At 42.2% G+C, this 72,089-nt stretch overlaps 2 protein-coding genes across 2 annotated transcripts; one reads left to right on the top strand and one right to left on the bottom strand.

Moving 5' to 3' along the window:
* The first annotated feature begins 3,323 nt into the window (after positions 1-3,323).
* Positions 3,324-19,841, top strand: LOC117511445 (serine/threonine-protein kinase Nek2-like). The gene is made up of 6 exons (XM_034171470.1): positions 3,324-3,544; positions 3,658-3,895; positions 4,248-4,330; positions 4,420-4,543; positions 5,137-5,406; positions 19,599-19,841. Exons 1-6 carry the CDS (start codon positions 3,360-3,362, stop codon positions 19,839-19,841), a joined length of 1,143 nt encoding a protein of 380 aa, XP_034027361.1. The 5' UTR covers positions 3,324-3,359.
* A 6,348-nt stretch (positions 19,842-26,189) lies between these two features.
* Positions 26,190-68,601, bottom strand: LOC117511444 (melanocyte protein PMEL-like). The gene is made up of 13 exons (XM_034171469.1): positions 68,569-68,601; positions 68,410-68,476; positions 63,469-63,564; positions 63,201-63,347; positions 62,979-63,107; positions 54,674-54,835; positions 53,943-54,275; positions 40,694-40,873; positions 37,263-37,403; positions 27,105-27,207; positions 26,761-26,966; positions 26,586-26,676; positions 26,190-26,482 (listed from the first exon to the last, which is right to left on the bottom strand). The coding sequence occupies exons 1-13, from the start codon at positions 68,599-68,601 to the stop codon at positions 26,344-26,346; spliced, it is 1,827 nt and encodes a 608-aa protein (XP_034027360.1). The 3' UTR covers positions 26,190-26,343.
* Positions 68,602-72,089: the final 3,488 nt, after the last annotated feature.

The raw sequence follows: 72,089 nt of genomic DNA, 5'->3' as shown, positions 1-72,089 counted from the left end.
AATTCAGTGGAGTTTTCCATGCCCTGACATCAATCTGTGGTGAAAATGTGGTGAGAATCCATGAAGCAGTTTTGACGTAATCCTTCAAAGTCAATAAAAAGTGAAATCTGAATCCAGAATTCGGATTCCTATTCCGATTACATCCAAAATTCAGTGGAGTCTTCCATGCCCAGATATCAATCTGTGGTGCAAATTTGGTTAGACTCCATGAAGCGCACTCACTCACACACACTCATCTTCAACCACTTAATGCAGTTGAAGGTTGCGGGAGACTGGAGCTTATCCCAGCAGTCATAGAGCGCAAGGCGGGGTACACCCAGGATAGGATGCAGTCTGTCGCAACTCCATGAAGCAGTTTTGAAGAAATCCTTCAAAGCCTATACAAAGAGAAATCTTGATCCAGAATTCAGGAAAATTCTTTTTTCAGGAAAAAAGAATTGTTGAGTTGATTTGTCAACGTATTTGTTTATTTGACATATGTGTATGTGATTTCATAGTTTGTTTTTTTTAACACATTTGCAAAAATCTAAAAAAAAACAACTTTTTTTCACATTGTCATTATGGGTTTTTGTGTGTTAGAATTTTGAGGGGAAAGCATGAATTTTAACCATTTTGGAATAAGGCTGGAACATAATGTGGAAAAAGTGCAGCGCTGTGAATACTTTCTGGATGCAGTGTATGTGACACACTGGAAAGAATCAACCAAAAGCAAATTGAAATGCTATTTGGCCCTAAAATAAAATACATTTTATTGTGACTGATCCGAAGCTCAGGAAATCCTTGACTATATGCAGAGTCAGTGAGTGCAGCCTCAGCATCAAAAAGGCAGCACAGACAGACGTGGTCCAAAGAAGACAGACTGTGGACTCACTGTGGTCCAATGGATGAAAACCACCACAAACCCAAACTCTCTGTACACCCCAGCACACATACAAAACACAGAAATACACCTGATTTCTTTAAGATTGCAGTGTTCAGTTGCTATTTGTATTTAACTTTTAATTGCAGTATTTACATATTTCGACCTTTAAGTTATTTCTAACTTCTATCTCATTTTAATCACAAACCACAAGTTTATTCTTCTGTTAATATTTAAAGTTAACTGTCTCGTATGTACAAAGGCCCTTTGATTGTAAAATTCTAATAATGCACAACTGCTTACATGCATTATCTAGCCTATAGTATATTTTATTTTTAATGATTCATGTTTTTGTGACGTTTTTTTTTTTACTCACTATTACTAACCCTACTCCTTCCCCTAACTCCAACCATAACCACTGCCGACCCCCCCCCGCTGCACTTTTAATTGCGTACAGCCATAACGGAATGTATTAGAATGAATTCGTGCTCCCATGACGAATATTTTGCACTTTTCGTGACAATATGACGAACCAATAGATTAATGTATATTTTATGTTGCTGAATCACAACAGTCCGTGAGGTTAGGTTGTTTATGGTATATATTTTTCTTGAAGTGAAAGCACAATTTTTATTTTTTATTTATTTTATTGCTGTATTCCTGTGTTTTATGTCATACTTGCTTTGGTAATGTAATGCCAATGAAGCGCATTTTGAAATGAAATGAAATTAATTGAATGAGCCCTGCGACAGACTGGCGTCCTGTTCAGGTTGTACCCCCCCCCCCCCCACACACACACACACACACACACACACACACCTCCGCCGCGACCCTTAATTGGAGTGAGTGAGTGAGTGAGTGAGTGAGTGAGTGAGTGAGTGAGTGAGTGAGAATCACATGGATTTGAGGGTGTTTTTTGGAGGTGGAGCTGTCCACGGTGCTGAACTGTTCTTTCAGTCTACGTGCTGCAGCGGACAGAGGTCCTGATTTATTAAGATCTCAGAAACTAGTGAAAAATTGCGTGGACAGGCTGCTCCATATGGATCCAACACTCTCATTATAAATGACAGTTTCCTCTAATCCAGAAAAACTTCTTTCAGATAATTTCTTAGAGCAGGAGTTGACTTGCAGTATGTGTCACGCTTCATTACGCACAACCTGTGAGACAAAACTGCGTTCACACGCTGACAAAGAAAGAAAGAAAGAAAGAAAATCTGTCGTTGATGGCATGATGGTTTGCGAGTTTGAAACTTTGGCGTTCAGATTACCGTCCCAGCACACAATAAATAAATAAATTAATTAATTAATTAATGTAGTAGTAATAATAATAATAATAATAATAATAATAATAATAATTTATTGTGGTTATTATTATTATTATTAGTAGTAGTACTGATAGTTTATTATGATTACTACTACTACTACTACTACTACTACTACTACTACTAATAATAATAATATTTGTGATTATTATTATTATTATTAATAATAATAATAAGAAGAAGAAGAAATCATTGTAACTCACTTTAAATAGTTTAATTTATTTTGTGCGCGTTTCTTTCAGAATAAATGTATTCATGTGTAACAGGTCATGTGTAACAAATCGAGTGCTGAATTGTGCCGACATTGCAAACTTTTGTGCGTTTGGATGGAGACAGATTTGCGCGTGATTTACTAAGAGTAAATGGGCAGTTGTTTGCGGTAGAAAGCAGAATGTAAACGAGGATTTTGCACGTGTTCATGAATGAAACCACAAAATGAAATGAAATCAGCACATAAGTAAAGCTACTGGACGCAGGTGCAAAGCAGATCTGACATACACAGAAGACAACTTGAACTGCAGTTTGCAGTAGTTTTTACAAATGTTAAATGTTTAGTGAATGAGGCCAGAATGTGGGGTTTCCTTTTATGATAAAAATGCCACTTTAAATTAATGTTTAATTATGATGTTCTGTGTTCCTTGATTGGAGAAAGCAGCAATAAAAAAGGAATGGATGAATGTGCTAAAGTAGCCTGTTTACACACACTAAGAAATAAAATGTTGAATTTAATTGATAAAATTAAGGTAACTTTTTCCACATAACTCTCAGTTAAATGCAACACAATATTGGGATTTAAGTAATAATGTTTCAATTGATTTAATTAATGTCAATGACAATGTTGTTTTGCACTTAATTAACAATGTTATGTGGAAAAAGTTACCTTAACTTTATCAATTAAATTCAACATTTATGCCTAAGAGTGTATGTTTCATTTCTAAGAGTGCATGTTCTCCTAACAGTTTTGGCACATTTGCGTAGACACACTCTAAAGGGCATATTTGTTACTAAAGTTGAATCGTTTTATATGTCAATTGTTGACTATCAGAATTTTTCTTCATTATTAACAATAAAATTGTACACACATGGTCATGTTGAATTCTATGTATTTAAGGTTTGTTTTTAATGAAACCCATTGGTATGTGTAGATCCTGGTATGGAAGGTGGTGAACATCCTGAAGATGAGAAAAATTCTCCAACAGAAGCTCATCCAGGAAGTCAACCTCCTGAGGGAGTTCGACCACCCAAACATTGTGCAGTATTTTGATCACTTCATAGACCAGAAGAACAAAAAGGTCTATGTTGTGATGGAGTACTGTGAGGGTGGTGATCTGGACAGCATCATCAGGGACTGCATCAGGCAAAGGTAAAAACATCATTCTTAATTTGTCTTCATTTTGCATCATTTCTGGGTAGTTTTATGTCTGTGCTTTGTAGAAATCTCTGCAGTATTAACTGGTTGTCTATTAATTCCGACAGGATTTTCCTCCCGGAGGAAGTCATTCTTCAGGTTTTGGTGCAACTCACCTCAGCACTGCAACACTGTCACAGACGCCCTGATGGCAGTATTGTTCTGCACCAGGACCTGAAGCCAGCTAACATTTTTCTTGACCACAACTTTGACGTTAAGCTGGGTGACTTTGGGCTGGCAAACATCCTCCCCAGTCGGAACGACTACATCAAGACGCAGACTGGGACTATTTTCTATATGTGTCCAGTAAGTCAGTTTTCTTGTTTGTTTCTTTTTGAAGTATCTTCTTGTTGGGAGAAATTCCAGAGATTTAAAAGTACTGGTCAATGCAGAGCACAAACGGATCTTCCTCAGTAACACCAGCGGTTGACCTTCACTTTAAAATATAGTTGTGGGTGGGGAAACTTCAGGTTCCTTCACCACTCGAGTTTGTGAGGTCTGGCCGAGGTCAGGCTGTCTGCTCCTAAAGTCTGGGATTACTCGTTCAAAAATCACCAAATTCTATAAAGCATAAAAACGCAAACTGTCATGTTATAAATGCAGAATATCCAACCCAAAACTGTTCAGTTCACATAAACTTGTTTCCTTTGTTTTCCAGGAAAAGCTGAACCAGACATTTTATCATGAAAAGTCAGACATCTGGTCCCTGGGATGTCTCATTTATGAGCTGTGTGCTTTGAAGTAAGTTTTGAAACTCATAACTGAGCGGATTTTCTCAATTTTGTTATCAACAATACTGAATAATTTTGTGCTGAATTTCTCCTCTTCAGGCTTCCGTTTTGTGGCAGAGGAGAGCGTCTGATCAGCAGCATCAACTGTGGGGAGTTCAAAAGAATTCCATCCCAGTATTCAGATGAGCTGAACTCCCTAATCGGTGACATGCTGCAGGTTTTGGTAAGATACACTGTAATTTAGTGTGCTGTCATTTAAAACATTCACCCCTGCCAATTTTACACAAGGTTGCAACAACATGTTCTATCTTGATCACATGGATTTGACGAGGGGCTCAACTGGTGATTCATCAAACTGAAGCAATGCTTGTGGGTGCACTCTAAAACAGGCTGCTGCATTTAGTTATGTCCACTTGCTACCTGTCTTTAACATAAAGAGCTCTTACAGTTTTTTTTATTTGAGCTCAGCTATACAACTCAACTCAACTTGTAAAGTTGCAATGCTTGTGGGTGGGAAGAAATTTGGACAATCTCAGTCCTGAAACAACAGTCGGCGCAATTATGTGACTGAATCAAAAACATTGTCATTCAATGAACATCTTGACAAGATCCATATGAATATCTGTGCACTTTAGTCATGTGCACTGATCTGGTTTAGTTTATCCTGTGACATGTGATCTTGGTGACCTTTGAGGTCTGGAGAACTCATGGAGCTTTAAAAAATTCATGTTTCTGCCATTAAAAATATTGTTCTGATTGATTTGTGATGTTGTGTTGTTAGATCACAGTCTTCATGATAAATGTTTCTCTTTCTAGGACTTTCTGAGGCCGTCCGTGGAAGACATCCTCAGCAGCAGCCTGCTCTCTGCCATGGTTGCTCAACGAAAGCAGGGAACTGGTGTCTTTGCTCGTCAGCTTCCTGCACCCACGCCAGCTGCAGACCTCAGGCCCAGGGAGCCACAAGATGTTCCACCAAGGGCACAGAAGCGGAGGCTAGAGGTTGAGCATCACCAACCAAGCAAGCAGAGGCGAGAAGGTAAGTGTTCTCTCCAAAAAACCAAGGAGCTTATTGGCAACTGTTTGTTCGTTAGTTCTCTGAATTATTCACTTTTTCAGTCAGTCTCCACAAAACCTGCTCAAATTGTCTTTGGTTTGGAGGAAGCGTGTTCTCCAACCCATATTTATTACCCACAAAACACTGTAACTGCAGTTTTCCACACTGTGCACCTTTTAAATCTTTGACATTTCCTGCAAAATCTGATGTGGATCTTGTTTCAGCCTGCTGTGGTCTGTCATTTAAAGTGAATCATTATGAAATAACTGACAGACAGTTGTCACATTTGTCTCATAAAGAATCAAACAGACAACTTGATAAATGTCTGAGTAACTTTTTGGTCTTTGTCATCCACAGGGTCATGTGACATGGGTTGGTGTGAACCAATAACAAGTCTGAGCTGATCATCACATTAGTAGTACATCTCACCACTGGAATTTATATGCAGATGATGTGCTCCTTTTTCTGCAAAATCCTTCTGTTTCAGTCCCGCACCTTTTAAGCACTGTGGAGGACTTTGGGAATCTTTCCGGCTTTAGAGTCAACTGGTCAAAATCTGCCTATCTGCCTCTTAATGATGTTGCCAGAGCAGCTACCCTCTCTGCTAACATCCCCATGATTGAGCATTTCAAATATCTTGGCGTTGAAATATTTCCCACTATTAACCAGATTATAAAGTATAATTATGCTAAATTGTATGAAAGTGTTCTTCAGAACCTCAACAGATGGTCTGGTTTACCTAACTCACTACAGGCCCGGTCTTCAATCATTAAAATGAATATATTACCAAGGGTTAACTTTATCAGTTCAATGCTCCATGTGTCTCCCCCTGCTGGTTACTGGCAGAAACTTCAATCAACAACATACAGATTTATCTGGAACAATAAGCGGTCAAGGTTAAAGATGTCCACTGCTCAGAGGATGAAAAAGGCTGGCGGTTTGGCGTTTCCAAATTTTAAATTATGTATTTATGCATTTTCACTGCGACCTCTAATCACTTGGTTTGACCCAAAGGCGAAGGTTTCTTGGTGGTCTTTGGAGGAGGCACTTGTGTCTCCCCATAGGCTCCAAGATATTGTCTGTGCTAACATTTCTGTTAAGCAATGCCAGTTGCGGTTTGGCCCCCTGATCACGCACGTTATTCAGGTATGGCGTGACGTTCAGAAATCTTGTGCTGTGAAATGTGAGTGGCACTGTAACACCCCGCTGTTTAAAAATAATAAACTGCTGATAGGACATCGGCCTAACTTTTTTTCCTCAGTGGGAAAAGAGAGGCATTCATACCTTAGGTGATATTTTTAACACTACTGGTCTGCGGTCTTTTCAGGATCTTTCAAGCTGGTATGAGCTCCCTGGTACCTCTTTCTTCTTTTATCTTCAACTCCGGACAGCATTGAAAGCTTATGGGGTACCTTGGGATAGACCATTACAGCGACACCCATTTCATAATTTTTTTTTATGATAAGGATACGTCAAGGGGTTTTGTCACTCAGTTCTATCGTCAATTACTTGAGTCCTCTTATACAAATCTTCCACTGGACTCTGTTTGGAAAAGGGATATCCCAGAACTTCACCCTGAGTTTGACTGGGATTTGGTTTGGTATTATATACAGCTCTCCTCACATAATCCAGATCACCAACAAATTCATTCCAATTTTGCTCATAGAACTTATCTGACTCCGAGAAGGTTGCACATGATGGGTCTTTTACCAGATTCTTGCTGTACCTTATGTCCACTTGGTGTGCCTGGTACATTTATTCATATGTTCTGGGGGTGTCCGCCTGTAGCATCTTTCTGGAAGAAGGTCTCCTGCCAGTTATCTGATATATTCGGTTTGAATGTTCCTCTATCCATACCTGTTTTACTGTTAAATTACTTATCCAAAATGTCTGCCCCTTTGCATAAAAAGAAATTTATTCTGGCTGGGCTTACAGCAGCTAAAAAAGTGGTTGCCTCAAGATGGAAATGCCCAGATAAACTGTCTCTGACCAATTGGTTTCTCACATTCCTTGATGTCATCTACCTAGAGGTGTCCACTGCCTGTGTGATTGGTGTGATGGAGTCTAAGATTGCTTTATGGTTGTTAGCAATTGAGCAATTGAAAGAGCGAGTATAGATCACTCAACGGTCCTGGGGTGGTATGGGGTGTGTGTTTGTTGCAAGGTAACGTTTGATTTTTTATTTATTTATTTATTTATTTTTTGGGGGGCGGGGGGGGGGGGGTGTTGTTTTGTTTTCTTTTATGTATGTATATATTTTGATAATTGATGATACATACGTATTTACCATTTGCTATTGTAATAGATTTGACTTATTACAATGTTTTTTCTTTCTGCCTCAAAGAGAATATAATTTAATAAAATATTTGATCAAAAAAAAAGAAAAGTTATACTCCCTTCACACTACAGCACAAATGAGACCAAATGCCATACAAATGAGGATTCGAACAATGGTCATGCAAATTCGAGCTGCACACAAATGCCTTGCATTCTTACAGCAGCCAGCACATTCGTGCACCAGAGCACATGCACTCTACATTCGTGTTGCGCTCTTGTTGGAAAACAGTCGAACGGCGGTGGAGTTTCAGTCCCACCATCAGTCTGTCGCAAGGCCGGCACATAACAGAATAACCTACGGTCATGCATGTTCTTGGAAGTGGGAGGAAACCAGAGCACCCAGAGCGAACCCCCATAAACACAGAAAGGACCAGGAGGGACACAAAGCTGGGACCTTCTCTCTGTGAGGCAACAATGCTAACCACTAAGACACTGTGCTGTCCCCAAAAAGAGCTCACAGTAACTTGTCGTTGTTGTCATCATTTCTGAAGTAGTATGAGTTGCAGTAAGATTTAGTGTTTCATGCATATCAAAACTCCATCCTAGCCTCAAATGGATTGGCAGAGAAGCTGGTGCAAAATTTAAAAAAAGTCCTTAGCCAAAAGTAGAGCACTTGATGGTATGTCTTTGCAACACTGTATTGCAAATTTCTTGTTTGGTTATTGAAATATGCCACACGTGACACTGGAAAAACACCAGCAGAACTGTTTTTGAAAAGACAAGTCCACACCAGGTTATCTTTGCTGAAGCCAAATTTCTCTCAATTTATCCAGGATCCACATGTTCAGACACAGTCAAATGGGTAGACTCAGGAGTTTCTCTGTGGGACAAGCAGGGCTACAGGGGAAACTACAGGGGAGGAGAGAAATGGGTGAATGATGAAATTACCCAGGTTGTGGGTCCTAAGCATTTGGTGTCTGTAAATCAGTTACTAGAAGAAAAGACAAAGAATGTAAATCCAGACATTGTGAATGATGTTGATGATCATTTTGCTTTTGATTTGGACAAAGAACTGAATAGTTCAGAAAATGAGTCAAAGGACACTGCAGGTGAACAGTTAACCAATTTTCCTCAGAATGTTGTTCCTCAGCTTTTAGTGTAAATGGACCAAGCTGTGGAAGATCCTGTGGGTACAGAACGTGTGGAGCATCCAAGGAGAAATGTCCGTCCTCCATTAACGTCTGGACTTGTGAAGAAATGTAAATAATAATCTGCAGTATATAATAAAGTGCATTTAAAGTCTACAGGGGAGGACTGTGGTATCTGGAAAGTTCTATGGGTGCAGTAACTGTCTTATTGTAGATCAGTCCTAAAATTTACGAACTTATATATATATATATATATATATATATATATATATATATATATATATATATATATATATATATATATATATATATATATATATATAAACTTTGTACAAATATGAGTCACTGTTGCACACTAGTTCATTCCTTTTGGGCACAGATTTGCTTTTCCTACATTGTAAATCTATTTTCACATGATGATGGTTCCATCCACTAACAGTTATAAATATATACATTTATCCTGTCTCCCTCTGGGTGGCAGCACAGGGGCAACATTAATAATAATCTACAGAAATCAAATTTTCTCAATATCTCATTATTTAGTTTGAAAATCTGCACCAAATTGTAATCAACCTAACTTCATTTTAATATTCACATTCAAACAAAATTCAAAATACCTTTGTACATTTGTTTATGAGTTATCATATAAACAATTTGCCAGTCATTTACACTTTGAAAGCCAATTTTCTTCAAAATATTTACCTCTTAATATTAATATGAGCAAAGTGTCGCACAGCATCGCGAAGCTCACTCATGGTACAGGGCGCCCTAAACAGGAAGTGCCAATTTTCAAATCCACAGTAAAACAGGAAATGTTCAAATGTCAAACACTTCCTGGACTGACGGACGAGATCCCATGGAATCTCACGGGAACTCAGTGGCAAGCTCACACTCAAACAGGAAGTGCCAACTTTTCAGTCGCAGTGAAACAGGAAATGTTAAACACTTCCTGGCATGGGTGGAGCTACAGCGGAGGTTGGGGTTTCACTGGACTCCTCTGAAATCTGATTGGACACAGATGATTGACATGTCACTGCACCACACATCTGGTTTAAAGACATTTTCAAATCAGTGTCACATTGACTGCTAGGTTCCTCCTGTCCAGTAGTTTGTGCCGTGTACCACAAACAAAAAGTTCTAATCCACCTTAGTAAAAGAAGAAAAATGATTGCTTAAGATTTGAACTGAACACGTCGTTTGAACTATGGACTTCTAATCATATCACACTTATATTGGTGAGTAAACGACTGTATTTAATGCCAGAAATGAGGTTCTGGTTGTTAAAAGCAGCATTTCTCCTTTAATTCAGGTTGCCTTATATACACGTTTAAGCTAATAGACAGCAGCTAGTTCATGCTCTGTTGGTTTATTAGTGCAGCAGATGACTGAAACAATCCTTCAAATGGTGATACAAGCATCAAATTCAGCACAAATACAGCTGGAGCAAAATTAATGGAGCAACTTTAACTTGATCCCTGTACAAACTGAAACTGACCTTTGTCACCATTCTTGCTGCTTTTACCTCATAACTCCATACCGGCGTGAAGTTAGACAGCAGACAGTAGTTCATTATTCAGACAGTAATTCGCGATGAAGCAGTTCTGGATGTATTATGGGCAAAAAAGTTTTCAAAATGGAAATAAACGTGCCCTGTTAAATTCTACCTTTAAAAAAAAATCCAAAATAAAATAATGATTTGGTTTTGATGCTAAAACCACAAATACAACGACAGAATATGGAAAGCATAAACAGACATGTACTCATTTATTAGGCTTGTGCTTTGAATTAAATCTGTCAACTCCTTACACCTCACTCTAGTCACAACTTTAGTTAAAAAAGTGCTGCAAAAACAGTTATGAAAAGAACAGACAGTTACACATCAAAAAACAACAACTAGAAATAAAAGAATGATAAAAACAATTTAAAAATAAAAAAATAGTCAAGATGACAAGTGACTACTGTATTTAATGATGCACTTGCCCATGTAAAAGCTATTACTGCTTAAGTGTGGACATTTATTCAGATTCTGGACAGTGATTCAAATTCCAGACAGTAGTTCGTCATATCATTAAATACAGTGAAATTGATGGGTGGGAGGGGGTGAAATGGAGGTTGGTGGGCATGGGGCAAGGGCACGTGACATATCTGGGCAGGTGGTGCCAAAATGCACTTGCCCATGTAAAAGCTATTACTGCTTAAATGTGGACAGTTATTCAGTGCAGAAAACAGAATTTTCGAAATATTATTCGTACAGTAGTCACTTGTGATTTTGACTATTTTTTTAATTTTTAAATTGTTTTTGTCATTCTTTTATTTCTAGTTGTTTTTTGATGTGTAACTGTCCGTTCTTTTCATAATTGTTTTTGCAGCACTTTTTTTTTAACTAAAGTTGTGACTAGAGTGAGGTGTAGTAAGTTGACAGATTTAATTCAAAGCACAAGCCTAATAAATGAGTATATGTCTGTTTACACTTTCCATATTCTGTCGTCGTATTTTTGGTTTTACAATCAAAACCAAATCATTGTTTTATTTTGGATTTTTTTAAAGGTAGAATTCAACAGGGCATGTTTATTTCCATTTTAAAAACATTTTTTGCCCATAATACAACCAGAACTGCTTCATCGCGAATTACTGTCTGAATAATGAACTACTGTCTACTGTCTAACTTCACGCCGGTTAACTCCATAACATTCATTCACAGATTGTCCAAACTATACCTTTTTGGAATCTTTATGATCACGCAAATAATGTGGTGTAGGTTTCTATATGATTGGAGCATCTTTTAATTTTGACCCCTGTGTAATTCTTCAATTGACCCCTACTTGGCTGCCCATTGAAAATTCAAGTGGTCAGTTTTTTCAAAAGAGTTCATGTCTATGGATTGTTTGTGCCAAATTTGATGTTTGTATCACCATTTGCAGGATTCCACTCTAAATATTCTCTTATCTGCACTTGTTATTTCACACATTTTAATTTGTTTATTCCATTTCAAATACTTTTTTTCTAATATTATCTTCCTTAACTCAAACTGAAAGCAAATCTCTACAACTTGATATAAATTAATTAAAAATATAAAATCCAACTTCCTGATGAGGTGGTGTAGAGGAAGATTTTCTTATAAAGAAGACCTGAAAGTTCAGCTACAATTTACCAGAAAGTACATTTCAGATGAAAGCCTAGATTTTATGTTTTGGTGAAAGAATCTTTTGTATTTCTTCATAATTGATGTAAATAAAGTCTAATGGGCCTTTCACACTGAATACGTCAGATGCGTCAAAAATTGGTCTAAAAAGCATTATTTTCAATGAGACGCATTGCTTTTTAGATGCATCAGAAGCGTCGGGTCAAAAGCCGAGCTAAACCGACGCTTCTGATGGGAGCGCACATTGCCGCTTGTCAGCAGGCTGATGCAGTCAAAGTTCAATCCAATCCAACTTTTGATGCTCTGAGCTGTGACGTACCTTTGTGTTGTCCAATAGGAATGACGCGTCGGGCCAAAACACGGAAGACTAGTGGCAGAAAACCACGGATCTCTACAAAACGGATTGGTGCAGAAACCACTGATCTGTGCAAAAACATATGTGTCACAGGACTGCTCATTTATGGAGCAGTTTTCTGAAGAAAAATCCTTTGAAATGTTTTTTGTTGTTGTTTGTTACCTCAGAATTTCTGATTAGTTAAAAAAAAGTTTAGAACACTTGTAATTAAAATAGCTTAATAAAATCAATAAATGGTTCTTTAGAAACCTGTCATCTGTAAATTAAAACCACCTGTTATTTCAGATTAGATAATTTCTTGTTTAACATAAGGAACCTTGGACATTTGTTTTTAGACAAAATAACATGGAAATTTGTACATTTCTTTAAGTCTGGTAGATTATCTCATTTCAACCAGAAAAACAGACACTGTAAATAAATCCAAATGTTTATTACCTCCGCCAAGGAGGTTATGTTTTCGGTCACGTTTGTTTGTTTGTCTGTCTCTCAGCAGGATAACTCAAAAAGTTTTGAACTGATTTTGTGGAGTGGTTGTAAATGACAAGAGGAACAAGTGATTAAATTTTAGTGGTGATCCGGATCACGATCCGGATCCCGATGCTAACGTGTTAGCATGTCTATGGCATTTTCAATTTAAAAGTTAGCATTAAGCAGTTGCAGCTGTCATCATGTTCAGGTCCATTTGTTTTCAAATTGTAATATTTCTTAAATTTATTTTTGTTTATATATTAATCTAGGGATTATTATATACAATTTAGAGGAAAGAGACAAAAAGAAATAGATCACTGTGCCAGGAGGGAATCTCTTAGGGTCAAGTGACCCTATGGCCTTGTTTAGAGAAGTGTTTCATAAATGTTAAAGAATTCATATATTGCAGTTTAGGTGAATAATAAATTGAATTTTGTCTCTTATTTGTTTTTTGTCTATATGCACATGCAATATCATATCAGTGCTCAGATGAGAGTAGCTTCTGGGAAAGGTGCAAGTTGCAATAAACTGTGATGCCAAGCGCTAAGGAACATGCTATCCAGTCACAGCAGATGATAACTTTTTTTACTACTGAGGCAAACATCATTGGTAGACTTTTTTAGGTTCAGTGATTCCACGGCGTGTAGATTGTTATTGCCGTCAGTGACCCCAATGGCCTTGGGCGGAGGTTTTGCACTCTCCGAGTGCTTCTAGTTATTACTGTTATTTGATAGTCAGGCATCATGTTAGGCTACACCGAAACACCACTAGTCCTTTGCTGTGGTGTCCACACACAGCATCATCTGTGTTCTTGAATCATGTGGACATTACACACTATGTGGCCAATTCATTAGGCATGCCAATCCAACTGCTCAATACAGCAAATATCTATTCACACTTACCATACAATACCATAACATTTTTTCTTAATGACTAGATAGATAGATAGATACTTTATTGATCCCAGAGGGAAATTCAAGAAGACTAATGATGTCCAGGACATATTCATTGTCTCAGAAATGTTTTTGTATCCAGTTGCTGAGTTGGCCAACAAAAACTGGCAAAAAGTGATGATGTTTATATATATGAAACTATATTTAGTTTGTCCAATTACTTATGGGCTCTGAAAATGGACAGATGGTACACATACAAACAGTTGTAATTCCTACATGGCTAAGGCATTTTTTTTGTTAACTCCTTGAATTAAAGCCAAAACTCTACACTACAAGCACAGCTTGACTAGGGTCGGGTGAGGACTAGTTAACTGGATTAATCACAACAGATGATGAAACCAGGGCATCTCTGAGTGCTTCTAGTTAAAATATAAAATGAAACAGCTTTTTAAAAAATAATAAAATAGTTGCTGTTGAAAGAGCCTTTTATTTAGAAGCAGGTGATGTTATGTAGGATTCTCGGGACCAGATGAAGGTCTCTTCTGCAGCTTTGAACTCTGGTGGTGTTGCTGAAGACACTTTTGTCCTATTTTGAAAAGCAGAGATATTTTCTTTCGACTGGACTTCGCGGTGTGTGGTGTCAATGGAAGTATGGTTGTCTGCACAGAAAATGTTCCTGATTGGGACAAATAAAAATATTTCAGTTTATATATAAAAAAGGGGGAAAAAATGGCAAAAAAGATGGAAAAAAAACACCAGAAAAAATAAGTTATTTAAAGTTGAGCTTTTGTGGTGTCTGAAAAAAGCTGTAGCTTTATTTGGTAAAAATAAAAAAGACTGAACCATTTACAAAAGCGTTCACTCAGATCAACTGTGCTAAAAGGCTAAGTTAACGTTAGCCGATCATTAAACCTTCACAGCAGTTCAGTAAACGTCATTATTCTCACCTCGATAAAGCTGCAGAACTAAACTCCATTGGGCAAACTGGGACTTCGCATATATCCAAAAAGTGGGAGATTTCGGACTGAGTGGGTTTGCTCCATCCCTCAGCTGCCTGCCTCGGTCTGCCCAGGAATGATGCCTGAAGGCCGGCTTCTCCGTGCGGCCGGCCCGCTGTCGCGGTTCGATCGATATCCCACCAAGTCATCAGTCCTCCCTCGGTCGGCGTCACTCTGAAAAGTAGCTGAAAAAAAGCTTCTCCCAGCAGGGTGATGGGAGAATCGTTCTACTGCTGTTTTTTAAAGCTTTTTTTGTGGTTCACTGACTTGTATTTCTTGTATTTAAAATGGCATAAATAAATTAAAATGTGTGGAATTCCAAGTGTTCCAATACTTTTGGAGGGCACATTATCCCAACCTTATGATGAGTGCAAAATGAGTGTGGTATTATTACTGCTTTGTTTAAGAATGTTTCATTTTGAGTCACGTGATGAGGTACCAGGGAATGGCTGCACCGTAGTTGAGCTCCGAACTCAGTCTAACTAATATTATCTTTAAACTCTTGGGCTCTTGCTTGCCTCTACTGGTGGTTGGCTCTCACTGCGGTATTGTATCGCTTCCTGTTCCGGAGCACAGCGGTGTTTTGCTGTATCTGTTTAATCTGCGCAGTTAGATTGATCTAGTTAACTAGATAACGATTTGTTTCACAGTGTAATCTTCACGTGCCTTAACTAAAGCACTCCTTCTGCTGAATCACCTCTAAATTATTTACACATTATTCACTTTGTGTGTTTTTAGGAATCCGCTAGCTTAGCGCAGCTACTAGCTCTTAGCCGGTTTAGCATGGCAGCTTCTCCTGTCTCTCCCGCACTTTTCTGCTCTGGGTGTGAAATGTTTAGTTATTCCTCTGCCTCCTTTAGCAGTAATGGTACTTGTAATAAGTGTAGCTTATTCGTAGCTTTGAAGGCCAGGCTGGGCGAATTGGAGACTCGGCTCCGCACCTTGGAAAATCCTACAGCTAGCCAGGCCCCTGTAGTCGGCGCGGACCAAGGTAGCTTAGTCACCGTTAGTTACCCCCTGGCAGATCCCGAGCAGCCGGGAAAGCAGGCCGACTGGGTGACTGTGAGGAGGAAGCGTAGCCCTAAACAGAAGCCCCATGTACACCGCCAACCCGTTCACATTTCTAACCGTTTTTCCCCACTCGGCGACACACCCGCCGAGGATCAAACTCTGGTTATTGGCGACTCTGTTTTGAGAAATGTGAAGTTAGCGACACCAGCAACCATAGTCAATTGTCTTCCGGGTGCCAGAGCAGGTGACATTGAAGGAAATTTGAAACTGCTGGCTAAGGCTAAGCGTAAATTTGGTAAGATTGTAATTCACGTCAGCAGTAATGACACCCGGTTACGCCAATCGGAGGTCACTAAAATTAACATTGAATCGGTGTGTAACTTTGCAAAAACAATGTCGAACTCTGTAGTTTTCTCTGGGCCCCTCCCCAATCGGACCGGGAGTGACATGTTTAGCCGCATGTTCTCCTTGAATTGCTGGCTCTGAGTGGTGTCCAAAAAATGAGGTGGGCTTCATAGATAATTGGCAAAGCTTCTGGGGAAAACCTAGTCTTGTTAGGAGAGACGGCATCCATCCCACTTTGGATAGAGCAGCTCTCATTTCTAGAAATCTGGCCAATTTTCTTAAATCCTCCAAACCGTGACTATCCAGGGTTGGGACCAGGAAGCAGAGTTGTAGTCTTACACACCTCTCTGCAGCTTCTCTCCCCCTGCCATCCCCTCATTACCCCATCCCCGTAGAGACGGTGCCTGCTCCCAGACCACCAATAACCAGCAAAAATCTATTTAAGCATAAAAATTCAAAAAGAAAAAATAATATAGCACCTTCAACTGCACCACAGACTAAAACAGTTAAATGTGGTCTATTAAACATTAGGTCTGTCTCTTCTAAGTCCCTGTTAGTAAATGATATAATAATTGATCAACATATTGATTTATTCTGCCTTACAGAAACCTGGTTACAGCAGGATGAATATGTTAGTTTAAATGAGTCAACACCCCCGAGTCACACTAACTGCCAGAATGCTCGTAGCACGGGCCGAGGGGGAGGATTAGCAGCAATCTTCCATTCCAGCTTATTAATTAATCAAAAACCCAGACAGAGCTTTAATTCATTTGAAAGCTTGACTCTTAGTCTTGTCCATCCAAATTAGAAGTCCTAAAAAACAGTTTTATTTGTTATTATCTATCGTCCACCTGGTCGTTACTGTGAGTTTCTCTGTGAATTTTCAGAACTTTTGTCTGACTTAGTGCTTAGCTCAGATAAGATAATTATAGTGGGCAATTTTAACATCCACACAGATGCTGAGAATGACAGCCTCAACACTGCATTTAATCTATTATTAGACTCAATTGGCTTTGCTCAAAATGTAAATGAGTCCACCCACCACTTTAATCATATCTTAGATCTTGTTCTGACTTATGGTATGGAAATTGAAGACTTAACAGTATTCCCTGAAAACTCCCTTCTGTCTGATCATTTCTTAATAACATTTACATTTACTCTGGTGAACTACCCAGCAGTGGGGAATAAGTTTCATTACACTAGAAGTCTTTCAGAAAGCGCTGTAACTAGGTTTAAGGATATGATTCCTTCTTTATGTTCTCTAATGCCATATACCAACACAGTGCAGAATAGCTACCTAAACTCTGTAAGTGAGATAGAGTATCTCGTCAATAGTTTTACATCCTCATTGAAGACAACTTTGGATGCTGTAGCTCCTCTGAAAAAGAGAGCTTTAAATCAGAAGTGCCTGACTCCGTGGTATAACTCACAAAGTCGCAGCTTAAAGCAGATAACCCGTAAGTTGGAGAGGAAATGGCGTCTCACTAATTTAGAAGATCTTCACTTAGCCTGGAAAAAGAGTCTGTTGCTCTATAAAAAAGCCCTCCGTAAAGCTAGGACATCTTACTACTCATCACTAATTGAAGAAAATAAGAACAACCCCAGGTTTCTTTTCAGCACTGTAGCCAGGATGACAAAGAGTCAGAGCTCTATTGAGCCAAGTATTCCTTTAACTTTAACTAGTAATGACTTCATGACTTTCTTTGCTAATAAAATTTTAACTATTAGAGAAAAAATTACTCATAACCATCCCAAAGACGTATCGTTATCTTTGGCTGCTTTCAGTGATGCCGGTATTTGGTTAGACTTTCTCTCAGATTGTTCTGTCTGAGTTATTTTCATTAGTTACTTCATCCAAACCATCAACATGTCTATTAGACCCCAGAAACAGCATTAGTGAAGGTTACAAATGATCTTCTTATGGCCTCAGACAGTGGACTCATCTCTGTGCTTGTTCTGTTAGACCTCAGTGCTGCTTTTGATACTGTTGACCATAAAATTTTATTACAGAGATTAGAGCATGCCATAGGTATTAAAGGCACTGCGCTGCGGTGGTTTGAATCATATTTGTCTAATAGATTACAATTTGTTCATGTAAACTCAGATAAAACTGAAGTTATTGTACTTGGCCCCACAAATCTTAGAAACATGGTGTCTAACCAGATCCTTACTCTGGATGGCATTACCCTGACCTCTAGTAATACTGTGAGAAATCTTGGAGTCATTTTTGATCAGGATATGTCATTCAAAGCGCATATTAAACAAATATGTAGGACTGCTTTTTTGCATTTACACAATATCTCTAAAATTAGAAAGGTCTTGTCTCAGAGTGATGCTGAAAAACTAATTCATGCATTTATTTCCTCTAGGCTGGACTATTGTAATTCATTATTATCAGGTTGTCCTAAAAGTTCCCTGAAAAGCCTTCAGTTAATTCAAAATGCTGCAGCTAGAGTACTAACGGGGACTAGAAGGAGAGAGCATATCTTACCCATATTGGCCTCTCTTCATTGGCTTCCTGTTAATTCTAGAATAGAATTTAAAATTCTTCTTCTTACTTATAAGGTTTTGAATAATCAGGTCCCATCTTATCTTAGGGACCTCATAGTACCATATCACCCCAATAGAGCGCTTCGCTCTCAGACTGCAGGCTTACTTGTAGTTCCTAGGGTTTGTAAGAGTAGAATGGGAGGCAGAGCCTTCAGCTTTCAGGCTCCTCTCCTGTGGAACCAGCTTCCAATTCAGATCAGGGAGACAGACACCCTCTCTACTTTTAAGATTAGGCTTAAACCTTTCCTTTTTGCTAAAGCTTATAGTTAGGGCTGGATCAGGTGACTCTGAACCATCCCTTAGTTATGCTGCTATAGACTTAGACTGCTGGGGGGTTCCCATGATGCACTGAGTGTTTCTTTCTCTTTTTGCTCTGTATGCACCACTCTGCATTTAATCATTAGTGATCGATCTCTGCTCCCCTCCACAGCATGTCTTTTTCCTGGTTCTCTCCCTCAGCCCCAACCAGTCCCAGCAGAAGACTGCCCCTCCCTGAGCCTGGTTCTGCTGGAGGTTTCTTCCTGTTAAAAGGGAGTTTTTCCTTCCCACTGTCGCCAAGTGCTTGCTCACAGGGGGTCGTTTTGACCATTGGGGTTTTTACGTAATTATTGTATGGCCTTGCCTTACAATAAAAGCGCCTTGGGGCAACTGTTTGTTGTGATTTGGCGCTATATAAATAAAATTGATTGATTGATTGAAACTGCTTACTCTCTCCCAAAACGACCTTCAACTGGATGATAATACTTCCTTAAGCTATTTTGTGTGACATTTTCTGAAAAATGACCACAGCAACCAAGAAAAAGACTGTTCAAAGTCGCTTGCACACAGTTACGGTGGAGGATGCTAACACTAGCACAAATGATAGCAATACCAATGCTAACTCTACTAGCCATGAAGGCGAACCAAAGATGGATATAAGTGCCTTGTTCACAGAAATGACTAAGGGGGCAGTTCTGAATGGGGTTGCAGCCGATGTATCACTCATTAAGTCAGACATGGTTGAGTTGAAGAGTGCTATGAACGTGACCCAAATCTAGATAACTGTAGCTGAGGGCTACATCTCAGACGTGGTAGATAAGTTGAAGAGTATAGTTGACGACAACGGTAAATACTTCAGAAAACTCAAACAACTCCGGGCCCGTGTCGAAGACCAGGAGAATAGAAGCCGCAGGAATAATATCCGGGTTATTGGGCTGGATGAAGGTTTGGAGAAAGGCGGTACTATGACTGACTGTGTGAAGAAAATACTGACTGAGGGCTTTGGAGATACACGGAGATGAATTTCAGATTGAAAGAAGCCACAGAAGTCTTGAGATCGTGCCCTGGTCTTGGCCAACCCCCTCGAATCGTTCTTGTGAGATTTCATTGCTTCACTGCACGACAGAAATTCATTGCAGCTGCCAAACAGAAGAAACAAGTCAATCAATCAATCAACTTTTTTCTTATATAGCGCCAAATCACAACAAACAGTTGCCCCAAGGCGCTCCATATTGTAAGGCAAGGCCATACAATAATTATGAAAAACCCCAACGGTCAAAACGACCCCCTATGAGCAAGCACTTGGCAACAGTGGGAAGGAAAAACTCCCTTTTAACAGGAAGAAACCTCCTGCAGAACCAGGCTCAGGGAGGGGCAGTCTTCTGCTGAGACTGGTTGGGGCTGAGGGAAAAAACCAGGAAAAAGACATGCCGTGAAGGGGGGCAGAGATCGATCACTAATGATTAAATACAGAGTGATGCATACGGAGCAAAAAGAGAAAGAAACAGTGCATCATGGGAACCCCCCCACAATCTACGTCTAAAGCAGCATAACCAAGGGATGGTCCAGGGTCACCCGATCCAGCCCTAACTATAAGCCTTAGCGAAAGGAAAGTTTTAAGCCTAATCTTAAAAGTAGAGAGGGTATCTGTCTCCCTGATCTGAATTGGGAGCTGGTTCCACAGGAGAGGAGCCTGAAAGCTGAGGCTCTGCCTCCCATTCTACTCTTACAAACCCTAGGAACTACAAGTAAGCCCGCAGTCTGAGAGCGAAGTGCTCTAATGGGTTAATATGGTACTACGAGGTCCCTAAGATAAGATGGGACTGATTATTCAAAACCTTATAAGTAAGAAGAAGAATTTTAAATTCTATTCTAGAATTAACAGGAAGCCAATGAAGAGAGGCCAACACGGGTGAGATATGCTCTCTCCTGCTAGTCCCCGTCAGTACTCTAGCTGCAGCATTCTGAACCAACTGAAGGCTTTTAGGGAAACTTTTAGGACAACCTGATAATAATGAATTACAATAGTCCAGCCTAGAGGAAATAATGCTGAAGTAGTTTTTCAGCATCACTCTGAGACAAGACCTTTCTGATTTTAGAGATATTGCGTAAATGCAAAAAGGCAGTCCTACATATTTGTTTAATATGCGCGTTGAATGACAAGTGCACTGGCAAAATTGTCATCTGTCTTTCTACAAAGATATGACTGCGGAGCGCGCTGCACAAAGAAAACTCTTTCACCCAGTGATGAAAATGCTGTGGCAAAACCAGGTGAAACACATCCTTGCCCACCCAGCTACACTCAGATTCACATGGAGAGATCAGCAGAAGAGCTTTGATGATGTAGAGGAAGCAGAGAAGTTCATACGGGGAACATCTTGGGTGAAAATCTCTGAAGAGCCAATGGATAACGCAGATGGGAGAGAGTCAATAAATACGTTTACAAGACGGGACGGGATCGCAGAGGTGTCGCCTGGACAGCAGAGGAGAGGAGATCGCTGTCTGCGGGACCCACACAGACCAGAGACAACATAATTGTGCCGAGAGGGCGTTTGTGCTGTCGTGTTCTTTTTTTAGTACAGCGCTATATTTTTATTTCTTTTTTCTTGGTTATGTTAAATGTTTTCTAAGTGAGGTATTCATCTTATTCACATCCTGGTATACACAAAGCTGTCAATGTATGTTTATTTATTGTCGATGGAGAAACACAGGGCACCTACATAATTTGCTGAGGAATATTAGATACAATGGCTGTTAATATTGTATCATGGATTGTGGCACACCTGTCAAAAGGAAAAAAATACTCTATCTCAAATCTCTTAACACTGATATTGCTAATATTCAAGAAACACACTTTGAAAATGAAAATGAGGCTTTAAAGTTGAAAAGGGATTGGGTTGGGAAAGTATTTCACAATTCGGTATCAAGCAAAAGCCGTGGAGTTATGATACTTGTCAATAAAAAACTAAATTTTGTTTTGTTAAATCAGATTAAGGATGAAGATGGACGATTGGTATGCCTTCTTCTTGTTAACTCTAACTATGAGTCTTTAATGAATGACGTAATGAGTTCGATTGATCGGTGGATGACATTACCATTGTCTTTAATAGGAAGAATTAATGTTATAAAAATGAATATACTCCCCAAAATGTTATACCGTTTTCAGAATGTGCCACTACCCCCACCTACAGATTTTTTTACAAAGATAAACAAAATATTCATTTCATTTATTTGGAAAAATAAAGCTTGAATTAGATTATCATTATTGCACCTACCATATAATCAGGGAGGTTTAAAGTGTCCAAATATAATTCTGTATTACTGGGCTATACAATTAAGATCACTCAAATTTTATTTTGAAACAAATAATGCCCCACAATGGAAAGAAATGGAATCAGAAGGCTTAGATTTACCATTGCCTCAATACCTTTACTCAGATAAGATTACTAATCTAATCAAAAAAACAAATAATCCAATAGTAAAGCACACAATAAAAGTCTGGTCTAAAGTACGTAAATACATCAATGAGCCAAGTGGGTTATCGTTATACTCTCCAATTTGGGGAAACAAGTATTTTATCCCTGGAAGAGCAGACAGCATTTTTAAAGATTGAGCATCACAAGGGCTGAAATCATTGCAGGATTTATTCATGTCGCATTCAGAATCCCTAATGTCTTTTGAGGAACTGGCACATAAGTACAATATAGATCAAAAATATTTTTTTAACTTCCTTCAACTGAGGAGTTTTATTAGAACCAACCTGGATAGCAAACTTCACAAACCTAAAAAGACATTATTAGAAAAAATTATCTCTAAAAATAGTTTTAGCAAGGGTGCAGTGTCAGAGCTATATAATTTTTTGCTTTCTAATTCAAAGGAAAACTGTAACTCTAAGCTGAGGGCATGGATTGAAGATCTTGAAATAAACATATCAATGGAAGACTGGGAATCTGCATGTAACAAAGCACACAAACAATTACTCAATACTCGATTTAGACTTATCCAATACAAATGGCTTATGAGAACTTATGTAACACCAGTCAAATTAAACCGTTACAATAGTAATATATCAGATGTATGTAGTAAGTGCACTGATGCTAAAGGAACATTATTCCATTGCATGTGGCAATGTCCAGAGGTAAGACTTTTTTGGGAGGAGGTTAGAACGGCAGTAGAAATAATCATTTCCAAGAAGGTTTCAACAAATCCTGCAATGTTTATTTTAGGAATTTATCCTGAAAGACATACGTTTACCAAGTGTGAACAAATCGCGATTAATATGTGTTTTTTACAAGCAAAAAGAACAATTGCAATATTTTGGAAAAAGACTCATAGGCCCAAGATGATACACTGGGTAAAACAAATGCTTTATCGTCTTTCCACTGGAAAAAATTACATGTATTAGGAAAGGGAAATTAAAGCTATTTGAAAGATATGTGGGGGCCCATTTAAGGTTGTTTGCTGGGTAATCTAAATATAGGAAATAATGAGGAGAAATGAATGAAATTAATCTGGGAATATTTTGTTTTAATTGTACAATTCATATATGTGACACCATTTATTGGGGCCGGGTGGTCTGGTGATGGAATTTAATTATGCTCTCAACTTTCTATTCTAGCTATATAGACAAATTGTGATTCCTTTTCTCTCTCTCTCTCTCTCTCTCTCTCTCTTTTATTCAGATACACTAAAGTAACTAACAAATCCTAAAACGGATTAACTAACATTTATAAGGGAAAGAAGAGGAAGGAAAGGGGGAGGAAGGAGAGAAGGGAAAGAAAAAAAAAATCTGATCTATGTCTGGGAGAGCAATAGTGCTTAGTTTTTCCGCCACTCCACCCACCTCCTTTATATATATATTTTTTATTTTTATTATTATTATTATACTTTTTTTTTACATGTATGGCTACTTAATTAGGCAATATGTTGTCAATTCTAAGGTTGAACTGCTTCATGTATTTTTGTTTTGTTGTTTGGGTTCTCTTCTTATATTTCATATATAATTCTGTTCAATGTGATAGTACTTTAACTGTTAAAACAAATAAAAATATTGTTTAAAAAAATTTTGGGAAATCACCTGGAATCGATGGATTCAGAAGTTCATTGACTTACTCTCCCCTTTCTTAACTGAAGTTTTGACCGAAGCTTTTGAATATGGAACACTCCCTGAAACTTTTAACCAGGCAGTAATTACACTAATTCCAAAAGGTGACAAAGACACAACAGAGGTAGCCAATTATAGGCCAATACGTTTATAAATACTGACTAAAATATTATCTAAAGTTCTAGCAACAAGATTAGAAATGGTTCTGCCACAAATAATTCATAAAGATCAAGTTGGATTTATAAAGAACAGATCAGCTTCTGATAACATGAGGAGATTACTACATCTCTTATGGTTAAATAAAAATCATGTTGGACCTGTTCTTCCTTAGATGCCAGTGTTTACCAATGGCATCCTTTCTCAATTTTTTTATATCTCCAGATCAACTCCACAGGGGTGTAATTTAAGCCCGCTTTTGTTCACAATTTTTTTAGAACCCTTGGCCATTCAAATAAGACAAGACCCAAGAATTAAAGGTGTAACCGGGGGAGGCAGGGAACATAAATTGTTTTTGTATGCAGATGACATTCTGGTGTTAAGTAAAGATCCTAATTTATTCCTTTATTAAAAGTAATTGGCAACTATCCAGTGTTCTCTGGGTACAAAATTAACTGGCACAAATCTGAAGCGATGCCAGTCTCCCACACTTGCAGTGCTTTATTTGGTTCCAAATTTAAATGGTTAGAGAAAGGAATGAAATATTTGGGAATTAAGTTAAACTCAAATGTTGACAAATTATGACTGACAATTTGGGAAAAGTGCTAAACAAAAGTAAGGTCAATTTGGATAAATGGATTAAGTTAAATTTGACATTGTGGGGTAAACTAAACAGTGTAAAAATGGTCATTGCTCCACTTATAAATTATTTTACTGGAATGCTACCTCTGTGCATCCCACCTTCAATGTTAAGTTATAACAATATGATAAAACATTTCTCTGGAATGGTGGCAAACCCCATATTAATATTAAACGACTGTGTTAACCAAAAAAAGAAGGGGGCCTGGCCCTGCCCAATATAGAGCACTACAGTATTTCTTTTGAGATGTCCAGATTGGCCAAACATTGGGCAGGGAAGAATGAACTGGATTGGATCTTAATAGAACAACAGCTCACGTCCCCATTTACCTCCAATTGAGGCACTCTCACAAAGGTTAACTGAAGATTACAAGATGCAAACCCTATATTTGAAATTTTTCAAAAATGGTATGGAGAGAGGTACATAAGAAATACAAGCTGATTCCATATTGCAAAAATATGCCCCCTTGTGCATAATCCTAGAATTAGAATTGGTAAGTAGACTGTCTTCTGGGCAAATGTGTTGAGAAAAGGAATCTGAACTGTGGGTGATTTATTGGAGGTAGGGGCATTCATGTCGTATGAAGATATTAAAAAATTAAATATATACTTTGAGGGTTCAGGGGTATTTTTGGAAATACTTACAAACAAGAGATTGTTTAAGAAATGGTCAAGTTGTTGCAAGGGCAGAGCCCCTCCAGAAGCTGAGAGGCAAAATAAGGAAAATGCTTAAAAAAGGCAGGGAGTCTGGGGGAGCTCTGTCCCCCCAGAAACTGAAAGGTTTTAGTCATGCTCATGCTCCCAAGAACCGTTTTACTGAAAAAAGTCTGAAGGACCTAAAGGACATGGTTAGATGGTGAGGAGCTTCACTCGTTCATGTCCGTGACATATACATATTAGATGATTTAAAATGCCTAATATTGTTTCAGCTTGGTTTTGTTTCAAAAATTAACATTTCCTAACACTTTCCCTATTTGTACATCCATTTCAAAGTGTGATGCTGTCTTTTCAAATTTTCCCAAACCTCCTCAGTAAGTTTTGCTAAATGGAAGAATTTTCATGTCATCCCAGTGCAGCCATATTGATCTGTGCACACCTGATCCTGTGACATCATAGACGTTAAGCAGAGTTAGCCGTGATGAATTACTTGGCTAAATACCATTTAGGAATATCAGAGTTTGTATGTGTTTTTCTCTGTACAGCTGGAGTTACGTCAGGAAAGCAGCTGGTGTAAAACGTGTTAAATCCTAATGCAGACCTCCATCACGTCCACTGAGGTGACCCCGAGCAACTGGGTGCAGCCAAAAGAAAAAAGTTAATGTAACCCTGCTAAAAATACAACAAAACAATACATGCATGTCATGAGAATCAGTGTTTTTGGCATAAATAATTAAACTGAGCAACTGAAATTTACTGGAAAAAAACAAACAAATAATCAAAACTTTTATTTAAATCAAATCAGATACAAGATACAAAACATTAGAAATGGTCAGATCTCTCATTCCTGGAGTATGTTTGATTAAAATTTTAGAAAAATGCTAACTTTAGAAAAAAATGTATTAAAATGTATATTTAAAAAAAGTCAAACGGGGACTGCAGATGAGATGTTTTCAGAGGTCAGTCATTCACAGCGGTTTGTCCTGCAGCAGTGGGCGGTTATCCACCGGCACTCTCTGACACTTCAGAAGGTTACTGAAGATTGACTTCATGATATATGTGTGATGAAACACAGCATCCTTCAGAGGATGATCGGTCTTAAATCTCCTGTTAACAGAAGCACAAATGCACAAAATCAAGAACAGTGTTCAGAGTTATACGAACTTTATCAGATTTTAACATGATAAAATCCATATAAAATTATTCTTACTTGTAAGAATATGCAACTACTGCTGCTGCTGTCACTAGTACCAGAAGACCCATCACCATGGTAACAGTACCAGAGGATACCAGGGCCGAGCCTGGAAGAGGAAACCAGTGGATACAGTGTCAATAAGTTAAAGATAATCTGTTAAGAAGCAGCAGAGCTCAGTGAGGACAGTTACCCATGTTGACTTGGACTTTAGCGCTGGTCACAGCGAAACTGACATCATTGGACACGGACACATTGATGCAGTAGATACCAGAGTCCTGGAAGAAGTGACGCAGCACCAGCCGGCACTCTTCTGATGGCTCCACCATGTTGCACGCTGTGTGAATTGGCCTCAAACACTCGGCATCGAGAACCACACTGCACACTTCTTTTGGAACACTACAAAAAACCAAACTCCCTTCAGTGGAAAGGTGACACACACTAATTTATCAGCAATTTAAATGCTTCATCTGAGCTTCTTTTTTCAGAGGAACTCTTTTTTTTTTTTTTTTGAGAAAAAAGAAGAGGAATATTCACCTTCCACTACAGGTAACTGTGAGATCCAAAACGTTTCTGACGGCATCTGGTGTTGACATGACTTCATTGTCTATTTGAATGATTTCAAGTTTTTCAATGGTTTCTGAAATCAGAAAAATCTGACTGTAATTTAGGAACACTTTCAAGCTTATTTAATTATTTGCCAACACATTTGAAAAACCACTTCTCTGAAGTACTGATACATCAAGTCACTGCGTGAAATAACACAAATGTGAAAAATGCTGGTAAGCGTGAAAATAAAATATTTATTGAGATAGACCCCTGAAATTTACTGACAAATCAAAGAAAACTGCTTCCAAACTAAAGGGAGTGGGGTGGAGTGGAGTGCTGATCTTAAAAGTAATTTCCGCAGAAAAATGATGAATGTGCAAATTGAATTATTGTGAATTCCAGAAAATCAAGAGCGCAAACATACAATTTAAACCACCTGACATTTGTAAGAACATGAAGGTCCAAGTCCTCATGTTTCTGTTGCGACATGGTGTACTGTAATTGTGAAGCTTGGACACTCATCAGTGACCAAAGATGATGACTGAATGTCTTTGGCAAGATCTCTTCAGAGAACCACTGGGCACCACTGGAATGACTTTGTGTCTGAGATGAGACATTGAGACTGAGATGAGGCAATTTACTTACATTGTCAGGGAATGTCAGTTAAACACATTATGGCTAATTGGTGTGCTTCCCTAAACATGAGCCAGCACACAGGTATCTAAGAAATTCTGAGGTCCTCAGCAACGGGAAAGACCAAAGGAACGCCATGGATGGATGGTTGTTTCCATCTTGTACAACCCCTATTCCAATGAAGTTGGGACGTTGCGTAAAATGTAAATAAAAACAGAATACAATAATTTGCAAATCCTCTTCAACCTATATTCAATTGAATACAACACAAAGACAAGATATTTAATGTTCAAGCTGATAAACTTTATTGTTTTTGTGCAAATATTTGCTCATTTTGAAATGGATGCCTGCAACACATTTGGACAGTGGTATGTTTACCACTGTGTTACATCACCTTTCCTTCTAACATCACTTAATAAGCATTTGGGAACTGAGGACACTAATTGTTGAAGCTTTGTAGGTGGAATTCTTGCCCATTCTTGCTTGATGTACGACTTCAGTTGTTCAACAGTCCGGGGTCTCTGTTGTTGCATTTTGCGCTTTATAATGCGCCACACATTTTCAATGGGCGACAGGTCTGGACTGCAGGCAGGCCAGTCTAGTACCTGCACTCTTTTACTATGAAGCCACGCTGTTGTAACGTGTGCAGAATGTGGCTTGGCATTGTCTTGCTGAAATAAGCAGGGACGTCCCTGAAAAAGGTGTTGCTTGGATGGCAGCATGTGTTGCTCCAAAACCTGGATGTACCTTTCAGCATTGATGGTGCCATGGGCACTAACACACCCCCATACCATCACGGATGCTGGCTTTTGAACTTTGTGCTGGTAACAATCCGGATGGTCTTTTTCCTCTTTTGTCCGGAGGACATGACGTCCATGAGTTCCAAAAACAATTAGAAATGTGGACTCAGACCACAGCACACTTTTCCACTTTGTGTCTGTCCATTTCAGATGAGCTCAGGCCCAGAGAAGGTGGCAGTGTTTCTGGATGTTGTTGATGTATCGCTTTCGCTTTGCATGGTAGAGTTTTAAGTTGCACTTGTAGATGTAGCGATGAACTGTGTTAACTGACAATGGTTTTCTGAAGTGTTCCTGATCCCACGCAGTAAGATCCTTTACACAATGATGTCGGTTTTTAATGCAGTGCCGCCTGAGGGATCGAAGGTCACGGGCATTCAGTGTTGGTTTCCGCCTTGCCGCCTACTTGTAGAAAGTTCTCCAGATTGAATCTTCTGATTATGTTATGGACTGTAGATGATGGAAACACTAAATTCCCTGCAACTGAACACTGAGAAACATTGTTCTTAAACTGTTGGACTATTTTTTTTCATGCAGTTGTTCACAAAGTGGTGATCCTCGCCCCATCTTTCCTTGTGAATGGCTGAGACTTTTGGGGATGCTCCTTTTATACCCAATCATGACACTCACAATTAGTGTCCTCAGTTCCCAAATGCTTATTGAGTGTTGTTAGAAGGAAAGGTGATGTAACACAGTGGTAAACATGCCACTGCCCCAGCTTTTTTGAAACATGGTGCAGGCATCCATTTCAAAATGAGCAAATATTTGCACAAAAACAATAAAGCCTTTCAGTTTGAACATTAAATATCTTGTCTTTGTGGTGTATTCAAATGAATATAGGTTGAAGAGGATTTGCAAATCATTGTATTCTGGTTTATTTACATTTTACACAATGTCCCAACTTCACTGGAATTGGGGTTGTAAACAATTGTCTGTTGGGGCTTGATGGATAGGTTTGGTACTTCATTTGCCATAAAATACTTCACAAAGGTGAGTGCCAGAAAGGATTATTTCTTGTTTCTACATTCCACAGAAATAACTGCTGCCACCTTCCATCTAAGGGTAACATGAATTATGAAGAGCATAGGGTAACTGCCTGAAGTCTCATCTCCTGAAAAGAAGATACCAATACAGAGCACCAAGGGTATTTTCTCTGCAGGGGTGGTGACTGATGCCATGCTGAAGTGTTGACCATCACATGGCAGAATTGAGGTCCAAACCTGGGGCAACCCATACCGGTGGGGAGTTAGAACAACCTGTTACTTAGCAAAGATGACCATCTTTCACTGCTGTTGAGGGAATTATAGTGTATAGGGGTCCACAGATTTGGAAGCCAGACATCAATAGGTGTATTCACCTACTTTCAGTCTGGCCACTCCAGTGGTCAACATACTGAGGAACTTGGCAGTTGCTGTGACAGAATGGCTCCGCCCAATGTCATCAGTTATCACCCCTGTCAATAAGTGCATTATGAAGTTCAGACTTTTACATTATTTTGGTGTCCTGTCTGTTGTATCAGTCTACTCTTTGTCTGTGGCAGCTGATATCTCAGTGAAGGAGATTTTTTTTATAGAGTACATAGGTACTTTCTGGACAAAAGCTCTTGCCTGTGTCTCCAGCTCTTCATCTGTGTCTACAGTGGCTGTACTTTTGTTTGTTGCTCCGGAAGCTGGTAAGGTGAATGGAGCTTCATATTTGTACTTCAGTTCTCATCTTTCCTAGCATTTATTCAGACTTCTTTCGAATGCCGCTACTGAAGACACTTTCACTACATGGTCAGGCAAGCTGTTCAGTGCAGAGATTAGCCTCTGAGTGAAATAGCCAATGCACTGTTTTGAGCTGCATTGGTTTTTGTAGAATTTGTATTTATGGCCTCTTTGAGGCAACCTGGGAGGTTTAAGAGTCCACCCAGCAACAGCCTTGCCCGGAGAAGTAAATGTAAGGCATCATTGTAAAGTGCTTTAAGCATTTGTTGAGCATTTAAGCATAAGCATTTAACCTTTCATTAGATCAGAAATTTGCTTGCCTCTACTGGTGGTTGGCTCTCACTGCGGTATTGTATCACTTCCTGTTCCGGAGCACAGCGGTGTTTTTCTGTATCTGTTAGCTGTTTAATCTGCGCAGTTAGATTGATCTAGTTATCTAGATTACGATTTGTTTCCCAGTGTAATCTTTACGTGCCTTAACTAAAGCACTCCTTCTGCTGAATCACCTCTAAATTATTTACACATTATTCACTTTGCGTGTTTTTAGGAATCCGCTAGCTTAGCGTAGCTACTAGCTCTTAGCCGGTTTAGCATGACGGCTTCTCCTGTCTCTCCCGCACTTTTCTGCTCTGGGTGTGAAATGTTTAGTTATTCCTCGGCCTCCTTTAGCAGTAACGGTACTTGTAATAAGTGTAGCTTATTCGTAGCTTTGGAGGCCAGGCTGGGCGAATTGGAGACCCGGCTCCGCACCGTGGAAAATTCTACAGCTAGCCAGGCCCCTGTAGTCGGTGCGGACCAAGGTAGCTTAGCCGCCGTTAGTTCCCCCCTGGCAGATCCCGAGCAGCCGGGAAAGCAGGCCGACTGGGTGACTGTGAGGAGGAAGCGTAGCCCTAAACAGAAGCCCCATGTACACCGCCAACCCGTTCACATCTCTAACCGTTTTTCCCCACTCGACGACACACCCGCCGAGGATCAAACTCTGGTTATTGGCGACTCTGTTTTGAGAAATGTGAAGTTAGCGACACCAGCAACCATAGTCAATTGTCTTCCAGGGGCCAGAGCAGGCGACATTGAAGGAAATTTGAAACTGCTGGCTAGGCTAAGCATAAATTTGGTAAGATTGTAATTCACGTCGGCAGTAATGACACTCGGTTACGCCAATCGGAGGTCACTAAAATTAACATTAAATCGGTGTGTAACTTTGCAAAAACAATGTCGGACTCTGTAGTTTTCTCTGGGCCCCTCCCCAATCGGACCGGGAGTGACATGTTTAGCCGCATGTTCTCCTTGAATTGCTGGCTGTCTGAGTGGTGTCCAAAAAATGAGGTGGGCTTCATAGATAATTGGCAAAGCTTCTGGAGAAAACCTGGTCTTGTTAGGAGAGACGGCATCCATCCCACTTTGGATGGAGCAGCTCTCATTTCTAGAAATCTGGCCAATTTTCTTAAATCCTCCAAACCGTGACTATCCAGGGTTGGGACCAGGAAGCAGAGTTGTAGTCTTACACACCTCTCTGCAGCTTCTCTCCCCCTGCCATCCCCTCATTACCCCATCCCCGTGGAGACGGTGCCTGCTCCCAGACTACCAATAACCAGCAAAAATCTATTTAAGCATAAAAATTCAAAAAGAAAAAATAATATAGCACCTTCAACTGCACCACAGACTAAAACAGTTAAATGTGGTCTATTAAACATTAGGTCTCTCTCTTTTAAGTCCCTGTTGGTAAATGATATAATAATTGATCAACACATTGATTTATTCTGCCTAACAGAAACCTGGTTACAGCAGGATGAATATGTTAGTTTAAATGAGTCAACACCCCCGAGTCACACTAACTGTCAGAATGCTCGTAGCACGGGCCGGGGCGGAGGATTAGCAGCAATCTTCCATTCCAGCTTATTAATTAATCAAAACCCAGACAGAGCTTTAATTCATTTGAAAGCTTGTCTCTTAGTCTTGTCCATCCAAATTGGAAGTCCCAAAAACCAGTTTTATTTGTTATTATCTATCGTCCACCTGGTCGTTACTGTGAGTTTCTCTGTGAATTTTCAGACCTTTTGTCTGACTTAGTGCTTAGCTCAGATAAGATAATTATAGTGGGCGATTTAACATCCACACAGATGCTGAGAATGACAGCCTCAACACTGCATTTAATCTATTATTAGACTCTATTGGCTTTGCTCAAAAAGTAAATGAGTCCACCCACCACTTTAATCATATCTTAGATCTGTTCTGACTTATGGTATGGAAATAGAAGATTTAACAGTATTCCCTGAAAACTCCCTTCTGTCTGATCATTTCTTAATAACATTTACATTTACTCTGATGGACTACCCAGCAGTGGGGAATAAGTTTCATTACACTAGAAGTCTTTCAGAAAGCGCTGTAACTAGGTTTAAGGATATGATTCCTTCTTTATGTTCTCTAATGCCATATACCAACACAGTGCAGAGTAGCTACCTAAACTCTGTAAGGGAGATAGAGTATCTCGTCAATAGTTTTACATCCTCATTGAAGACAACTTTGGATGCTGTAGCTCCTCTGAAAAGAGAGCTTTAAATCAGAAGTGTCTGACTCCGTGGTATAACTCACAAACTCGTAGCTTAAAGCAGATAACCCGTAAGTTGGAGAGGAAATGGCGTCTCACTAATTTAGAAGATCTTCACTTAGCCTGGAAAAAGAGTCTGTTGCTCTATAAAAAAAGCCCTCCATAAAGCTAGGACATCTTTCTACTCATCACTAATTGAAGAAAATAAGAACAACCCCAGGTTTCTTTCAGCACTGTAGCCAGGCTGACAAAGAGTCAGAGCTCTATTGAGCTGAGTATTCCATTAACTTTAACTAGTAATGACTTCATGACTTTCTTTGCTAACAAAATTTTAACTATTAGAGAAAAAATTACTCATAACCATCCCAAAGACGTATCGTTATCTTTGGCTGCTTTCAGTGATGCCGGTATTTGGTTAGACTCTTTCTCTCCGATTGTTCTGTCTGAGTTATTTTCATTAGTTACTTCATCCAAACCATCAACATGTTTATTAGACCCCATTCCTACCAGGCTGCTCAAGGAAGCCCTACCATTATTTAATGCTTCGATCTTAAATATGATCAATCTATCTTTGTTAGTTGGCTATGTGCCACAGGATTTTAAGGTGGCAGTAATTAAACCATTACTTAAAAATACATCACTTGACCCAGCTATCTTAGCTAATTATAGGCCAATCTCCAACCTTCCTTTTCTCTCAAAAATTCTTGAAAGGGTAGTTGTAAAACAGCTAACTGATCATCTGCAGAGGAATGGTCTATTTGAAGAGTTTCAGTCAGGTTTTAGAATTCATCATAGTACAGAAACAGCATTAGTGAAGGTTACAAATGATCTTCTTATGGCCTCGGACAGTGGACTCATCTCTGTGCTTGTTCTGTTAGACCTCAGTGCTGCTTTTGATACTGTTGACCATAAAATTTTATTACAGAGATTAGAGCATGCCATAGGTATTAAAGGCACTGCGCTGCGGTGGTTTGAATCATATTTGTCTAATAGATTACAATTTGTTCATGTAAATGGGGAATCTTCTTCACAGACTAAAGTTAATTATGGAGTTCCACAAGGTTCTGTGCTAGGACCAATTTTATTCACTTTATACATGCTTCCCTTAGGCAGTATTATTAGATGGTATTGCTTAAATTTTCATTGTTACGCAGATGATACCCAGCTTTATCTATCCATGAAGCCAGAGGACACACACCAATTAGCTAAACTGCAGGATTGTCTTACAGACACAAAGACATGGATGACCTCTAATTTCCTGCTTTTAAACTCAGATAAAACTGAAGTTATTGTACTTGGCCCCACAAATCTTAGAAACATGGTGTCTAACCAGATCCTTACTCTGGATGGCATTACCCTGACCTCTAGTAATACTGTGAGAAATCTTGGAGTCATTTTTGATCAGGATATGTCATTCAAAGCGCATATTAAACAAATATGTAGGACTGCTTTTTTGCATTTACGCAATATCTCTAAAATCAGAAAGGTCTTGTCTCAGAGTGATGCTGAAAAACTAATTCATGCATTTATTTCCTCTAGGCTGGACTATTGTAATTCATTATTATCAGGTTGTCCTAAAAGTTCCCTAAAAAGCCTTCAGTTAATTCAAAATGCTGCAGCTAGAGTACTGACGGGGACTAGAAGGAGAGAGCATATCTCACCCATATTGGCCTCTCTTCATTGGCTTCCTGTTAATTCTAGAATAGAATTTAAAATTCTTCTTCTTACTTATAAGGTTTTGAATAATCAGGTCCCATCTTATCTTAGGGACCTCGTAGTACCATATCACCCCAATAGAGCGCTTCGCTCTCAGACTGCAGGCTTACTTGTAGTTCCTAGGGTTTGTAAGAGTAGAATGGGAGGCAGAGCCTTCAGCTTTCAGGCTCCTCTCCTGTGGAACCAGCTCCCAATTCAGATCAGGGAGACAGACACCCTCTCTACTTTTAAGATTAGGCTTAAAACTTTCCTTTTTGCTAAAGCTTGTAGTTAGGGCTGGATCAGGTGACCCTGAACCATCCCTTAGTTATGCTGCTATAGACTGCTGGGGGGTTCCCATGATGCACTGTTTCTTTCTCTTTTTGCTCTGTATGCACCACTCTGCATTTAATCATTAGTGATCGATCTCTGCTCCCCTCCACAGCATGTCTTTTCCTGGTTCTCTCCCTCAGCCCCAACCAGTCCCAGCAGAAGACTGCCCCTCCCTGAGCCTGGTTCTGCTGGAGGTTTCTTCCTGTTAAAAGGGAGTTTTTCCTTCCCACTGTAGCCAAGTGCTTGCTCACAGGGGGTCGTTTTGACCGTTGGGGTTTACATAATTATTGTATGGCCTTGCCTTACAATATAAAGCACCTTGGGGCAACTGTTTGTTGTGATTTGGCGCTATATAAAAAAATTGATTGATTGATTGATTTGCTGCATGGAAAAGTGCTACAGAAATGCTGTCCTACTTCTTCTTTAATTTTGGTGCCACAGCCCTATCATAGAAACTGTTGGATGCTTTGAATGTCTCAATCATGTCCCCAAATAACCACTTATAGACAAGTGTTTGGAGTTGGCAATTCATGACTTCCTCAGAGGAGACACTCCATTGGTCATGAGTGATTTCAGTGCAGTCACTGGCACTGATAGGCCTGGCTACAAAGAGTGTGTCCGTCCCCATGGACCTGGTGTCCATAGTGAAAGTGCCCTAAAAACAAAACGTTAGGGGCTGTAATATCCTGGTTTCAACATCCAGTAAGTAGGCCAGTCTGCCAAGCCCTCATTGGCTATCATCTGGGTGTGTCATGTAGAACTGAAGTCCTGAATGCACTAAGATTTTGATCCTGAACATTGATATGAACTGAACTTTGAGCTGGACTCCTGAAGTGAACTGAACTTTGATCCTGAGCAAACTGAACTTTGATCCTGAACTTCTACACAGAATGAACTATTTAAGTTTAGCTTTGATTATTTCTAGATGTGTGCCCAAAATGCAGCTGCACTACCTCACATGCCCTTTTATTCTCCCCTGCAGTTGATCCAGCCCCACTAGCTCCGTAGGCTTGCTTCACCTGGTCCCTGTCCTGTCAGTCCCTGGTTCCGGTCCTGTTGCCCTGTCTGTCCTGTCAGTCAAAGTTTTCCTGGTTTTGTTCTTCCACTGCGCAGTTTGTTTTGTTCAATAAACTCTTGTTTATACCTCCTGTTTCTGCCTTATTGCTCCTGCATTTGGGTCTAACACGCAACCCGGTCCTCGACCTTAACAGTATCATATATTTTGACACAAAAATCATGCCTATCGGATAAATAGGCACAGAGATATTCAAATTACTATATTTCACAAATTTGTTTTATTTCTGTATTTTGGTAGCCAAGGTAATGGATTGCCTCCAGATGGAACAAAAAAATATTGCTGAGGAAATTCTGTATTAGAATCAACTCATTCCAGCTGGTTACCGCTCAGGTCCATTTTTGGCCCTCTGACACTGGACTAGTTTGTGTGTTTCCAAATTTTAAGAAAGAAAATGGTTGTCATTTCATCCTTTGTTTTCCTCCCCCCCTTTGACTTAGGAAAGAAACAGTCTTCACAGCTGATGAACAAAATCAGGGCTTGGTAAGGTTGGACATACCCATGTGAAGCGCCTTGTGGCGGTGTTGTTGTGATTTGGGGCTATATAAATAAAATAAATTGAACTGTGAATGCTGATTTATGAAGCTGCGTTGATTTCAGTTGTGGTCAGTGCCACATTGTCCAGAGGTTGTGGTTGGGGGAATGCAATAAAGACTGGAGGGAGAGGATGGGGACCTTCACAAATCTATCCATGCCCTGTCAAAATTTGGATTTTATTTGGAGTAGTCTGTAGTTATTGTTATCTTGAAGAGACAAGAGAGAAAGGGAACACTTATGGTCAACAATACAATAGCATCGTGCTGTGCACCTCACTCACTCCAGATTGTAAAGATGGCTATGAAAGGATCACCACTGAAAAATGCTCCAATCATATTGAAAAGTGTGCCACATTATTAATGTGATCATAGGGCTTCCTCAAAGGTATAATTTGGGCTATATTTGACTGAATGTTATGGATTAATGGGGTTAAAAAATTGAGAATCATAAGAAGAAAACATATACGTATAAGCAGCTCGGTTACATCTTGGGTGCTTACAGAGACCAGAAATGGCCTCATACCAAACATCAAATCACTTCTTCTCTAATCTGTGAATTATTTTTAAATATATTATTCTATATAAAAAGCATGTAACGTGTCTGTCTGTCTGTCTTTGTGTGTGTGTGTGTGTGTGTGTGTGTGTGTGTGTGTGTGTGTGTGTGTGTGTGTGTGTGTGTGTGTGTGTGTGTGTGTGTGTGTGTGTGTGTGTGTGAGAGAGAGAGAGAGAGAGAGAGAGAGACCGTATGATCTGGGCAGGAAGGAGATGGCAGAGGAGTGGCAGCCAGCAAAGGTCACAGGTTCCCGAATCTAAAGGAACTCACCGACTGCTACTTCAATGCCAGTACAGAAGGAGCCATAGCGATATATTACACAGTCGTCATCGGCGGGTTTATCGTCTGCATCTCTTTTAGAAAGAACCGCCACTGCAGTTTGGCCTGTCAGAGTTAATGTCCCCTTTGTACCTGGTGAGAGCAGACAGTGAAAAAGGAAGTAATACTACAATGTAAATTATACTACAGTCCTCGTAAGTACATAAAAATGAAGCTGACACTTTAAAGAGTACCAGTTTAAACATTTACATCACATTCACATTTTAGGAAGTCAGTTGGTCAGCTGGAATCAATGCCATTCTTAAAGAACCATACTGGCTATTTTGAAATTTGAGTCCAATATATACAATTAACATATATGATCATGACTGAAACCACTTTCTATATCATAAAACTGGAAGATTAAAATAACTTTTCTTATTTTTTTCTTTGTCCCATTGGGTTTTCGTCTATTTGTTACAATATTAAAGTCAAGTTGAATATGAACATATTTTTGCAATTACAACTCTGAAGAGCTTTATGAGGTAACATGAGGTGACCATCGTTCATGTCCACTTTCACTGGATTCAGTGAAAATAATACATTTAAAACATGATGTTTTACTGAATCAGTTTTGGATAATTGCTTTTGTTCCATTTAATCTTCCATCATCATCGCATAGCACAGTATTTCCCACAGATTGAGAATTTTCTTGTAGTGGTGGTAGATACTAGACAGCACATATTGCATCATTAACAAATTAGATGATGAACATGACAAAATAAATAAAATAAAGATAAGTAAATATTTTTATAATGAAACAAACTCAAAAGAAAATGACCATCTGAAAAGGCATACTCAAAAATAAAAGATATTCACTCATATTTGATTATTTGTCCACTTTTATTTGGAACCTTTGGGCAAAGGTTTAATTAGTACAACTATCTGAACTACAGTGTATCCAGAAAATATTCAGAGCTTCACTTTGTCCCTTTTTTTTCGTGTGTGTGTGTGTGTGTGTGTGTGTGTGTGTGTGTGTGTGTGTGTGTGTGTGTGTGTGTGTGTGTGTGTGTTACAGCCTTATTCCAAAATGGATGAAATTCTTTTTTCCTCAAAATTCTACACACAATACCCCATAATGACAATGTAAAAAAAATGTTTTTAAAAAGGTAGTAAAAATAAAATTTAAAAAACTAAGAAATCACATGTACATAAGTATTCACAGTCTTTGCCATGAAGCTCAAAATGGAGCTCAGGTGCATCCAGTTTCCACTGATCATCCTTGAGATGTTACTACAGCTTAACTGGAGTCCACCTTAGGTAAATTCAGTTGATTGGACATGGTTTGTAAAGACACACACCTGTCTACAGTACATATAAGGTCCCACAGTGGACAGTACATGTCAAAGCACAAACCAAACATGAAGTCAAAGGAATTGTCTGTAGACCTCCGAGACAGGATTGTCTCGAGGCACAAATCTGGGGAAGGGTACAGAAACATTCCTGCTGCTTTGAAGGTCCCAATGAGCACAGTGGCCTCCAACATCGGTAAATGTAAGAAGTTCGGATCCACCAGGACTCTTCCTAACTCTTCTAAACTAAGTGATCAGGAGAGAAGGGCCTTAATAAGGGAGGTGATCATAAACTCTGTGTCAGCTCCAACATTCCTCTGTGGAGAGAGGAGAACCTTCCAGAAGGACAACCATCTCTGCAGCAATCCACCAATCAGGCCTGTAGTAGAATGGCCAGACAGAAGTCACTTCTTAGTAAACCTGCTCCAGAGCACTCTTGACCTCAGACTGGGGTGACGGTTCATTTTTCAGCAGGACAATTACCCTAAGCACACAGCCAAGATATCAAAGGAGTGGCTTCAGGATAACTCTGTGAATGTCCCCCAGACCCCAGACCTGCATGTGATTGAACATCTCTGGAAAGATGTGAAAATGACTGTGCACAGATGCTCCCCATCCAACCTGATGTAGTTTGAGAGGTGCTGCAAAGAGCAATGGGCAAAACTGCCCAAAGATAGGTGCACCAAGCTTGTGGCATCATATTTAAGAAGACTTGAGGCTGTAATTGCTGTCAAAGATGCATCAACAAAGTATTGCACAAAGGGTGTGAATACTTATGTACATGAGATTTCTTCGTTTTTATTTTTAATAAATTTGTAAAAATTAAAAAAAAACTTTTTTCATGTTGTCATTATGGGATGTTGTGAGTAAAAATGTAAGGGGGGAAAATTAATTTACTCCTATTTGGAATAAGGCTGAAACATAAAATGTGGAAAAAGTAAAGTGGTGTGAATACTTTGCGGATGCACTGTACAGTCGCAATCTGAACTTGATCTCTGGTTTACTCACAAAGAGTGAGAAAGTCTGGGCTTTTATGGACAAGGAAACATGTACTTATAAAATACAGCAAAAAAAAAAAAGGCACCACTGTATACACAAGCTTCCACCACATCACATTGTGTGTGTGTGTGTGTGTGTGTGTGTGTGTGTGTGTGTGTGTGTGTGTGTGTGTGTGTGTGTGTGTCCTTAAGTCTCCATCTTTTTTGGCTCTGTCTCCTTGTGTCTTACTCTGTGTCTCTATTTCTATGTCTCTGTCTCTTTGAGTCTCCATCTGTGTTTCTGGCTCTGTGTGTCTCTGTCACCCTGTGTGTGTGTCTGTCTTCTCATGTCTCTATGTGTCTCTGCAAGTCTCATTCTCTGTCTCTATCTCTATGTGTGTCTGTCTCTGTGTGTCTCTGTCTCCTTAAGTCTGTATCTCTGTGTCTCTATCGCTATGTTTCCCTATTTCTGTGTGTCTCTATCTCCACAAATCTCTGTCTCTGGAAGTGTCTTTCTCTGTGTGTTAATCTCTGTGTCTCTGTCTTATTTCATTTCAATGGAGCTTTATTGACACGGGAAACATATGTTTACACTCCTTAACTCTGTATCTCTGTGTCTCTATCTCTATGTGTGTCTGTCTCTGTGTGTCTCTGTCTCCTTAAGTCTGTATCTCTGTGTGTCTCTGTCTCCTTAAGTCTGTATCTCTGTGTCTCTGTCTTATTTCATTTCAATGGAGCTTTATTGACATGAGAAACATATGTTTACACTCCTTAACTCTGTATCTCTGTGTCTCTATCTCTATGTGTGTCTATCTCTGTGTGTCTCTGTCTGTCTCTGGAAGTGTCTTTCTCTGTGTGTTAATCTCTGTGTCTCTGGCTCCTTGCATCTCTGTCTTATTTCATTTCAGTGGAGCTTTATTGACATGGGAAACATATGTTTACACTCCTTAACTCTGTATCTCTGTGTCTCTATCTCTATGTTTCTCTGTTTCTGTGCGTCTGTTTCCTTGAGTCTGTCTCGAGAAGTCTCTTTCTCTAACTCGATGTGTGTCGGTCTCTGTGTGTCTCTGGCGACTTGTGTCTGTATTGTGTCTGTGTGTCTGTATGTCTGTACTTGTGCCAGCATTAAACTTGGGGGGACTCTTGGCTGTCACGTCTTCAAGCTGAGTAGTGGAGACCTCGTCCTCAGCATTGTCCTCCTCTGCGTCTGAAGGAAGCATGTTGACAGTCAGACCAGGTGTGTCTGTGGAGATCAGAAGTGGGACAGCAGCAGACACCAGTGTAGGAACTTTGACTGCAAACACACAGAGGTTGTATCAGTTTCTTAGCAGTGATCAGTAAAAGTAATGTATTAATCTCCATAAGGACTGCGTTTTGACCTGTTCATGTGCTTCACAGGAAAAGACTGGATAAGATCATCAGGAAATCCTGCTCTGTCCTGGGCTGTCCTCTGGACTCTGTGCAGGAGGTGGGGGACAGGAGGGTCCTGGCTAAACTTACATCTATGCTGGACCACGAGTGTCACCCCCTACAGCAGTGATTTTCAACCTTTTTTGAGTCGCGGCACCCTTTTTATATTTACAAAATCCTGCGGCACACCACCAACCAAAATAATATTATAATGCTATTACCTCTGGTTTTGCCTAAAACCCAATTATCGCAATAGAAAATCGATACAGAAAACACCGCATTTCGAAAATCCTCAAGCATTTTGCGCTCTGATCTCAAGTAGGGCTGTCACGATTACGAATTTCTGGAGACGATTAATTGTCAGACAAATAATTGCGATTGACGAATATATTGTCTATTTTTTTCTTTTTTTTCCCCTTCTTTATATTCTACTATTGTAGTATAATTACACAACTCTGGAAGAACGTTTGGCTTTTGTGAGTGGAGAAACTGGGAATGGTGCAACATTTTTATTTTTATCTTCATTTTACATACAGTCCCAACTTTTTCTGATTTGTGGTTGTTTCTGTTGCATTTCTGAAATTGTTTCTCCTCATCAGTCACGTTTTGTGCTTAAACACTGCATTAAGCTCAAGATTGAACAAATAAATACCTTTGGAAAATAACAGCTGTTAAAGTTCAGAGTTCTCACCTGCTTTTTGTGATCTGTGCGTGTGAACATTGTTTTTTTTTTGTGGCTCAGTTCATTCATATATTCTCATTTTTTAAATATGTTTTTAAAGATATTTGACCGTTTATTTCATCTCATGATCTCATAAATTCAGCATACGACGCGCACATGGTGTGAACAGGACGGTAACGGCAGAATCACACCTTTAGAGAAAGTTCAGAGAGAAGTAAAGGCAGCTTCACGTTTCCGTTTTGTTAACGTTCACTTGGGTTAAAATCCTCTCTCTGCTCTGCGCTCGTTGCGCACTGAACGTGTCGCGCCTGCATTCAGGAATCTCCCTCACCCACCCCCTCCCTCGCAGTCTGCAGCCTGTTAACTCCGCGCGCACAAACACAGGCATTGACACACACACCGACAGCTCCGCATTTTAGACGGATTTTGAAGGAGACGGTACAGTTTTAATCAGCCGTCAGCCTCCTTGTTATTGTCCCGCCTTAAGACGAGAGCAAGGCTGCAGCACGTTTGACATCAGATTCTGAGTCGTTTTATGCTTTGTGGATAAAATAAATAATTCACGGTAATCGCGAATATGAAAAATACCCACGGCACCCCTGACGATCGATCACGGCACCCTAGGGTGCCGCGGCACCCCGGTTGAGAATCACTGCCCTACAGGATGTTCTGTCTGCTCTGGAGAGCAGTTTCAGTGACAGACTCATCCACCCTCACTGTGTGAGGGAGAGATTCTGCAGATCGTTTCTCTCGGCTGCTGTCAGACTGTACAATGAACAATGCTAGTACTGTGGTAACCATAGCAACCAGGACAATAATCATGTCATTACCTGCTGTATTTATTAGGTGCAATAATTTAACTTATGGTGCAAACTCAAGTCACTTTACCTACTATATTTTAACCTGTCCATACTGTAAATATCAGAGTAACTTACTGTACATTTCATGCTGAAGTCACTTATTTGATCACTTTTACATCCCGACAGTGTAAAACATCCCAGCAGTACAGCATTGAACTGAACAATGGTAGCCTTAGCTTTACTCCGTACTCAGTGCTTTTTTAGTTGTTGTTTTTTAAGAGATACTTGTTCGTTTTATTGCATGCCCTTCTGTCTATTCCTACTGTTCTATGCTGCAATGTGACACTGAAATTTCCCCCACTGAGGGATGAATAAAGGCTTTTCTTATCTTATCTTATCTTAATATGACCGACTACATTTCAATTTTGTTTGAATGACACATCTTTGGTTGTGGCACAAATATTCCAAACTAGGAGAAACGTGTCATATTGGACGTGTGCAAAATGTGGTGGGTGTATCTGTGGTGAGTCTATTTAAACCCAAATTTGTTTCATGGTTCTAGTATACTCAACACAAATATAAATGCAACACTTTTGGTTTTGCTCCCATTTTGTATGAGATGAACTCACAGATCTAAAACTTTTTCCACATACACAATATCACCATTTCCCTCAAATATTGTTTACAAATCAGTCGAAATCTGTGATAGTGAGCAGTTCTCCTTTGCTGAGATAATCCATCCCACCTCACAGGTGTGCCATACCAAGATGCTAATTAGACACCATGATTAGTGCACAGGTGTGCCTTAGACTGCCCACAATAAAAGGCCACTCTGAAAGGTGCAGTTTTGTTTTATTGGGGGGGGGATACCAGTCAGTATCTGGTGTGACCACCATTTGCCCCATGCAGTGCAACACATCTCCTTCGCATCATCCGTGAAGAGAACACCTCTCCAACGTGCCAAACGCCAGCGAATGTGAGCATTTGCCCACTCAAGTCGGTTACGACGACCAACTGGAGTCAGGTCGAGACCCCGATGAGGACGACGAGCATGCAGATGAGCTTCCCTGAGACGGTTTCTGACAGTTTGTGCAGAAATTCTTTGGTTATGCAAACCGATTGTTTCAGCAGCTGTCCCGAGTGGCTGGTCTCAGACGATCTTGGAGGTGAACATGCTGGATGTGGAGGTCCTGGGCTGGTGTGGTTACACGTGGTCTGCGGTTGTGAGGCTGGTTGGATGTACTGCCAAATTCTCTGAAACGCCTTTGGAGACGGCTTATGGTAGAGACATGAACATTCAATACACGAGCAACAGCTCTGGTTGACATTCCTGCTGTCAGCATGCCAATTGCACGCTCCCTCAAATCTTGCGACATCTGTGGCATTGTGCTGTGTGATAAAACTGCACCTTTCAGAGTGGCCTTTTATTGTGGACAGTCTAAGGCACACCTGTGCACTAATCATGGTGTCTAATCAGCATCTTGGTATGGCACACCTGTGAGATGGGATGGATTATCTCAGCAAAGGAGAAGTGCTCACTATCACAGATTTAGACTGGTTTGTGAACAATATTTTAGGAAAATGGTGATATTGTGTATGTGGAAAAAGTTTTAGATCTTTGAGTTCATCTCATACAAAATGGGAGCAAAACCAAAAGTGTTGCATTTATATTTTTGTTGAGTGTAGTTTTTCAATTACAATTACAGTAGATATGCAAAAGCCAAATAAAGAAGCATGTGCCAATGCAGAGCATCACCACATTCACCACACCATGGAACCATCCCAATTGTGCAATAGCAACCACCCAAGCAGTCAACCAATCCATCATCACCTTAACATCTATCTGCCAGCCAGGTCAGATATTTGTGTCCCCTTGTCTTTCTCCAGCCGCTGGGGTCCTCAGCACCTGCGTACTGGATCATGCACTGAGAAATGTGTCACATGGCTATGGTTGTATAGCTGGCATTATCTCACAATGCAATGCTTCATCTGAGTTTCCCAAAGTAATACAAAGTCTTTCTAGTAGTACCCAAGGATCCTCAGAAGAGACATAGTACCAAAGACATTCACTCATCACCTAAGGTCCCTGGTTAGCGTCCATGTTTCACAGCAATCCAGTAAGACAGACAGGAAGCACCAAGCTCTTAAGGATGTGGACCTTCATTCTCCTGCAACTATGCTGGACAGAGATGTTTTGCAAGGCGAATGTTTATAGGTTTCAGCATCATCCAACATCTCTGTCCAGCAAACTCATGACTCTATCAGCTCTTCTCAAGCATCTCTCAGTGGCAAAGGCAGAGGACCCAGAGACATGAATGTCAATGCCGAAATATGTAAATGTCTCTACAAGTTCAGCACTTTTATCACACACAGATACACTTTGATAATAGAGTCTAGGATGTCATTGAAAGCCTGGATTGTAGGCTTGACCCATGACATTGCAAACCCAGACACTCCACTCTTAACATCTCAAGTGCTGCAATGAGTGCATCTGTTGATTCAAGAAAGATCACAACATCGCCTACAAAGTCCATGTCCATAAACTTTACATGACAACAAAGGCACCTAAGTCACTGGTTTTCACAACCCTATCCATGTGATGTAAATGAACACTAGGCTTCACTTGGAAATACTCGGAGTCTCCAGCCCAGCACTCACATTATCTGTGAAGAGGCCATCTATGATGTCCAACAACTTCTTGGCGATCGTAAGAATTCTCAGGATTTCCCAGAGAGCAGCCTGATCAAATGAATAAAACCCTTTTGGAAAATCAAAATAGGTTGCAAAGGAGAACTGCCAATATTCACACATGCATGCATTCGATGAGTACTCACAAAGCAAGAATGCAGTCGATGGCGTGAAGGCAGATTGCACCAGTCCTTGTGTGACAACTGACAAGTAGCTGAAACTGAACCCTACACAGTAAATTTTGCAGAGTAAAATATACTCTGCCAGAATAACATTTGGTCCCAGTCCAAATAGAATTAAATATACTCTATCACAGTGCTAAATCAATTCTATCACAGGGTAAAATCAACTCTATCATGCCGTGAATGACTCTTAATAGAGTTGAAAAACATGATTTGACAAGACGGTAGAGCTAATTTCATTCTATAATAGAGTGTATTTAACTCTATTTGGACTGGAACCAAATGTTATCCTGGCAGAGTATATTTATTGTTCAAAATTTACTGTGCATTAAGAATAATCCTTGTAAGCACCTTATCTAGCACAGAGAGCAGTGTAATACCCCTACATTTGTTGCTGTCCATGCAATTATGCTTTCAAGACAATTCCTTTCTTCCAGTCTCTTGGGATGATACCCAATTATCCAGATTGAAACAAAGATTCTTTGCAATGCCAAGAGAACAGCCTCTCCACTGGTCATAGGACCTCAGCTCCGATGCTGTAAATCCCTGGGGCTTTCCCTGTCCTTAGCTGTTTCACGGCTTTGCAAGCTCACCAACATATGATTCACAGTTGACTGGAGAATCCAGCCCAGTCTCACGCTTTTTTTTTTTTTGTGCTCCCGGCACGAAATGAGTCAAATTTTCATGACGGGGCTTTTTTTTAACTCAGTATTACTAACCCTACTCCAACCCCCAACCCTAACCTTAACCATAACCTAATCGTACTCCTTCCCCCCACCCTAACCATAACCACCCCGACCCCCTCCCCCCGCTTCACTTTTAATTTCGTGCAACCATCACGGAATGAATGAGAATGAATTCATGCTGCCATGACGAAAATGAGGCAGTTTTTGTCACAATATCACGAACCAATGGATTAATGTATATTTCGTGCTCCTGAATCACGACTTGCCGTGAGACTGGGTTGGGAGAATCAGCCACAAGATTTTTGGCATTGGATGTGTGTAACATCCCAGCAGGAGGACCAGCCATTAACAACTACTCAAAGTAGCCATCTCAGTGTGGCAATACAGCAAAGGCATCAGTTACAGCTGAACCACCTTCCTCTGTAAGTGCAGTGAGATGAAGTGTAGGTTTGTAGGAAGTGATTTGGTTTCTCTGTAAGCAGGTCAAGAGTCACTATACCACAGATGGCGAGTGACCTGGTCACAGATTCCTCAAACAAACACCTACTTGTCCACTCTCAGGACCATCACAACCCACTTTCTTAGCTTCCTCCACAGCCTGGAATTTCCTCACGTTGTGCACTGTGACTCTTCTAGATGATACCTAGAGTTCCCTCAAATAAGAAACACCTCCTTCTATGGATGCTGGTGACTCCAGTACATTCGTCAGCAACCTTCTAGGTGTAGTTGTGGAAGAACTCCTGCAATTCATTTGGATCACTGGTTGTGTCCATATCTGCAAGTCCTCAAGCAAGCAAACAAGCAAACAGGTGGTTTATTCGCTTACTTGAGCAGAGGCGAAGAACACAGGAAATCACTCCAGCAGAGACTGTGTCCTGAGAGGGAGCAGCAAAAGAGTTGTCCACAAACACAAGCAGAAGGTCAGAGTACATGAACAATTAAACCAGGTGTCCAAAACCAGGAACATCAGGCAAACACAGAACAGCAGCATGGGTCAGAAACACAGAGGCAACCATGAGGAAATAATGCAATAGCTCTGACCGCAATTATAAAGCCAGGAAACAATTGACTACCAAAGTGTGTTGTGAAAGTGTAGTGACACGGACCCACAACAGGGGGCGCAAATGAACGGTCAATAGATGAGCCAAAAGGTAACAATTTAATGTTGTGAAACGTGCACAACGAACATACAGACAATCTCAGAATATAATTACAGTCAAATTACAAAGGTGACGTGTGGGCAGGCTCGAGGATAGAAGACGTCTGTCCTGAGAAGAGCCGGAACCACACGATTTCCGCCCCCACAGAACCTGGTGAATACTGGAGCCGCCAAGTCCCAAATTCCCAGGTGATCACCGTCCCAGACTGTCGGATCTGGTACTGCTGGCGAAGAACAAAGACAGTCAAGTGTGGGTGTGTGTACACCCAGTAACAACAGCGGTGGGAATGCCACCTCCACCTCTCACTCAATATGTAGCAGCGGTCTCAGATGAAAAGGAGCGCCGTCTTGCACAGCCTCCGCAAAAACGACCGGTTCTCCTGCAAACACTCACAATAACAGATTTATAAATCTCACAAAAAGGCTGAGAGTATTACCTCCAATGAAGTATGATATCTCGGCGATGAGGTGGAGATGACGTCTGGTCTTTATGGAGTGCGATGATGAAGAATGTGTGACAGCTGTCAGGAATTAATGAGTGACAGCTGTCACTCCCGGCTGTGTCCGTGGCGGCAGCGCCCTCTCGTGCCTGAAGCCCGCACTTCAGGCAGGGCGCCCTTTGGTGGTGGTCCAGCAGTACATCCTCTTCTGGCGGCCCACACAACAGGACCCCCCCCTCAACGGGCGCCTCCTGGCGCCCGACCAGGCTTGTCCGGGTGTCTGCGGTAGAAATCGGCCAGGAGGGCCGGGTCCAGGATGAAGCTCCTCTTCACCCAGGAGCGTTCTTCAGGTCCATACCCTTCCCAGTCCACCAAGTACTGGAACCCCCGGCCCATTCGACGGACGTCCAGGAGCCGGCGCACTGTCCAAGCCGGCTCCCCGTCAATGATCCGGGCAGGAGGCGGCGCCGGACCGGGAGCACAGAGGTGAGGTGTGGTGAGGCTTGAGTCTGGACACATGAAAAAACCGGGTGGATCCGCAGTGAAGCTGGGAGTCGGAGCTTCACTGCGGCAGGACTGAGGATTTTGAGGATCTTGAAAGGTCCAATGTACCGGTCCTTCAACTTGGGGGAGTACACTTGGAGGGGATGTCCCTTCGTGGACAGCCACACCTCCTGCCCGGGCTGGTAAGCAGGGGCCGGGGATCGCCGGCGGTCTGCATGGGTCTTCGCCCTAGTCCGGGCCTTCAACAAGGCAGAACGGGGCGGAGCGCCACACCCGACGGCACTTCCGCAGGTGGGCCTGGACCGAGGGCACACGACCTCTCCCTCCACCACGGGAACAACGGGGCTGATACCCCAAACACACCTCAAATGGGGAGAGGCCGGTGGCGGAAGACACCTGGCTGTTATGCGCATACTCGATCCAGGCCAGATGGTTACTCCAGGCCGTCGGGTGCGCGGATGTGACGCAGCGGAGGGTCTGTTCCAGTTCCTGGTTGGCCCGCTCTGCCTGTCCGTTCGTCTGTGGATGGTACCCGGACGAGAGGCTCACGGTGGCCCCCAGTTCCCTGCAGAAGCTCCTCCAGACGTGTGAGGAAACTGGGGACCACGATCTGAGATGATGTCGGTGGTATCCATGCAGACGGACAACATGGTGGACCAGGAGGTCTGCTGTCTCCTGGGCTGTTGGGAGCTTCGGGAGGGCCACGAAGTGGGCCGCCTTGGGAATCGTCCACTATCGTGAAGATGGTGGTGTTGCCCTGGGACGGCGGGAGGCCGTGACGAAATCCAGGCCGATGTGGGACCAGGGGCATGATGCACAGGAAGTGGTTGGAGTAGTCCTTGGGCCTTCCTGTGGTCAGCCTTGCCCCTGGCACAGGTGGTGCAGGCCTGGATATACTCCCGGACGTCGGCCTCCATAGACGCCCACCAGAAGCGCTGCCGGACAACTGCCACGGTCCTTCGCACCCCTGGATGACAGGAGAGCTTGGAGCCGTGACAGAAGTCCAAGACTGCAGCTCTGGCCTCTGGTGGGACGTATAAACGGTTCTTCGGACCTGTACCTGGGTCCGGGCTCCGTGCCAGGGCCTCCCGGACGATCTTCTCCACATCCCAGGTGAGGGTGGCCACGATAGTGGACTCCGGCAGGATGGGTTCCGGTGGATCCGACAGTGCAGTTTTGACCTCCTCTTCGTGTACCCGGGACAAGACATCCGACCTCTGGTTCTTGGTCCCGGGGCGATAGGTGATCCGGAAGTCAAAACACCCGAAGAACAGTGACCAGCGGGCTTGCCTGGGGTTCAGCCGCTTGGCGGTCCTGATATACTCCAGGTTCCGATGGTCAGTGAAAACCGTGAACGGCACAGACGCTCCCTCCAACAGGTGTCTCCACTCCTCAAGAGCCTCTTTCACCGCAAGGAGTTCTCGATTGCCGACGTCATAGTTCCGTTCAGCCGGGGTCAACCTGCGTGAAAAGTAGGCACACGGGTGAAGAACCTTATCGGTCTCTCCGCTCTGGGACAGCACGGCTCCTATCCCTGAGTCAGAGGCGTCCACTTCAACCACGAACTGGCGGCTAGGGTCGGGCTGCACCAAAACTGGCGCAGTAGAGAACCGTCATTTCAACTCCTTGAACGCGGCTTCGCACCGATCCGACCAGGTGAAGTGGACTTTTGGAGAGGTCAGGGCTGTCAGGGGGCTAACTACCTGACTGTAGCCCTTAATGAACCTCCTATAGAAATTAGCGAAGCCGAGGAACTGTTGCAGCTTCCTACGGCTTGTTGGTTGGGGCCAATCTCTCACCGCCGCAACCTTGGCCGGATCAGGGGCGACGGAGTTAGAGGAGATGATAAACCCCCAGGAAGGACAAAGACGTGCGGTGAAACTCGCACTTCTCGCCCTTCACAAACAGTCGGTTCTCTAATAACCGCTGCAGGACCTGACGTACATGCTGGACATGGGTCTCAGGATCCGGAGAAAAGATGAGAATATCGTCCAGATATACAAAGACGAATCGGTGCAGGAAGTCCCGCAAGACGTCGTTAACCAAGGCTTGGACCGTCGCGGGGGCGTTGGTGAGGCCGAACGGCATGACCAGGTACTCAAAGTGACCTAACGGGGTGTTAAATGGCGTCTTCCATTCGTCTCCCTTCCGGATCCGAACCAGGTGATACGCATTTCAAAGATCCAGCTTAGTAAAGATTTTGGCTCCATGCAGGGGGGTGAACACGGAATCCAACAATGGCAACGGGTATCGATTGCGAACCGTAATCTCATTCAGCCCCCTGTAATCAATGCATGGACGGAGTCCGCCATCTTTCTTGCCCACAAAAAAGAAACCTGCCCCCATCAGGGAGGTGGAGTTCCGGATCAGCCCGGCAGCTAATGAGTCCCGGATGTAGGTCTCCATTGATTCGCGCTCAGGTTGTGAGAGGTTGTACAGCCTGCTGGACGGGAACTCAGCGCCTGGAACCAAATCAATGGCACAATCGTACGGACGGTGCGGGGGAAGGGTGAGTGCCAGATCCTTGCTGAAGACGTCAGCAAGATCGTGGTACTCAACCGGCACTGCCGTCAGATTGGGAGGGACTTTGACCTCCTCCTTAGCCTGTAAACCGGGAGGAACCGAGGATCCTAAACACACCCGATGGCAGGTTTCGCTCCACTGAACCACCACCCCAGACGGCCAGTCAATCCGGGGATTGTGCTTCAACATCCATGGGAAGCCCAAAATCACGCGGGAGGTAGAAGGAGTTACAAAAAACTCAATCTCCTCCCGATGGTTTCCAGACACCACCAGAGTTACTGGTTGTGTCTTGTGTGTGAGTAAAGGGAGGAGGGTGCCATCTAGTGCCCGAAACCTGTAATGGCGAAGGAAGCGCCACCAGAGGGAGCCCTACCTCCCTTGCCCATCTGCTGTCTAGCAGATTCCCTTCTGACCCCGTGTCCACCAGTGCTGGGGCTTGAAGGGTTAAATCCCCGCTCAGGATTGTGACTGGGAGTCGTGTGGCAATCTGTGTGTCTCAATTGAATGTTTTGACCCCCCCTTAGCCCAGTCTCTAAGGGCGAGTGTTGTCGTTTTGGCCGTTTGGGGCAGTTTTTCTGTATGTGCTCCTTTGAGCTGCAGAGAAAACACTCCCCGCGGATCAGCCTCCTCATTTTGGCCCTGTGCGTTTCCCTAACAACGTCAGCAGGGGGAGCTGTTACCCCACGGAGCGCTGCGGCTGTGGAGCGTGGGGAGGGCGGCGCCTTTTCGAACCCGGAAGGGAGAGGGGCGGCGCGTATCCGGTCACGTCCTTCGCCTCGCTCCCAACGGCGTTCCTCCAACCGATTGTCTAACCGTATAACGAGATTGATAAGCCAATCTAAATCCCGCGGTTCCTCCTTAGCTACCAGCTGCTCCTTCAGAACCAACGACAGTCCGTTTATGAAGGCGGCGCGGAGCGCAACGTTATTCCAGCCGGACCTCGCAGCCGCGATGCGGAAGTTGACTGCATAAGCGGCTGCGCTCTCGCGTCCCTGTCTCATTGACAGCAGCACGGTTGAAGCGGTCTCTCCTCTGTTAGGTTGATCAAACACTGTTCTGAACTCCCCCACAAACCCAGTGTATGCTGATAACAACCGTGAATTCTGTTCCCAGAGCGCCGTAGCCCAGGCGCGTGCTTTACCCCGAAGCAGAGCAATCACATAAGCTATTTTACTAGCATCTGACGCGTACATGACGGGACGTTGTGCGAAGATGAGCGAACATTGCATGAGAAAGTCCGCGCACGTCTCCACACAACCTCCGTACGGCTCAGGAGGGCTTATGTATGCTTCAGGGGATGGTGGGAGGGGTTGTTGAACCACCACTGGAACGTTTATATTCTGCACAGGGGCGGCAGGAGGACGAGCTGCAGCAGCGCCCTGAGCGCTCGCCGCCATCTGTGCGGAGAGAGCCTCCACCCTGCGGTTCAGGAGGATGTTTTGCTCGGTCATTTGGTCCAACCGAGCCGTAAAGGCGGTGAGAATGTGCTGTAGCTCACCAATCATGCCTCCTGCAGACGCCTGCGCTCCCTGCTCTCCCATTGGTCGTTCAACAGCCGGGTGATGCCCCTCGGAGTCCATGACGCTGGCCGAGATATCCTGTTGTGAAAGTGTAGTGACACGGACCCACAACAGGGGGCGCAAATGAACGGTCAATAGATGAGCCAAAAGGTAACAATTTAATGTTGTGAAACGTGCACAACGAACATACAGACAATCTCAGAATATAATTACAGTCAAATTACAAAGGTGACGTGTGGGCAGGCTCAAGGATAGAAGACGTCTGTCCTGAGAAGAGCCGGAACCACACGATTTCCGCCACCACAGAACCTGGTGAATACTGGAGCCGCCAAGTCCCAAATTCCCAGGTGATCACCGTCCCCGACTGTCGGATCTGGTACTGCTGGCGAAGAACAAAGACAGTCAAGTGTGGGTGTGTGTACACCCAGTAACAACAGCGGTGGGAATGCCACCTCCACCTCTCACTCAATATGTTACAGCGGTCTCAGATGAAAAGGAGCGCCGTCTTGCACAGCCTCCGCAAAAACGACCGGTTCTCCTGCAAACACTCACAATAACAGATTTATAAATCTCACAAAAAGGCTGAGAGTATTACCTCCAATGAAGTATGATACTCGGCGATGAGGTGGAGATGACGTCTGGTCTTTATGGAGTGCGATGATGAAGAATGTGTGACAGCTGTCAGGAATTAATGAGTGACAGCTGTCACTCCCGGCTGTGTCCGTGGCGGCAGCGCCCTCTCGTGCCTGAAGCCCGCACTTCAGGCAGGGCGCCCTTTGGTGGTGGGCCAGCAGTACATCCTCTTCTGGCGGCCCACACAACAAAGTGCAGAGAAAAGTGACCCAGAAACCATAAATAGTAAGTCAAGGTACTTGAATTGAATGTAGAATAAATATCAATGTAAAAGTAATGGAGACAGTCTAACAAGAAGATAATAACAGAGACTCACTAGAGTTTGGTGAATGAACCAGGATAATAAATGGACTGCATTTATATAGCGCTTTTCCATCTGCATCAGACACTCAAAGCGCTTTACAATAATGCCTCACATTCACCCAGATGTCAGGGTGATGCCATACAAGGTACTCACTACACACGGGGAGCAACTAATGGATTAAGGACCTTGCCCAAGGGCCCTTAGTGATTTTCCAGTCAGGCTTGGACTTGAACAGAGGATCCTCTGGTCTTAAGCCCAATGCTTAACCACTAGACCATCACCTCCCCTAATAATAATAATAATAATAAATAATAATAATAATAATATTCCGTTTTCATTATTTTTCTGTACTCGCATATTCCAATGAAGGGTCTGGCTGGAGTTGATCCAGTGATTACTGGGCAAGATGCAGGGTACACCCAAGTCAGAAAGCCAGTCTGTCACAGGGCAAGATTGTAATAATTCATGGAAACACATTCATGGAAACCAGAGTAAACTGAGACCAAAATTGAACATCAGAAATGTGACTCGTGACATGACCCATGAGGTCTTCATGGATCCTGATCAAAACTTGATCCTGTAGATTTTACCTTACTAAGATGTTGCACAATTTGAGGTTGAGCTAGGCAAAGAGTTTAGGATCCGTATTGCCCTTGTACATGCTAATATTGCAGCATGTAACAGTGTGCAGGAATAGTTAAAGGCTAATTTATAGTGTTACTGCAAATAAAACCAACCAACATCAAAGAAAATCATAACAATGACTGAGGATTATGTAAGTATCTCCACCACGTTGTATATTCAGCTCTAGTGTTGTCTTGCTGTTCATTACCTGTGGGGCTCAGATCAACATGTGGACCAAGGGCCTGGGTGGGGTCATCAACAGGACAGTCACAAGCTTTATCTGGGATGACGGCCTGTATCACCACATGGGGCTTGAAGGCACCAGCGCTGATGTAGGTGTGAGTGACAGTCAACTCCCTGGATATGAGGGCACCACTTTCATCCCCAAAGTCCCAGTTGAAGGTGATGTCTGCATTGTTGAGGTATGCGCTGGGGTCGTGGAGCGTGATTGTGAAGGCGATCGCCTTGTTTTGGATGAAGTGAGTGTCTGTGGCTAAAATGCCATTGACTTGGTCAAGGGAGACCACAAAGGGGATTTGATCTGAAGCCAATACCAGACATGAGAGACAGTCAGAAAATAAGTCACAGCAAATAATCAGATTTAGTCAAAATTCAATGTCAATGTACCATAACCCCAACACACACACACACACACACCTAGTACTACCTCCCAGTCCAATAAATGGATTATTCCACACAACGGTTTTGTGTTTGTGTTTTGTTTTGTTTTTGCACTAGTTTAATACAGGATATTTATATATAACATATTCTACAATTAATATTTATTACTTATGTTACCTTTAAAATTGTTTTTTTTTGTTGTTGTTTTCTCTTTTTCTTCTCTATGCTGGTGACATTGAAGAGATGCTACCAAATGGAATTTCATTGTATTTCTTGTACAATGACAATCGAGCTTCTTCATCTCCAGTAATTATTTACCAGTGATGGAGAACTGAGTGGAGCCATATCCCAGAGGAATGAACTTCTCCTTGCTGCGATAGTGGTATATAACAATGTCCATAGTGTAGGAGCCAAGGGGGATGTCATCTGTGGCTATGGTGAGGGAGGAGGAGGGGCAACCTGCCACCTGCCAGTACTGACCTGTTAATGAATCCAGAACCCACTGACATTATAACATCAGCTCTATACAGGTGCTTCTCAAAAAATTTGAATATCTTTAAAAAGTTCAATTTTTTTGTGAGGTATTTCCAAAAGTTAATTTACATATAAACTAAAATGTTTCAAGGGTTTTTTTTTCATAATAATGGCCTACAGTTCCCCAAAACAGAAAAGTGTATCACAAAATATTCAAATATTTCATTTCAAGTCAGTATTTATGCATATAAATACTGTGAATGTCTCAGATTGGTTCAGTACACCCAACCAACCAACAGTACACCCAGCCTTGAGAAGACTGTCAAGCAAAGCAGATTTGAGAACTTGGGGGAGCTTCACAAGGAGTGGACTGAGGCTGAAGTTAATGCACCAAGAGCCACCACACACAGACGTGTCCAGGAAATGGGCGACAAGTGTTGCATTCCTGTCAAGCCACACCTTAACCAGAGATAATGTCAGACGTGTCTCATTTGGGCATGTTATGTGTCGACGCGGGTTGAGGAGCGGACCTGCGTCTGATGGAACCTTTAACGGGAAGCCTCCCGGCGACCGAACAGACCAGGTCCGAGAACAGCACCTCCCTCCGGGGTCCTCGTCAGGAAGCAGACAGCGTAACGCTCCCAAGGTCCACCACAGACAACAGGACAGGGCACCACAGCTGGAAGGCCGGCTGGCATCAACAAAAACCCCAAAACAGTCCCTAGTACAATCCAACATACAAGAAAAAACATAAAACCCACCCAAAACCTCCGCAGGGGACCGTCCCATCCAACCCCGGGAAGAAAAAAAAAACTCCCAAATGCAAAAACCCAACACAGCCCCACAAACACAATACAAACATAAATGCACAAAGAAAAATAACAAACAACCCCCCCAGAACGACCTGCAGAGCCCAACACCCCCCAGAAGGCCTTTACTGCCAGTTCCAGGAGAAATAGCCAAGGCCTGAACCCCACAGAGGTCCCCAGGTACACATTGAGCAAACGGCGCCCCCCAGAGGACCGTACCATCAAACCCCAGGAGGCTCCCTCCCCACAACCCAGGAACCCCAGACCTGGCCACACTTGGCTAGGCGGCCCCACAAGCCAATTCCCCCCCAGACGACCATCCCATCAACCCTGAAGGTGGAACCTGGAAGGAAACAAAAAACAACAAAGTCCAACCCCCGGAGGACTACCTTAAACAACCCCGGGGGCAAATAAAACAACCGATAAACCCTGTTACCTTCCCCGGCACCCCGAAAGACCCCAGGTCCCTCCCAGAGCCCCTCGGCAGCTCAATTTTGGCGAACGGCACAAAACATCAAGCCGGGGAAGGGAACAGGAAAAACTAACCCGGCCCCAACCCCAAGGCGCAGCGGAAAACCGGAAATACGTCCGGTGTCTCAACCCGACCATACCCCAGCCTATCGGGAGGGGTAGAACTACCGAAATGGCGAACGGCAACAGATCGGCCCACCCCTCCGACTGAGGTATGTTCCCGCTGCACCACACCCCAGCAACACCAATGACGAACGGTACAAAGGCCCACCGAGGCTGGAGTGAAACCGGGCCCTAACTAAACCAGAAAAAACGCCCCTAACAACCCCCCCCCCCCCAGGTGCAGAGGTCTTCTGAGAACGCTCAGCGTGACCAACCTGCACCACCCCACAACCCACAAGACGAACGGTCTTGGGGCGAGTGAGGTTGGGGTTAGGGAAGTAGGGAAATAATAAAAACAACAAAACAAAATGACCCCAGACCCAAACAAAAAATACCTAAAGACACATAAAAAAAACCAACGATCAAGTGAGTCCAGACAGGCTTCGAACCGCCTGTCGTTCACTCCACCAGACACGCCTCTGACCCCCCAAACAAGTTCTAACCCCTTTCAGAAAAAAAAAAAAAACATTAGCCCATACAATTTTTTTTTTTTTTTTGTGTATTATTTCGCCTGTCCCAGAACACCTGGAGAGACGTCACCACTATTTTTCTTGACGCTTCTATAACGGGGCAATATAGCAGCTTCAGCTCGTCCGAGCTGCATGGGCTCATCTGCAAGAGGAGCCAGAGGTCCCGTCGGAGGAGTCTCAGTGGGGCGAAGAAGAGGCAGCCCAGATCTGTGTCGGGGAAAGCCCCGAGACAAAAAAACCCGTTCTGATGGCCGCCCTCTCTCGCGTCCACGCTCCTTCATCCGATCATCTAGACGAATCACCAATGATATTAGCTCATCTAAATCATTTGGCTCGTCACGGACTACTAGCTCGTCCCTTAATGGATCATTTAAACCAACCACAAACACTCCGCTTAATGCTGCGGCATTCCAACTGGACTGAGCAGGAAAAATTCGGAAATCCACAGAATAATCCGCCGCACTCCGCCTCCCCTGCCTGTGATTCAGCAACCGCTGGGCGATGGTATGAGCAAAAACCAGAGAACAGTGCATCAAAAACGGAGCACAAGCTTCAACGTTTCCCACATAAGGCTCCGGACGACAAATAATCAATTCGGAAGCCGAATCTCTGGGTGACGGAGTTATCTGCACCGGTATTGATGGTGCCGCAGCTGGAGCAGCAGGAAGCGGAACGGCTTGCGCTGCAAGCTCCGTAACGCGGACATCTGTTTGTTTAATTTGGTTTGTGAGATGCTGTAATTGCCCCCATATTTCCTCCAAGTGTTCTTGAACTCTTTCGGCGAATGGAACCGCCTCTGCCGCTGGGTCCATTATGGAATGGCCGGGACCTACTGTTATGTGTCGACGCGGGTTGAGGAGCGGACCTGCGTCTGACAGAACCCAGCGCTAAAACAACCAGAAAACGGTTCCAATAACAAAACAATTTATTTTCCCCCTTTGGTGCATAACAAAGTGTACAAACAAAAACTGCGTCGGTCTGACGGAGTGAAGGACGGCACGCTCTCCAGCGCCCAAAAGGATCGAAGCCCGGCGCTTCTGGACCCACGTTCACCGCCAAACACCCCCCAGGTGGACACGACAAACCGACTCTGCGAAGGATAGAAAAGATGAGGTAAGTCAGCAGCTACAACTAATATCCTTCAAAAGGCACACACTATCAGCAACACATTCAGGTCCGAATTCAAGCTTTATGTAAATGAGCAGCTTCTCACAACAGGTGGAGGATCATCAGTCCGCATGCCACGGCAGTGAGAAGCGAGCTGCACAACTCTCATCAAAGTTCAAATATACTGCGTAACAAAATACCAAGTACTGTTAACAATTATTCAGATAATCAATCACCTCTGATGTGTGCTGACAGCATGTGTCCCTCACCCTTCCTCCTTCACAGGCACGATGTGTCAAACCCAGGCGCGGTCCTCAGCGTCTCACAAACGAACATCACAAGGTCGAGTTCCCGGCAATTCTGCTTGAATCACACATGGCTTAAATGCAGAACGCCATCTCATTATCTGCTTCAGCTGAAAGTCTTTAAGGTTGCACGTGAGCACCATCCACAGGTGCTGCACATCATGTTGATGAGGGTGAAGGACTCTTCTGCCAGCACCTTCTCCACAGACAATAAATCAGTTTGCATACCACCTGGAGAGCAAAGAAAAGAAAAGAACACCAAAATGTCCAGCCACACCCCCCCAACACACAACAGGGCAGAGGGAAAAAAAAATGGGACAGTTGCTCAGTGGTCCAAAGTCCTCTTTTCAAAAAAGTAAATTTTGCATTTCATTTAGAAATCAAGGTCCCAGTGTCTGGAAGAAGAGTGGAGAGGAACAGAATCCAAGATAGTTGAAGCCCAGTGTGAAGATCCCACAATCAGTGGTAATTTGGGGTGACGTGTCATCTGCTGGTGTTGGTCCACTGTGTGTTATCATGTCCAGAGTAACGCAGCCATCTACCACAAGATTTTAAACCACTTCATGCTTCCATCTGCTTATAAGCTTCATGCAGAGGTCACACCGTGACGATTTAGCCAGCGTACGCCGACAGCCCACTTCCACCAAGCAGTCCGGGTCCATACGGCACGGTATAGTACAGGTTGGAACGGTTAAGTCTGGCTTGGCTTGCATTTCCACCTCTAGCAGAACCCTTTTGTCTGGTAGGTGGAGTATCTAGATGTTGACATGCACATCATCGAGCGCACAAACGCTTTTACCCCTCCACACTGAGGCCAAACAGAGTAATTTAACATTTTTAAATTAAATTAAATTTTTGTCTTGGTGGATCATGGGATTTATTTTCATCATCTGCAGAATGCTGACGAATTGACTGATGCCTGTGATAAATGCTAATTTGAATGAATGAGACTCCGCGGTTTTTACACCGTGACTGTAGACAAACTGATCAGGGGGGCTGGCTCTGTGGTTGGCATGAGAAGAGAACACTGGACAAACTGCCTGACATTATGGACGATGCCAGTCACCCTCTGCACACCGTCATCAGCAACCAGAGGAGCCTCTGCAGCCACAGACTGCTCCTTCCCAAGTGCAGGACCAACAGACTGAAAAACTCCTTTGTCCCTCAGGCCATCAGACTGTACAACTCCTCAGTCAGGGGGAGGAGGAGTAACAGGAAGACAGAGGATGGGAATAAGAATGAGAGGAACAGTAGTAGCCAGTAAACCAGTATTGATCAGTATGTCTGTTATTTATATTGTGTATTTGTATTTAAATTTATATTTGCAAACTGTTTTTCTTTTTTCACTTTTGATACTCTGTGTGCTTCTTACCATGTGTGCTGCTATACAATGCTGCTGGACCATCAATTTCCCTGAGGGAGTCTTCCCAATGGATCAATAAAGTTCTGTGTAATCTAATCTAATCTCTGACCCTTTCAGCATTTCAAATAAGATAATTGTATTGTTGTGGCGCAAAGCGCCGGAGTTCCTTGTTTCAGGCTGAGAAACGCACCGGGAGCAGACAAAACACAGAGGGACTTCTTTTAAAACACTACATTTCTTTGGCCACAACAAGAAATTAAAGTATTTTCAGATGTCATTTTCCAAAATAAGGACACTTTATGTGGATAGGTTTTTTCAGGCTGTGATGATGACTCCGAATGAAATGATGTAACAGGTAAGATTTAGACTTTCTATTATTTGAAACAGTCTAACCTGTTCGCATGACGGCAGCTTTCAGTTGTTGAGCCAGTCAATGGACGTATTTTGATTCATGAGTAACTTTCAAGAAACATGTGCCAACAATTGCTTAACTTACCTGCAACTTATGGCCCGGGTATGTGGGATGTATGAGCCATATGCTGGCATACGTTGAAAATATTGTGCGTGCCCAAATTTTTTTGACAAACTCGCCGTAGTATGCCGTATAACAGTGTGCTTCAATGTGCTCTTAACTTATACAAAACTTACTTGTAACCTATTAGACTTATGCCAGTGTTTTTGGTGTATTTTTAATACGTCAGACTCGGCATGCACAGGTTAATGGCCCTGTGACACCTTGCCGATTTAGCCAGTGTATGCAGACGTATTAAAAATACACCAGCGTATGGCTCATAGGTCCTGCATACGTGGGCCATAAGTTGTTCTTGCAAGTTACTCATAAATTGAAATACGTCCTTTGATGTTGTTCATTGATTGGCTCAAAGCTACAGTCATCCGAACAGTTCAGACTGTTTCAAATAATATAAAGCTGCAGTCCTCATGCAAACGGACTGTTTCAAATATTAAAACCATGACACACTGAGTAATATAAAGTCTTAAGCTTACCTGTTCATTTCAGTCTGATTCATCATCACAGCCTGACGAAAACACTAATCACACCTGATCTAATAGAAGGAAATGCAAACAATGTTTCTCAGACCAGTAGTAGAAAAGGACATTTTGGATATTGTTAATAAATCAAAAAATAAAACATCCACTGATTATAACAATATAGATATGGAAATATTAAAAAAGGTAATTGCTGATATTTCTAAACCACTAACTACCTTTTTAATCTTTCATTTCAAACTAGTCATTTTCCTAATAGCATGACAACAGTTATCCTGTACAAAACTGGAGATGTGCAAGTTATAGACTTGTCTCTCTACTCCCACAACTCTCAAAAATTTTAGAAAAACTTTTCATAACAGACTTGAGAACTTCACTGATAAGCACAATTTACTTTCTGACAGTCAATTTGGATTCAGAAGAAGCAGGTCAACATTGCAAGCCTAAACAGAAGTCATTGAAGAAATCACAAAATCAACAGATGAAAAGAAATGTGCTGTTGGGGTATTTATTGATTTACAAAAGGCTTTGACATAATAAATCATGATATCTTACTTTATAAATTGGAACTTTATGGGATAAGGGGGATCACTCTCAAATGGGTTGGAAATTGCCTTAGGAACAGGAGAAAATTTGTCAATCTAGAAGTCTCTGGACATTGTCTATGTTCTCTAAAAGCTCCCTCAAAACTTGCGACATCTGTGGCATTGTGCTATGTGTCAAAACTGCATATTTCAGAGTGGCCTTTTATTGTGGCCAGCCTAAGGCACACCTGTGCAATAATCATGCTGTCTAATCAGCATCTTGATATGCTACACCTGTGAGGTGGGATGGATTATCTCGGCAAAGGAGAAGTGCTCACTAACACAGATTTAAACAGACTTGTGAACAATATTTGAGAGGAATGGGTCTTTTGTGTCTATAGAAAATATTTTAGATATTTGAGTTCAGCTCATGAAAAATGGGAGCAAAAACACAATTGTTGCATTTATATTTTTGTTCAGTGTATTTTGACATACACATTTTCACAGACATTTTTTTAATCTTTAGTGTTGTGTGTTGGGGGGGGGCGTGGCTGGATGTTTTGGTGTTCTTTTCTTTTCTTTGCTCTCCAGGTGGCATGAGGCTGATTGTGTCTGTGAAGAAGGTGCTGGCTGAAGAGTCTTCACCCTCATCAACATCATGGAAAGCACCTGTGCTTGGTGCTCACGTGCAACTGGACGACTTGCAGCTGAAGCAGATAATTGGATGGCGTTCTGCATTTAAGTCATGTGTGATTCAAGCAGAACTGCCCGGGGAACTCGACCTTGTGACGTTCGTTTGTGAGACGCTGAGGACTGCGCCTGGGTTTGACACATCGAGCCCGTGAAGCAGGGAGGGGTGAGGACACATGCTGTCAGCACACACGAAAGGTAATTAAGTGTTTAGGTACTTGTTGAAGTAACTTGGTGTTTTGTTACACAGTATACTGGAATTGTAAATAGAATTGCGCAGTTTGCTTCTCACTGCTGTGGCGTGAAGGATAAGTGATCCTCCACTTGTTGTGAGAAGCTGCTCATTTGCATAAAGTAAAAGAAAGGACACTGACCTGAGTGTGTTGCTGGCAGCGTGTGTTTATTGGAAGATATAGTTGTATCTGTTGACTTACCTCACCGTCTCTTTGCTTCACAGAGAATCAGTTTGTCGTGTCCACCTGGGGGGTGTTTGGCGGTGGTAGGAAGTCCAGAAGCGCCGGCTTTAATCCTTGAGGGCGCTGGAGAGCGAGCCACGAATCACTCCACCAGAGGGACGCTGTTTTTTATGTTTTTACACTTTTAAACACAGGTGTATAATAAATAGTTTTTGTTGGGAACCGCTTTCTGGTTATTTTTAGCGCTGGGTCCTGTCTGACGCAGGTTCGCTCCTCAATCCGCGTCGACACATAACATTTAGGCCATCATTATCAAAATTAAAATGGAAAGAAATACTTGAACCAATTGAGTTTTTACGTAATGAATCTAGAATATATAAAATTTTGACTTTCTAAAATACCTGACAAAAAAATATTTAACTTTTTCACAATATTAAATTTTGAAATGCACCTGTACAATGGTTGGACGTTGTCATTTTAGAGTGCACCTTGCAATGCAGCTGGACCTAGAGTAGTACTGTCTCAGGTCACCCACCAACTTCAACAGCCCTATACCGCCCTTGGGAACCCTGATATGTTACAAGGATGCAGCCACACAGGGCACACCAACTACAAAGGACAAAGGACAACGATATTGGGGAAACAAACCTAGGTAAGCTAGAGAGATACCACCCCAGACACTCCCCAAGCTCATAATTAGCCTGTTGGTCATACGTGCCCCCAAAAGGACCCTGGTTTGTGGTCTTTCCTAATGAACAAGAACATCAGCAGCAATTACAAGCCACTTAGGTTGTAAAAAGAGTTGGGGCAAAATCTCCGCTTACCCCGTGTTTTCCAGACAAACACATAGCGTGGATTTTTGTCCTCCTTCATTGATGTCCCATCAGGAAAAACAGCCTCCCATTCTGTGTTGGGTACTGGGTAAACCAGTTCAGACTGATGATACTTTATCCCTGCAGCAGAAATGACAGTTCTGCCACCTTTAGAAACTGTGTCACACTGAATAAAAAAGTCCAAGTACTAAAGAATGGCTTTGATTGTATTACCATTAACTGTGCAGTCTTCAGCCCAAACCACGTCTCCGTTGGGCTGCAGCTTTTGATTGTGTGGGAACTGCAGATCAATGGTGAAGGTAACTTTGGCTCCAGTCAGAGTTGGAGAATCATTCCCGATGTTCAAAGTTGCTCTTCCTCCTGGATGTCACAGACAAAAGAATAAATGAAATATTTGCTCAGTGACTCTGAGGTAAGGTTTTTTTTTTTTAAATCCAGGCATTGTTTTCAGGCTCTGACTGTACAGTCCATTAAAAGGTACCTTTCCAGGAGTCTTTGTAACGAGAGTCTCCTTCTTTCCAGATTGGGTACATCTTAGTGTTCCATAATGGATAGCGAGTGAAACGGTTTTTGGGCTCTGGAATATCAGAACATAATATATGAAAAAGGAACGAGTGTTACACATATACAAAGAAAACTCTCTTTTTTATACGTACTTTTAAAAAAAAGAAAATATGACGTATTTGTTTTATTGGACTTACAATTGTTCAGATGTCTCTTGATTACAGGTAAATGTTTTAAAGAGTTATGTATACAGTATTCACCTCAATGGATACGGTAGAAAAAGGAAATGTGACCGATTACTATAATTCCTGACTCCCTCCAATCCCTCTCATGTGAAACTCAGCTGAGTGTGTATATAAGCTTTTGCACGTGTATGTGGTTTTGGATTCAACATTAACCATGACTAAACTAAGCTGACCTCCACAAACCAGATAATGTTTGTTCTGCGAATCAGAGTGAATGATGAATTCAATAATTACAGTCAGTTTTCAATTTTTTCATAGTTTAGTTTGAAGATGTTTCCATGGGAACATGGATAAACTTGATGCTCACTGCTCATTGGGCAGCATGGTGGCATGATGTGGAGTTTACATGTTCTCCCCGTGTGTGTATGGGTTTCCTCCAGGTGCTCCAGCTTCCTCCCACATCTGAAGACATGCAGGTTATGTTGGGAAAGTGTAGGAACACGGACCCACAACAGGGGGCGCAAATGAACGGACAATGGAGTAAGTCAAAATAACAAAGCTTTACTGTTGTGAATGTGCACAACGAATACAACCAATCACAGCAATGGACAACAGTCAATTCACAAAAGTGTCGTGTGGGCAGGCTCGAAGATAGGAGACGCCTCTCCAAGGTAAGACCGGAACCACACGGCTTCCTCCGCCACAGGACCCCGGGAATACTGGAGCCGCCAAGTCCCGAACTCCCAGGTGGCCACTGCCTCCGCGTGTCGGACCTGGTACTGCTGGCGAGGAACAAAGGACAGTTAGATGGGGGCGCGTTTGCACCCAGGACTCCGAACAGCAGGGAAGTTACCTCCACCTCTCGTTGGAACAGTAATCCACAAACTAGCACAATCCAAAAAGATACACTCCGTAGCTTCGATACGTTACCTCTCTGGTAGAAACGATATCTCGGCAATGAGGTGGAGGTGCCGTCCTGCTGATATACCCCACAGATGATTGCCGTCAGCTGTCTCAGGTGATGGGTGACAGCTGTCACCGTAGCTGCTCACGTGAGGCGGCGGCGCCCTCTGGTGCCTGGAGCCCGCACTCCAGGCAGGGCGCCCTCTGGTGGTGGTGGGCCAGCAGTACCTCCTCTTCAGCAGCCCACACAACAGGTTAGGTGAATTGGAAACTCTATAACTGTTCAGGTCTCCCTTGTAAAAGAGATCTCAATCTCAATGGGACTAACATGGTTAAATTAAGGTGACATAAAATAAAATTGCTGATTTATAAGTTCTAAAGACGACAAACAACAGTGGCCTAGTAAACAGAAGCCTACAGTCAACAAAAAGGTTTCACGAGAAACGTGAGAGGCCTGTCTGCCTTGATTTTATGTTAAAAGATGCCAACATGGTCCAAAATAAGAGGGTTATTGATCCTCACTTTTATCAATCAGAACCTAAAAGATCAGTGTTGAATATGCAGTTACTTTTAGGACAGAAATTTTGCAGACCCATTAGATGACTGACTGACTGACTCACTCACTCACTCACTCACTCACTCACTCACACAGTGGCTCACAGGCTGACAGACTCATCAGTCTTCTTCAATTTTCAGTTTTAATTTATTTTCATTTATATAGCACCAAATCACAACAAAGTTGCCTCAGGGTTTTTCACACAAGTAAGGTCTAACCTTACCAACCCCCAGAGCAAGCACACAGGTGACAGTAGTAAGGAAAACCTCCCTCTGATGATATTGAGGAAGAAACCTCAAGCAGACCAGACTCAAAGGGGTGACCCTCTGCTTGGGCCATTCTACTGACACCATTGACAAAACAAATATACAGGAAATTTGTGGAAGATTTTGGGAGTCCATGCTGGTGCACAAGGCGGGAGACCTGCAGAGGAAGACATCCACACCCATCTCTGGATGGAGCCGCACCTCAAACAAAGAGAAAAAATCAGAATCAGGCAGCAGAAAGACAACAAATACAGTATAATTTATCAGGATTTAACAACACAAAAAACAGAAGATATACTAAGGTCATTACTAGTCCTACTGTTGTTTTTGCTAAATAGGAAACAATCTTTGAAGATTTTGTTAGTTAAGGTGCCCTGACACTTGTATGACTTTGATTGATCCACACACTTGCATGTACTTCATCGTGACAATCCCACCCGCTGTATTCCCAGCTGGACAGCTTTGTTCCACTGGATGCTCCGCGTTGTGCGCTGGACGCTGCATATATAAAATAATTATTTTGTAGCGGATTAATCATTTTCCCTCCGAGTTGGCTGTTGAAAATGCCTCTAATCGCTTCTGGAATCACAGAGGGCTGTTCCGGCTGCTGCTTTTCTCTCTCTCTTGTGCGCACACTTAATAAGGTGGAGAACGCATTTGAAAGCATCTAAAAAGGTAATTATTTGTCTTGTTTATATTGTAATGGCTTGGTAAAACTGTTGCATGTTCACTCCTTCCTGTGAGCAGCTGTAAAAGTATGTTTATGATAGATTTAACATCTCATTATACAAGTAATCATTCAGATGAGCTGAGCTGTGATGCTCTGAGCTGCTGTAATCACTCACACGCAGTGTTGTTGAATTGTTTGCGCAATGTTCACGTGAAGTTCATGAAAATAATGCATGATGAACATTTTGAACATTTCAAAATTTTCTTTGCGCAAGTGCACGAAGCCATGCACAGTTTACAAGGGTTTACAATGAGTTTGAGATGAGTTTGCTCTACTGCATGGCAGAGTGCATGTAAGTGCACGGATCCAAGTCGTGCAAGTGTCAGGGGGCCTTAAGTTTGCAAAATAACTACTTCTGATGTCTCAAAGTATATGATTTTGTTGACAACATGCAGTGTTTGTCTGTCAATGTTCTCCTGAATATTAAGATAAAGAGAAACATTTACTCAGCCTTACAAGTGTGAAATGATGTCATTTACACATGTATACATGGTTAATTTTACCATCTGAAATACAGTGATTGAGAGAATAGATAGATGATAGATGAGTCCATCACTTCTAGTTTGTTAACACGATAACACAAAATGAATCCATTATATCATGTTGTAACTTATCAAATTAAAAGACCAGATAATGAGGAGACCATTGACGGTTCAGATCAATGGAAAAATCAGCTCTCTTTTCCTACACTGTATGTAATAACTCATCTATATGTCTGCCAATAGCTGCATGGTTGGCAGATGCTAGACTGATGGCGTATTATTAGCAGGTGAGACAGATGGGACTTTTCCACACATTTCTGTGTTAAAAATTTCTGGGAGCATGTATTGATGTCATGCCTCACCGCATCCACAAAACCACAGGATAGCCTTGGGTTCTGGATGGCAACCACCAAAGCAGATAATTATTCCATAAGTACACTAAATCAGAGAAGTAAACTATTAAACTGAAAAGACCAAATGCAAATCAATCCCACAACCTTCTTGCTGTTTGGTAACTGCTAACCACTAATCCACCGTGAGCACAGGTTACAGGCCTCAAAAATGTGCATAAACCAGAGGCAACTGGGTCACATCATGACATACTTTTATCTTTGGCAGTGTTTGGTAAATTGTTCCATCCTGCATAAGATTTCAGAGTCGTACTTGGACAGCTCCCCCCACAAAAAGTGTGTTTGAGCCCACTTTTTCATTTTCAGGGTCGAAGAAATTTGACCCAAAAATTAGGGGTAGGAGAAATGTAAATGTGTTTCTCAAAGGGTTCCTTTAGACTTTTTCCAACATATTTGGTATCAGTAAAGCATATGAACTGTACTACATTCCCATGCCATTGATTTTCTAATTGGGACAATTAGTGCATAGCTACAGGTCAAAAGATCAAGGACAGAAGGGGTAAGTCAAAATCAGGGTTTCCCAATAGTCTACAAGTGATTTTGCCAATTGGAAGCAAACTCATGCAGGATTTTAGAGAACTAGAGTGGGCAGTTTTTTAATCCCTAACTACGCAGGAGGGGGTAAGGTCTTTGGAATTAATCCTCCTTTGTTGAGGGACCAAAAATTGAAAATTGCTCAAAGTTACTCCTATCAAGCAGCAAAATGGAATATCTTTGGGCTGTGAACAAAAGACATTTGAAGGTGTTATCTTGGGCTCTGGATGCCATTGACTGACATCTTTCACCATTTTTTTCCACATTTGATGGACCTAACAACTAATCAACTAATAGAGAATAATGTATAAACTTTGCTTCTGCCTGCACCCTTTCGGTCACACGGGTATGCTGTTAAGTTGTTCTTTTTATGAGTTTTTGTTACTGTTAATCTGTGTGCCGAATAAATAAATTTTTTCATTCATTCAAGAAAATAATCAATTGATTATGAAAATAATCATTAGTTGCAGCCTTACAAACAACATAAAAATAAAACCAGAACGGTTTTGTGCTGAATCAACATCAACACTAAAACCAAACAATCTATGAACAATTCTATCACAGTGACTTACGCAGGTACTGAATTTAGTGTTACAATTACAGTGAAAGTGCAGAGAACTTTTCTGATTTCTGAAGATAAAGTCCACGATACTGATGTCACATTGAAGTTTTTTTTCTTTTTTCTTTTTCCTGTGAATCAAATTACTGTATCCAGGATCTTTACGTTAGCAACTTCAACATCAAAGTTTAAATTTTAGCAACACCATAAAATGTATCAACAGGCACTTTCAGCATCTCTATAAATTTTAACACATCTACTGTACTTTAAATGAATTCATCATCTGTACTTACTCGCCACTATGTTGACACCACGACCAGCAACACCGAGAGAACGACAGGCGTGTGCATTGTCAGTACACTATTTCAAATGTCTCTTTGTAAAGAGGAATACAATAAAAATGCACCTTTCAAAACTCCTCACTCAGTTTAGTCAGAATAAACTCCTCCTACTCTCCCATGAAGCTCTGCAGCTCCTCCTCCCATAAACAGAGGAAGGAGGACTTGGATTGTGTTTCTACATTTGTACAGTAAAATCACATTTGAACAGTGACATAATATTTGTGTTTTTTTGTTTCTGCACACCATCGCACATTGGATGTTAAATGAATCAAACAAGATGTGCTTGTAGTGTGTGTTGTCATTTCGGCTGCTCCCGTCTCGGGACGGGGTCGCCACAGTGGATACAGACAGATCCGCATTTGGTAAGTGGCACAAGTTTTATGCCAGATGCCCTTCCTGACGCAACTCCAGTATCACCCGGAGAAACACACACACAGCCGCTGGTCTTCCAAAGAGGTCTCCCATCCAAGTACTAACCAGATGCTGCACTGCTTAGTTTCTGAGATCTGATGGGATCAGGCTGACACAGAGCACAGCTGCTGCACAAGATGTGCTTGTAGTGTAGATCTTTAATTCAAGGGGTTTAACAAAAAAAATATCACATTAACCTTTTAGGAATTACAGCCATTTTTTGAACTAGTGCCGACATTTTTCAGAGTCCATAAGTCAGGTAAGGTCTGGCCACATCTTCACGTGTTCCCTGGTGCTTCCACCACATTACAAAACCACTTTGGGTTGTGGATGGCAAGCACCCAGACAGACAACTGGTCCATCACAACCTCATGAAAACAACCATCCATCATCTGTCTGTCTACCAGGTGAAATATCAGAATCAGAATCAGATTAGCTTTTATTCACCAAGTATCCACAGAATACAAGGAATTTGACATCAGTTTGAGCTGCACTCTCTCTGTACAGCACATATGAATATACACTACACACTGAATAATACATAGTAAAAAAAAATATACAATATAAGAGAAAAAGAATGTGTGAAACAGGCAAACAGACTGAAGTTGTACGAGGTACATGAATTAGTGAGTTTTTTGGCAGGTTAAGTTGTTCCTCAGTGTGATGGTCTGTGGAAAGAAACTGTTCCTGTGTCTGGTTGTTTTGACGTACAGAGGTCTGTAACATCAACTAGATGGGAGGAGTTTAAACAGTGTGTGTCCACGGTGTGAGGGGTCTGCAGAGATGTTATCAGCTCGCTTCCTGGTCCTGGAGCGTCTCGGATGGAGGGCAGGCTTGCTCAAATGATTTTTTTCTGCAGACCTGTTTGTTGACATCTGTGCCTGTCATGTGTGGAGGCAGAGGGAAACCAAACAGAGATGGAGATGCACAGGACAGACTGGATGATGGATGTGTAGAAGATGATGACCATGTCCTGGGTCCGGTTGAACTTCGCTGAGCTGTCGAGGAAGTACATCCTCTGCTGTGCCTTTTTCCCTGATGGAGTCTATGTGGGAGGTCCACTTCAGATCTTGGGAGATGATGATCCAGAACCGGAAAGTGTCCACAGAAACACAGTGTTGTTGGGGGTTAAATGGTAAATGGACTGCAATGTATATAGCACTTTTCATCTGCATCAGACACTTAAAGCACTTTACAGTTATGCCTCACCTTCACCCAGACGTCATGGTGCTGCTATACAAGGTGCTCACTACACACCGGGAGCAATAGAGGATTAAAGACATTGCCCAAGGGCCCTTAGTGATTTTCCAGTCAGGCGGGGATTTGAACTGGTCTCAAGCCCAACACCTTAACCACTAGACCATCACCCCTCCTGAAGTCCACTATCATCTCCACAGTCTTGAGCGGGTTCATCTCCAGCTTGTTCTGACCACACCAGGGGACCAACCGTTCCACCTCCTGTCTGTGTGCGGCCTCATCACCATCCTGGATGAGTCCAATGATGGTGGTGTCATCCACAAACTTCAGGAGTTTAACAGAGGGGTTCCCTGAAGTGCAGTTGTTTATGTAGAGGGAGAAGAGCAGGTGGGAGAGCACACATCTCTGAAGGGTGCCAGTGCTGATTGTGATGCTCCTCTGCCTCACCTGCTGTGTCCTGTCCATCAGGAAGTTGGATATCCACTGACAGGTGGGAACTGGCACATCCTTGGCCTTCTCCAGCTGCTGGGGTCCTCAACACAGAGGCACCTACAACCTATATCACACCCAGAGAAATGCACCCCCTGGCTAAAATTTAATAGCTGTCCCTCCTTCACAATGAAAGTGATACTCCTCATCTGAGACTTCTTATGTTACTTCTCATTTGAATGAAAGTTATTCCAGCAGTTCCCAAGGATTCTCTGAAAATACTTAGTACCAAAGACTCACAACCATACTGAAAGACAAGAAGTACCAGTACTCTAAAAACTTGGACCTTCATTCTTCTGCAAAGACATCGGCATCGCCAGCCACCTCTGTCCAGTGACCTCATGACTCCACAAGCTCGTCCCAGGCATCTCTCAATCTTAAAGGCCAAGGACCCAGAGACACGAATGTCGCTGTAGAAATAAGTGAATGTTTTTACAAGTTCAACACATTAACAGCATACAGATATACTTCTGATGGTTGAGTCCAGGCAGCAATTAGAAACCTGGATCCTAGTCTTGATCCAGGACAATCACAAATCCAGACACCTCGACTCCTCACTCAGCTTCTCAAATGCTGCAATCAGTCTATACAATGATTCCACAAAGGTCACAACATCATCCGCAAAGATAAAGTCAGTAAAGCTGTCCTCCCCAACAAATCACCTTTGTTGCTGATTTCCACAACCCTACATAACACCCAGTCCATGCAAGCATTGAACAATGTTGGAAACAGAACACCTCACTGACAAACACTTGTGTTTAATGTGAAAAATTTCAGTTTCTGCCTGAACACTGCATAGCGTTCATAGTCCCGGGGTATCGACTGGCTATGATATCCAACAACTTCTGGTGGACCCTGAAAATCTCAGGATGTCATATTATTATTATTATTATTATTATGAACAATATGGTAAATCTGTATAGAGTAGACAGTTCTCAAAAACTGAGTCACTGTGCAAGAAGAAGAGTGAGAAAAGCCACCAAGAACCCCAGACAAACCAGAAGAAATGCTTCTCTAGCTGTGATTGTAGAAATTGTGCACAGTTGCATGTTTTGCATATTTATCACCAGTTATATGGCTTCATGTGACATAGAGGAGTGTTTTCTTTCACCAAAACATCAGATCTAGTCTTGCATCTCAGATGTACCTTCTGGCAAATTGTAGCTGAACTTTGAAGTGTTATGTGTCGATGCGGGTTGAGGAGCGGACCTTGCGTCTGACGGAACCCAGCGCTAAAATAACCAGAAAGCGGTTCCAATAACAAACAATTTATTTTTTCCACCCTCTGTGGCATAACAAAGTGTATTGAACAAAAGATGCGTCAGGTCTGGTGGAGTGAAGGCTGGCAACGCTCTCCAGCGCCTAAAAGGATCGAAGCCCGGCGCTTCTGGACTCACTCTACCGCCAACACCCCCCCAGGTGGACACAACAAACCGACTCTCTGCAAAGGATAGAAAAGTGAGGTAAGTCAGCAGCCTACAACCAATATCCTTCAAAGGCACACACTATCAGCAACACATTCAGGTCGTATTTAA

This window comes from Thalassophryne amazonica, chromosome 6 (genome assembly GCF_902500255.1).
Source record: "Thalassophryne amazonica chromosome 6, fThaAma1.1, whole genome shotgun sequence".
NCBI lineage: Eukaryota > Metazoa > Chordata > Actinopteri > Batrachoidiformes > Batrachoididae > Thalassophryne > Thalassophryne amazonica.
Note: the sequence above shows the minus strand (reverse complement) of the source record. Positions and strands in the feature narration are given on the sequence as shown.

What these genes read in the sequence shown, in the direction of transcription:
- LOC117511445 (XM_034171470.1), top strand. Translation starts at nt 3,360, where the DNA reads ATGAGAAAAATTCTCCAACAGAAGCTCATCCAGGAAGTCAACCTCCTG. An exon ending in CTATTTTCTATATGTGTCCA is followed by an intron (nt 3,896 to 4,247) that starts GTAAGTCAGTTT and finishes TTTGTTTTCCAG; the next exon opens with GAAAAGCTGAACCAGACATT. An exon ending in GTGACATGCTGCAGGTTTTG is followed by an intron (nt 4,544 to 5,136) that starts GTAAGATACACT and finishes TTCTCTTTCTAG; the next exon opens with GACTTTCTGAGGCCGTCCGT.
- LOC117511444 (XM_034171469.1), bottom strand. Translation starts at nt 68,601, where the DNA reads ATGGGAGGAGGAGCTGCAGAGCTTCATGGGAGA. An exon ending in GTTTGTCTGGAAAACACGGG is followed by an intron (nt 54,836 to 62,978) that starts GTAAGCGGAGAT and finishes ATTCATTAACAG; the next exon opens with GTCAGTACTGGCAGGTGGCA. An exon ending in ACAGTTACCTGTAGTGGAAG is followed by an intron (nt 26,967 to 27,104) that starts GTGAATATTCCT and finishes GGTTTTTTGTAG; the next exon opens with TGTTCCAAAAGAAGTGTGCA.